The sequence below is a fragment of the Saccostrea echinata genome, unplaced genomic scaffold (genome assembly GCF_033153115.1).
Source record: "Saccostrea echinata isolate AGI-Se365-2 ecotype Australia unplaced genomic scaffold, CSIRO_AGI_Sech_v1 ptg000029l, whole genome shotgun sequence".
Taxonomy (NCBI): Eukaryota; Metazoa; Mollusca; class Bivalvia; order Ostreida; family Ostreidae; genus Saccostrea; species Saccostrea echinata.
The window spans coordinates 4567403-4639491 of record NW_026889778.1 but is presented as its reverse complement, the minus strand read 5'-3'; the positions used below and the strand labels follow the sequence as shown (position 1 = coordinate 4639491).

General features: G+C 33.4%; 1 protein-coding gene across 1 annotated transcript; it reads left to right on the top strand.

Moving 5' to 3' along the window:
• Positions 1-36338: 36338 nt before the first annotated feature.
• Positions 36339-64000, top strand: LOC133195497 (uncharacterized). Its single transcript, XM_061331351.1, has 10 exons — positions 36339-36473; positions 36670-36841; positions 49425-49570; positions 50588-50703; positions 50945-51005; positions 52526-52642; positions 53119-53205; positions 62829-62898; positions 63129-63215; positions 63528-64000. The coding sequence occupies exons 1-10, from the start codon at positions 36378-36380 to the stop codon at positions 63587-63589; spliced, it is 1014 nt and encodes a 337-aa protein (XP_061187335.1). The 5' UTR covers positions 36339-36377; the 3' UTR covers positions 63590-64000.
• The last annotated feature ends 8089 nt before the right edge of the window (positions 64001-72089 follow it).

Genomic DNA, 72089 nt, shown 5'->3' with positions numbered 1-72089 from the left:
TGATTTAGGGTTGTATATGTTACAAAGTTTTAGGAACTTTTAAAAGTGTAAATTGACACAATAACTCCGAAAAAAAATATATAAATATACAGAAAACTGTTTGAGACCTGTTATTGCTCGATATATTGTATCTTTCAGAATGACGATGTTCCTGCATGTACATCGAGCACCACTACTCTGTGTCTTTATGGGAAAAAAAATATTATCACATCTTCGGCAATTCAGTCTCTAGACATAAATATTACTTGGTTATGATGAAAACGAAACAGAGTCCGTCAAAAATATCATGATTTTAACTTGTAAATAGATTATCGCGGAAGCTAAAACACTGCTGTGATGTCATTCCTTTGTTCTTGCAGTCTACAATTTACCTTTGGCAGTCCGGTATTAGTGAGCAGTCTGATATTAAGTGTAATAGCAGACTGTCTCAGTACTGATATCCTTCAAAATTGGACTGTTACTGGACAAAAGAAATTAAAGTGTGATTATTTAGCAAACATCAATATTTGATCTTATGTGTAAAATGATTATGTTAAAACAGAATAATATTTATTGATCAACAGAATTGGAAAAAAAAAATCTTCCAATTAAAAAAAATATACTGTATTACCCGGGGTATTTAGGAAAGGGGAAAACAAAACAAACACAAGTTTCCTGACTTGTAATAAACTTGTTAAACTTTAAGCGATCTTGTCGTTTAGTCTTAAAAATTCAGGAATTCCTTTATCTGGCTTGAAACTATTGATTTATAAGCAGAGTTGGCTGCTAAATCTATCATTTTAATCATAAGACAGATCTACTGATTACAATTTACAAAATTTAGTATCCATTACACATGCAATCCTATATAAAGTTATTTTCAATGTCTATAATTAGAAATTAATAATCATCTGCTTTATTTTCTGTGTTTGTTCAATTCAAATCAAATTTCAATCTGCATTTTCTTTTTTATTCCCAAAAATATCATTCACTAGACTGTCTGTATCATAATCCAAAGCATTACTTTAAGCTCTATGCATGTTTTGATTAAGCAAAATTCCAGCCTCACTCTCCATTCCAAGCAATTATATTACTTCAAATACCTACAATTGTGTAGCTGATTAAAAAAATAGTGAGTAGTTTTCATTCAAGCAAGAAAGAAAGAATTCTTGAGAGAATTGCTTCAACGGTCATTGCAGCCCGGAGAGCCGGGCTGCTCTATACATATAAGTTTAAGTGTTGGTATATGGGGATTGAGGTGGGAGAAGTTATTCAGAATTAAAGGTTTTCTAAAAATTAAAAAGATTGTTAATCAGAATGTTCTTTCCCTTTAGAAATTACGAGATACACAATATATTTTCTTCCATAAAGTGAATCTGTAAAAATATATATGTTTTTCATATTTAATATATAATGTTGCTTATCATTTACTATCGAAAAAACGACAGGTCCCTTTTTTTTTAGAACATCGAATTTTACTTATCGCATAAAAACGTAAAAATGTACTTTACACAGTTCGTGTTTTATATTCTTAAAGTGAAAGACATTTTTGAAAATAGGTTATGCGTGTGTCTGATTTCAAATTATATTTTATGCAGCCAACATTTACTTGAGAAATTGGTAAAGTTTAAAAGGGTATCGCTTTTGTTCGATTTTCATCCGACTATAAGTTTTCAAAATATTCTCGACTATTGTCTCCATCATATAGACGCATGCCTTTTTCACACATATCGAAGCGGTTTGATGATCAAGACTCATTTCCTTTGTTTACTTTATTTCCCGGGCGACAATTGATGGTTACATCAATGTTTTCTTGTTAACATTTTGTCTTTTGTTAAAATATCGGACTGCATGTCTCAGGTAAATTAAAAAATGTAATTTAAAGGGCAATGTTTTAAGTACTATATATGCCTCATACAATTCTGTATGTAAGGGATACAAGACGAAGATCGTCTAATATGTCAGATAAGGGACTGGGGCGAGGTGCAAAGCACCGAGTCTCAGTCCCGTATCTGACAATATTTACATTTCCAATGTCTTTGTCCGAGATAAAATTACAAATTGTAAAAATACTTCATTTCTACATAAATCTTCTGGTTCATCGATAGGCGCGGTTTAAAAAAAATCACGTGCGGGGCGGGACAAATAGAGACAGAAGCGGGGCTATTAGCACGGGAATTTGCAGAATCAGGAGCATGTAAATATAAGGAATAACTGTCAGATTTTTTGGATTCATGACGATGATCAATCGATTGGCTTGCGTGATAATTTTATGCATAAACGCCTTCGGCGTTTATGCAAAATATCACACAAGCCACTCGATTGATCACATCATGGATCCAAAAAATTAGACAGTTATTCCTTAATTAATACATTTTTGTGACGTCATTCTCTTGTTTATACAGTCTCCTATTTCAAAGAGTGTCCTACCCATAGTTCAATATTATTTTCAGGAGTACAGTATTATATCTAATATTGTACTCCAAAATAATGCTGGACTATGTGAAACAAAGGATGACGTCACCTAGTTTTTACACAACGAATGAATAAGGCAACAAATAGACAAAAAATATATGCATTTTATATAGAAATCAGCATCTCTTAATCCAAATCAAGCTATTTAGAATTCTACATCTCTTAATCCAGTTCAAGCTATGTAGAATCCAATGCAAGCTATATCAACATCTCGTAATCCAAATCAAGCAACGAAACTTCCAAAGTATGACTTTTCCAGAAATCCCCTAGAATTTACACTCAGGTCACTGATTGTGAAACTACTGGTATTGAAGCACATTATATGCTCGAGTGAACACTTAATATTAAATTTATGATTTTTCCGAAAACACATCCAAATAAATCCACGTAAATACATGATTCATTGAAGAATGTTAGCATTCAGTTGAAGAAAAAGCGAAATGCGGACAAGTTTACACTAGAATTGCAAATATATCCCATACAACTCCGATGTTTTCCCCGGAAAATTTAATTTCAATATATATTTCCAAATTAATTTACATAAAGATGTGGCGCTTTCGAAACCCAAGGCACAAAACGATGCTTTCCTGGAATGTTTGCATTCTGGTCAATTACAATCTTCGTCCGTTAAAAAAAGGATCGTTCACAATACTTTCAGAATTGCTTAATGTCATGAAGTTGCTCAGCTCTTTTTAACGCTTAGAGTGCAATACAAAATGTTTAAAGTAAGATACAAAACTCAGATGGTCTATTATGTCAGATACGGGACTGAGACTCGGTGCTTCGCACCTCCTCCCAGTTCCGTATCTGACATATTAGACCATCTTAGTTTTGCATCCCTTACTTATTAGACCATCTTAGTTTTGTATCTTTCTTAAAACATTTTTTCAATGCACTTTTGTGTTGGCTATTGTCATAATACGATACTGCAGCTGGTGACGGTGACCAAACCAGATGGATGGGGCGCTTAGGGGTTTAAGTGATTTCTTTCAAAGGGATGACTAATTTTTTAATTAAAAACACTTATACTGAACTCCAATCATATATTATTTAACGTTGTGGCACGTTAAAAAGAGCTGAGCAATTTCGGGACATTAAGCGATTCTGAAAGTATTGTAAAGAATTCTTTTTTTTAACGGATGAAGATTCTGAGTGACCAGTAGGCAAATATAGCGTGGTGCTTGCACAATCAGAAGGCCCCGGGAACCAGGCTATAGGCAAATATTTCAGGAAAGCGCCGTTTCTGTCTCTTGGATATCGAAAGCACCACATTAATCAAATTAATTTGGAAATATATATTGAAATTAAATTTACCGGAGAAAAGAAATCGGAGTTATATGGGATATATTTACAAATCGAGTGTTAACTTGTCCGCATTTCGCTTTTTCTTCCCTTGAATGCTAACATTTTTCAATGGATCTCTTTTAGGTGAATTTATTTGGATGTGTTTTCGGAAAAAAATCATTAATTTAATATTAAGTGTTCACTCGACCATATATTGTGCTTCAATGCCCTAGTTTCAAAGTGTCTGAGTGTAAATTCTAAGGGATTTCCGGGATATTCCTACTTTGGAAGTATCGTTGCATAAATTGGATTACGAGATGTTGATTTCCATATAGCTTGCATTGGATTCTATATAGCTTGAATAAGATTAAAATATGTTGATTTCTATATAAAATGCATATTTTTTGTTTATTTGTTGCCTTTTTCATTCGTTGTGTAAAAGCTAGGTGACGTACGTCCTCCCTTGCTTCACACACTCCTGTATTATTTTGGAGTACAATATTAGATATAATACTGTACCCCTGAAAATAATATTGGACTAAAGCTAGTGCACTTTTTGAAATATGAGACTGTAGAAATAAAAGAATGACATCACAAAAATGTTTTTAAAAAAATATCAGACAGTTTTCGGCCCTGACGGCCCTCAAGCTGTCTGATATTTTTTTTCATACAGAACTATTTTAGGCATATATTCATTGCTTACACGTCTTTGGGAAAAAAACGTAAATAGAAATTATATTCAGGAGCTTTCTTTAACAATTCCACTAAGACTCTCACAAAATCTCACAAAATATTAAGGTATAACAATCAGTATTAGATTCAGGAGCACGTTTTTGATAAGTAGTTAAATAATGTAAACAAAACGCCGCCATTTTGATGTTAGTGACGAATACGTATGTATGACTGTAGGTAAAAAAAAATCTCAAAATAGAAATTATATTCAGGAGCTTTCTTTAACAATTCCACTAAGACTCTCACAAAATCTCACAAAATATTAAGGTATAACAATCAGTATTAGATTCAGGAGCACGTTTTTGATAAGTAGTTAAATAATGTAAACAAAACGCCGCCATTTTGATGTTAGTGACGAATACGTATGTATGACTGTAGGTAAAAAAAAATCTCAAAATCTTTTTTTTTTAATATCAGCAAAGCATATATAAATCATATTATCAAAGCTATAATACCCAAAATAGTACAGCTTCAATTTTATTTAATCCATTACCCTTTGCTTTAGGTTGGGCCACAGGAAGTGATCAAAGATAAAGTTATGTAGGTGAAACTCGATTTAAAGACATCTTCTCAAGGACAGCAAGATCATGTTAAAGTGATATTAATATTCCGAATATGTATTATGGATTGATGCGGCACTGGACATTTTAGCGGATTGATAGAAGATTTAAGAGGGAAAAAGTGGACGTTCTAGCAGAACATTTTAGGGCACTTTTGTGGAAAACAAGACAGTAATTGGGCATTTTAGTTGGGGGTTAAGACACATATATACATATATGTCTTTCGTTAGACAGGCCGATGAGCAGATGTAAGTAGGATTTTGAGTGAGATGAAGTTTGTTTTTAATAAAGGTAATGTCGAGAGTTGAAAACTACTTTCTGATCTTACTTCAAATTTTATTGACTTTACTGATTGTTTCAAAAGTAGGCATGTCAAACGTTGCAATATTAGATCTTTTCCATTTGCATTGTATAATTTTCCATTTGTATTGTATAATTTTTATTTGTATTATATAATTTTCATTTGTATTGTAAAATTTTTCATTTCTATGGTATAATTTTTATTCTATAATTTTGTATTTGCATTGTATAATTTTTATTTGTATTATAAAATTTTTATTTGTATTCTATAATTTTCTATTTGTATTGTATAATTTCTCATTTGCATTGTATTATTGTCATTTGAATTCTATAATTTTTTATTTGTATTGTATTATATAATTTTTATTTGTATTATAAAATTTTTATTTGTATTCTATAATTTTCCATTTGTATTCTATAATTTTCCATTTGCATTGTATAATTTCTTATTTGTATTAGATAATTTTTCATTTGTATTGTATCTGAGGATTGTTTATTTATTTCATTTCGATGGATTTCATTGGTCAAGTTTTAGCCTGTATCATGTTGAGCGAGATGCTCCGGGTGCTCAAAGCAAATTATGTTCATCATATGTATTTGCGTGCATGTTAGAGGATGGTCATTTAATTCTGACAAGGGAGCGCTGGCAGATGGTTAATAAATAATCTGTCCTTAGAAATGTTGGCTGAGAATATAAATAATTTGATCTTTGAGTGGTGGTACTTAACAACCCTCCCCCCGCACCCCCCCCCCCCCGCACCCCCAAGAAACTGAGTTTTTGGGTTTCGGCAGATTTTCTTCTTTTCCTTTTTCTCCTTGTCTCTGGTCATATTGGAAATAAGTATTTTCTCCTGCGAAAGAATGAAAATAAATAATTGGATTCGACAAAATTTCCCCCTCCCCCGAGAATCAAATGGTTGTCCCTTAGCATGCACGTAATTAGAGGAGCCCATTTTATGTTTGTAGAGAGTGTGCAAACAGAATTGTGTGAAGGGAACCAGACTAAGTTTGTGTTAGGCACCTGAAACATCTCGCTAGTTTTAAACTTGAAATAAACAATCCTTGGATACAATACAAATAAAAAAATGGCATTAAAATAAGAAATGATACAATACAAATAAGAAATTATACAATGCAAATGGAAAATATATAATACAAATAAAAAAAATTATACAATACAAATGATTTATTTTACAATACAAATGGAAAATACAGAATACAAATAAATGTCACACAATCCAAATGGAAAATTATAGAATCCAAATGGAAAATTATATAGAATCCAAATAAAAATTATACAATACAAATGAAAAATTATACAAAACAAATGATAAATTATACAATACAAATGGAAAGTTATACAATACAAATGGAAAAGATCAAATATTGCAACGTTTGACATACCATACTATGCAAAAAATAAAGTTAATTTCCTGTAAAAGAAATCGTCCAAAATAACCACACTTTTTTTTTTTACAGATACTAGTAATAAAAAGTTTCATCCATTAAAATGTCTTCTAACAGGCCACGAGGAAGCAATTTCAGTTCAGCACAACCTAGCAAAAAATTTTGACAAGCCAAAAAATAAAAGGGGGGGGGGGTCATCAGACTTTATTTAGGGGTCAAACCGCAAACATTTTGTTTTCTAATATGTGGTATATACTAGCAAAATAATGGAGGACCACAACTAAATATTAGCTTTGTTGTCTTCTGTCTTCAATAACTCAGAAGTGATAAAAGAACTAGATAGATAGATTACACGATCAATATGTACTGGTCCCAGCTGTCAAAGCAGGTAACAATATTGTTTGTATGGTTGATTATTCTAATTGTATTTTAGAGGAAGTTGGAGTTAATTCTGCAAATGGTAATCGAACTTGTACTCATAGTTCCTTTTCTAAGGAGGAAATTCATAAAAATCATATGTCAGTTTTAAATATTTTTAATATTCCTAATAATCAAATTGAATTTGAATTACCACGCAGCACAGTTAAGGCTGCAGTAAGGAGGCGGGCCCTAATTTATACGGGAAATGCTTACTATGACATCACACAAAAATGTAAGTTCTTCAAATTACCACAAAATGAAATGATTTGCTATTTTAAACTGTTGAATAGCTTTTAACTACATCAATACTAACTAGTGCATGCATTATTGTCTTTGGTTAAATCCCACACAGCAATATATAAACAATTCACTGATCGCAATGCACTTTTCAATGTGACGTCATATCGTAAAATTTGACGCAGTTTGTATGCAGTGAGAGGCGGATCAAGTTATATTTATACAATGAAAAATGTATTTTGTAATTAAATAAAATATAAATTGTAGATATATAAGAGGCCATTAACTTGGATGCGATGTCTATTTTATGATTTTATTCATATACTTACCGTATATTCCTTAGACAAGCGATACTGTCGTACATTTGTATGCAGATCCATTGAAGGGTAATGGAAGGGTCGTAATAAATCGATATATTGCAAGGGCATACCCTCAGTGAATTATGACAAGCTTTTACACATAAACTCAAGAAGTATGAAGATATTTGAAAAGTGCTGCGAACCTGCTGAATTCTTGCAAGCGAATTAATTATATCTAAATTTAATGTACTTGACCAGCGAAATATTCAACATACGGTTTAACAAATGTAATTTTAGCAATTAGATAGTAGAATCTATATAGGTTCGCAGCACTTTTCGCAAACTACAAAGAGTGTTGAAAATAAGATTTTTAACTTGGTTACTAGTATGCCCTTGCAATATTAGAATTTATAGATGACCTCAATACTTCAGGTATATTTGCTAAAATGACTGCCACATCACGTGACAAGTCTAAATAAGAAATTTAATCGTCCTCAACATGTTGTTTTCAATCACATTGCATTTATCCGTTAAAAGTAAAGTCCTAAAAAGAAACGCCCATCCTTGTAAAGAATGTATTTTCTATCTAAAAATTTCGCCGATATTTCCATTTGGCACCTAAACTGTACTGCGCATACTTATACTGGATTCCTAAACTACATAAACATCCTTACAAACAAAGATGCATAGCGGGTTCCAGTAAATGTTCTACCAAACCTCTTTCTTTACTCCTCACCAAAATATTAAAAGCAGTAAATTGAGAAACTTAAGGATTATTGTATAACAACATATTCGAGAAGTGATGTTGATGTTAATCAAATGTAGATACTTAAAAACTCAAAGGAACTTTCAGAAAATTTTAAAACACAAAATTTTACTAAAATCAATAGCATCAAAACATACGACTTTTCAACACTTTATACAACCATTTTCCAAGATAGATCAAATTTAAAGCTTTGGAGATTACAGAGCTGCCTTTTCAATAAAAATGGACCGCTCGCGTGGTGCATTGATCAGAGCATTTGCTGTAGAGTCGTGGAGTAAGGAATTGATCCTTACGTAGCGGGTTTGAATCCACTGTGTGACGCGGAGACCGGTCCCTTGGATGAGACCGTATAAACAAGGTCCCGTGTCGCAGTAGGTGCTGGCACGAAAAAAGATACCTATCTCTTCAAAGGATGTAAGTGCCGAGTGCAGGTCTAAATTTGAAACCCTCATGTGGTGGCGTCTCAATATGAGTGAAAAATTCTCGAAGGAACGTTAAGCAAACAATTAATAAAAATAGACCTCATAATTTTACATACCTTGTCATTAGTCATCTGAAAAATCATTTTAAAAAATATTCTGATTGTACAAGTGTCACTGCTTGGGATTGAACCCGAGGCCTCTGGCTTGCCAGTCTAGTCTATCTTGACTGATAAAAAATTCTATAAAATTATTATCTGATTATAGTTGAAAAATAATGTGTGTTTGTGATACGCCATAGCTTAAAAAATTGAAAATTACATATTCAAAACTTTTTCTCTATTTTTCAATATTCACATTTTTTTTCATAGATGTAACATCGTTTTTGAAAGTGAGGGAAGGGGAGGGGGGTGGGCAGTTAAAGAAAAAAAATTCAACTCACCTGAGCTTCTGTCAGTGTCAAATTTTATTCTTACAATACTACATTACCCTTATTTGACTATACTGTAACAAAAAGTGGGGGGAGGGGACCGGCCTTTCAGTGAACGTTTTTAATAGTAAAAAGTCATGTTTGGTAAAAAGTGGTGGGACATGCCCCCCTGCCGCCCCTCCCCATGCTTTGTGCCTGTTTTTTTTTTTCTGAAACCATTATGTAAGTACAGACCAGTAGAACGCGGGGGGGGGGGGGGGGGATAAAGGGAGAAATAAAGGGAGATATGGTTATCTTTCCCTTTATTGTCTAAAGAAAGATAATAATAAGGTAATCTAATTTTCTGAGCTAAAGGGTTAACCCACTAGCCCAAGCTAGTAGGATGCCGTGTATCTTACACTACCATACACACAAGTACTCTGAAGTTGTAAAGAGATGCTTGAGTTTCTGATTGACAATATCTGTTTAGTTTTTAAGTTTTCCAACAATCTATTGTAATTCCAATAGGTACTAGTTGTGCCCCTTTATAAGCAGACCTATTTTTGTATTCATATGAATGGAATGAGAATTTATTCAGAAACTTCTACCTGAAAAGAAGAGGTTTCTTGCTGTCGCCTTCAATTAGACAATTGGATTTATCCGACGATTTATCAATTAACAATATTTATCCTCATTTCTATATAGAATCGATGTATCCCGTTAAACTAGAAAAAAAATGCACCAAAGAATCAGACACATGTGTTTCATATTTGGATATTGTACTAGAGAAAGACATTAATGGCAAACTAAGAACAAAAATTTATGAATAAACGTGATAACTTCAACATTTCAATCGTCAACTTCCCTTATTTATGTAGCAATATCCTATTATCACCTGCATATGAAGTTTATGTCCCCAAGTTGATTCGATACGCAGGAGCATGCTGTTCGTGCGATCAATTTCTAAAACGAAGCAAGTTTGTCAAAAATTGATGATTAAAAAGATCAACAGTCTCGTTTAAAGTCAACATTTTGCAAATTATATGGTCGATACAATGATCTGTTAGCAAATACAATCTATCGTTCAGTAGAATGTTGATTGCCTTTTTAATACAAGTTTTAAACCATTATTTTCACACTGAATTGGCTACGAATTTTTCCTTTTGTCCGATCATGACAAGGAGCAAACGGTAGAGGATGCTTACTCCTCAATGGCACCTGATCCCACCTCTAATATGTTTTTAGAGGTCCGTATTTGATCTACTCCCAATTCGAATTGTTCAAATAGACTTCAGAATTTCTGAGCTTGATTACCGTTTTTTATCTTCGTATTGCATTGTAAAGTATCGTGCCCCCTTCCCTGCTCTTTGACCGTCTACGGATCCCGCTAAAATATCGATTCACACTTTTGGACATTCGGCCAGAATATCTTTTGTCCGATTCATATTTGGCTAAGCCTTGGCCCATTCGGGTTAAGGTGGGATCAAAATTTTCATTATAAAATAAGTTGAAAAATTTTGGAACAATCTTCTGGCGAAAAGCAGGGCCAATCTGACTCAGGTAAGTGTTGTGATTTTTGAGCTTTTTGTTACTTTTGTTGGATTGTTCTATCAACTCCTGTAATAAAAATCCTTTTTGTCCCTCTTTCAATGCCTTTCCAAAACCTTAACACCTTAACACCTTCAAATATTTGTCCCTAGTTAAATTGTCTTTTACCAAATTGACTAAAGGCAATTAAAACAATTTTCCTTCTCCATATACTTTTTTTGAATTTTTTGTTTCTAAAATACACTTTAAATAACTATAACTGTACTATTCGACAACATTATGACTTGCATTTAAAGTTCGATTTTGATTTGTATTTTGAACTCAAATTAAAAAGAAATAAACTTGTGTAAAAACTAGCAGTTTTTCCACACCCACTTTTAAATAGAAATTTGAATTTGAAGTAATATATTTGTTATATCAACAATTTGTAAAATTTATGTCATATGAGTGTAACGTTCCAGGTGGGGCTAAGTTGGTAATATCTAGAGAAACTCATGCCATTCAGATGATCCTCACAGCCCATTGGCCTCTTGTTAAACAGTGCAACTTATATAGAACACTAAGAATTGTTAATGCTGTAAATAAAATGATATTTTCGTGCAATTTTTCCGAGCATTGTTCGAATTTTAAATTTAATTTGTGTCAAGTTAGAATTTTTGTGCAACATTTTTCATAGACTTTCAATCTTCTACAAGAGCTTTGCATAACTAAAACTTCTGTTGTAATTTTTTTTTCAAATTCACATTTATGCAATATATAAAGGGTATTATAGGAATCCCATGAGATCCAGAAGTTGCTTCATTTCTTACAAACAAAGTAACTACAATAGGGACCGAAAAAATGTTTACTGATAGGCCTTTTCAGGATCTTCATGCCTTTTGCGTAGACAAGTTAGACCTGTACAAGCTTAAAGTATTAAAAGCGAAGGATAGTTTCAAAAGCAGTTCCAAATGGAAGTTTTTGACGGAGCATTACATATGTGGCGGTCAGACGTTCCTTTGGTATCCTTCTCTCCTGCCGTAGAAGAATATACAGTTATTTTATTTTCGCTACCGAGTGCTGTGTAGCATGCGTCCGTCTACACCGGAGACAACTGATTACACTGAACAGTGACTAAGTGAGAGGCTTATATAGGGGCCCTCAGATATAGCGAGCAAATAATTGAATATGGCGGACAAATTCCTTTTACGAATCATGTTCAGCTTTAACACCGAAATTGAATGTTATAAAACGGAAAGAAATGTGATGTCAACGTTTGGACGTGCCAGACGTCATAACTCGAATAACACAAATCGAACATTTGACTCATACACCCGACATTTGATGACGTGAGTAAACTCTGCAGCTATCTTAAATGCTGTTTTAAAAGACATATTCGTGTCTAGATTATTCAAGTTTGGGAATTCAATACAGGACTTCTTGAGAGTTTGATTTGATCGGGAAGAGGGTGGGGTTGGTAAGGGAAATGTAAGTTCATATGTCAGTTTTGAATAATTTTAATATTCTCAACAACCAAAATTAATTAAATTACCATATCTATATTGGATTCCGACACTTCATAAAAATCCTTACAAACAAAGATACATAGCAGGTTCCAGTTAATGTTCTACCAAGCCTCTTTCTTTACTCCTCACTAAGATATTAACAGTAGTGAAGGAAAAAACTTCAAAAGTACTGTGCGACAATATATTCGAGAAGTGGTGTAAATAAGATGTGGATACTAAAAAATTCCAAGGTACTTTAAGAACATTTGAAATCACAAAATTTTACCAAAATCAACAACATAAAAACTTACGAGTTTTCAACTTTATATACAACTATTCCCCACGATAAATTAAAGTCCAGACTTTCTGACATCGTTGACAGCTGCTTTTTCAGAAAAAAAAAAATGGAAGTCGTAAATTTACTTTCCTTGTCATTGGTCATTTACAAAATTACTTTGTTAAAACCAATCTGATTGTAGACACAAGTACTCTAAAGGTGACATTAAAAGATGCTTGAGTTTCTGATTGACAATATCTATCTGGTTTTTGGAGACCAGGTCTTTCAACAATCTATTGGAATTCACATGGGTACCAATTGTGCCCCGTTATTAGCAGACCTATTTTTGTATTCATATGAAGCATAATTTGTTCAAAATCTTTTACCTGAAAAGAAGAAAACACTTGCTGTGGCCTTGAACTCGATATTTAGATACATCGACGACGTATTGTCAATTAACAATGGTTATTTCCATTCTTATGTCGACACAGTATATCCCGATTAGCTTGAGATAAAAGATACCACAGGGTCTGAGTCATCTGTTTCATATTTGGATATTTTATTAGAAAAAGACGTTAATGGTTATCTAACAACAAAGCTTTATGATAAACGTGATGACTTAACTTTTCAATCGTCAGATTTCTTTACTTATGAAGCAATATACCCTTATCACCTGCACACGGGGTTTATATCTCTCAGTTGATTCGATAGAGCATGCTCTACGTATGAACATTTTCTAAAACGAGGTTAGTTATTGACAAACAAGTTGATGAAACAAGAATATGAGCAATCTCATTAAAAGTCATCATTTTGTAAGTTCTGTGATCGATACAATGACCTTGTCAGCAAATACAATATATCATTAAGTCAGATGCTGACTGACTTTTTTCATACTAATTGTTAGGCCATTATTCACACACTGAATTGTCGACGGATTTTCCCGTTATTTCCCGATAATGACAAGGAGCACACAGCGGGTGTGACCGGTCTGCAAGGGATGTCACTCCTCCATGGCACCTGATCCCACTTCTGATGTCTTAGAGGTCCGTGTTTGCTCTGCTCCTATTTTGTAATGTTTAATGGACTTTTGAGCTCGAATACTGTTCGTTATCTCTACATATTTCATCCACCCTATCCAGAATCAATACCTTTTTATTTTACTCCATCTATCATTTGGGTGGGAATGGGAGTAGGTCTGTAGCATAGTGCACAGATTATATGTATATATTCATAAGTATCACTGGAATTGAAGTTCTTTTTTTTCTGGTTATCTTTGGATGTAATCGTGTTCAAAAATCCAATCGTAATTTATTGTGACTTTTACTGTGTAAAAATTCGGCTAACTGGATGAATCAATATTTGTAAACTTGCATTTTGTAAAATGTAATTTTTATTGAAAAAAAATGTCGATATGGACTCAGTAAGAGGAATTTATCAAAACAACAAGTATACTGCTTAATTTCAACAATAACAAAAGTGAAATGTGAGGGTTCCCTTGAAGGATTTTAACAAATAAATAGAAAAATTCAGAATGTAGAATGTTATTTTTCCAGAATACAACATGAGAAAAAGAAATCACAACTTTACACATGCAGATAGACAATTCTCATCCCAGTGAGCTTGAAATAAAAGATAACACAGAGTCTGACACATCTGTTTTATATTTGGATATTTTACTAGAAAAAGACGTTAATGATAATCTAACAACAAAGCTTTATGATAAACGTGATGACTTTAACTTTTCAATCGTCAGCTTCCCTTACTTATGCAGCAATATACCTTCATCACCTGCATATGGGGTGTATATCTCTCGGTTAATTCGATACTTCAAGGCATGCTCAACGTATGAACAACTTCTAAAACGAGGTACGTTATTGACAAACAAGTGGATGAAACCAGAATATCAACTGTCATCATTTTGTAAGTTCTATGGTCAGCAAATACAATCTATCATTAAGTCATGCTGACCGGCGTTTTTAATACTTATTATTAAGCCATTATTTACACACTGAATTGGTTACGGATTTTTCCTTTATATATCGATCATGACAAGGAGCACACGGCGGGTGTGATCGGTCGGCAGGGGATGATCACTCCTCTATGGCACCTGATCCCACCTCTGCTTTGGAGGTCTTTGATTTCTCTGCTCCCGATTTGTATTGTTTTAATTGACCTTGAGCTTGAATATTGTTCGTTATCTCCATATTTGAATTTTAAAAAAAAAATCACGCAGAAGGTTACATGCACATCACGTGCAGTTGTTAACAAAACACTCAACTGTAGTTCTTTATTAAACAATTAAAAATTAATTCAGCAAAACACCAGAAAAAACGTTGTAATTGGCATTATCATTCAGTTTTTGATGACTTGCTTTTCCCCAAACCCAAATACGATCACCTCTCCTTAGCCATAGAATGAGAGTTTGCGAACTCTGAGGGTACATATTGACATGTGAATTCGAAAATAACGTTGTCAAACGATGGCTATTTTTAGCAATCTCTAGGTACGCAACTTTGTTGAGTTCACTCATTGCTGTACATGAAATAAGATAAATACCACTATATCGGGCTCTAAAGTGTCCAGTCCGTGGATTGTATGCATGTCCAATGTTGGATAGGACCCTGTCATACTTTACAACCTCATTGTATCCAATGTTTCTATCTCCTGATAAAGTTGCAGTGAAGGCTACATTGTGTTTTGCTGTAAATAAGATATTTTTCAATAGACTTCTAACAAAATGAAATCAGATAGATGCATCTAAAGCGTTTCCTCAAGTACTTGATTTTTAAGGAAGGAAGTCACGCTTCTATATGATCTATATTTATTTCGACAAGACACCATTATCGCTAAAAGGGTGACGAAAACGTTGTTAATATAAAATAAATCATATGGAACTATTTCCAGCTTCCAAGATTTTCAACAAAAGCATGCGTTTATCATAATATTATGAAAAACATATTTTAATATATAGGTTTTACTTCATTCCTGAAAAAAAGATATCCAGGATATAGACAATATTTTGTCTACATCAAAACTTGGCTCTATTTGAAGGCATTCGTATTTATCAAAAGAAATGTCCCATACGAACATATCTAGATGATCGTCTACTAGTCGTGAACTAGCAGACAACTAGCCTTCAACCGAACTGAATATTAGAAAACATTGGACTACTAGGGATTAATGCTTTCCTGAAAGGTTATCAGCTGTTTTGCGTAGTTGACCGTCAATTGATTATTTTGACAGTTGACAAGTTGACAATAAGTTGAACGTTAGTACTTTGAAAATTTCATGCAAGAAAATAGTTGAGAATTGCTGAACACTCCGACTTCGTAAAATATCTTGTATAGTTTACTATCGTGGACCACTTTATGTGAGAGAAGCTCTCAAGCTCTATTTATTTTGGGTTTGAAGTGACATTTTTAAAGGTAGACAATCAGATTTTGGCGTGATCCTGGAACTTGAGAGTCTTATATATATATATATATATATATATATATATATATATATATATATATATATATATATATATATATATAGAGAGAGAGAGAGAGAGAGAGAGAGAGAGAGAGAGAGAGAGAGAGATGGCATTCTATGTCAGACATTGAAGGTAGATCTAAAATAGAAATAGAACTTACCATTAGCAACAATACCACAAAGGAAAATTGCAAATTGTAGTTGCCACATATTTGTACAGAATGTGACTGAAAATGTTACCTTTTTACCCTATTTATTTCTACCCAAACATGAATTACAATCTATCAACAAACAAATGGATATAAAGCTGTTGCTTGAAACAGATACAAATCTCCAATTTCACAATTCTTGTCAATGGTTAAATTTACGTGTACTATACGCAGTTCCACAACGTCAATAGTCTGATCACAAATGTCTTTAAAATTTTATACTTTAAAGATGTGCAAATAATTGATATTCTGAATGTAAATGTTCATTTTATTGGTAAGAAAGAGGAAATTAAAATACCTAAAACTAAATAAAATATAGCTGAACCTGGATTATCCCTTCGTTTGTGACAAGACAAACTCTCTGAACAGGCATCTGTTTGCCCTGATTCTGATAAACACTTGCTTTACTCGCATTTCTTTCGACATTGAATTTCCTGCGGTGCCAACATTATCTCACCTTAAGAATTCAAACTGTTTTCTATTGATTTTTTTGTCATGTTTCTTTTGTCATTTAATCTATTTTCCTGTGAAAAATCCCAATTCCTTTTATATTTCATTCCATGATATAATATAGCCATTTTGAATAAAAATAGAGACATGGATATTGATGGTCTTCAGGGAATAATTAATTTTCTCATGTTCTGACCACCTGAAATGAATTATGCAACTTGGCGAGAAGTGTTTGCTCATTAACCTTTCTACTAAATGTTCAGTTGTAAAAAAAGAAGAATTTTTACATATGTAATGATCAAAATATATGACCAAAGTAGCTAAGTACTGAGTACACGAAATTTATAATTTGGTAAAGACTTTGGTATATTGTTGTTGTTATTTAAACGGATTGCTTAATGTTCAGAATATATAAGGATTTTACAGGTAATCCGAATAATCAGTTTTAAATATTAGATCACCTTAGTGCCCATCATGAGGCGAAACCAAGAAGCATGAAAGTGTTCAGAAAACAAATCAAAACACAAATATGCATGAAAAACATAAGCATAGAAATGCTGAGGTTGTAAAGCATTATGTATACCAAAGTTTGGTTTATCTTTCAATTGTCTATAACTCAGCAGCGCGAAATTTTCAGAAATTGCTCAAAGAAAGGTTATTTGATACGTTTATATCTTGTAGATTGTCAAGAAGTATCAGTCTTTGACCAGTAAAAGAGAAAAGACTAGGAAAAAGTGACTATTATTCACAGTTGGATATCCGCAATTTTACAGGATGTAGTCACACTTATCTCAGCCATTGAATTCTTATTTTGGATTTCGTCGGTTGTATAACAGTACCTGGTCGTGCTGACAAATTAAATACTGCGAGTCAGTGCGTTATGATAATTTGTCGGCAGGGACAGTTGCTGCTATATGACCGACTACATCCAAAACTAATAATCCAATGCTAATAGTTATATTCTCCAATTTTCTCTCTTCATAAATGATAATTTCATTCGTCTTTATTAGAAATTTAGCGCCTTTCATATTCGTTGAAGCTAATAGACGTAAGAACCGTTTTGATGTGGAAAGCTAAATTAACAAATAAATAACATGTTCAAAAACCACTGGGAGATGAAGTAGGCCGGTCACGTGATCAAATCCTGTGAAGGCCGGATAGATCTTTAGATTTGATCACGTACCGACCTACTCCATTTCCTTTTTTGCATTTTCTTTTAGAAAATAGCATTACGCAGAAAAAAACAGAATACAATTTTTTAAAATTTGAAAACATACAGGTAAATATATCGTGACATTTAATTAACCTTAAGTAAATGTTATAAAACAATTAATTATTAATAAAACATCTATAAAAATTGTTCTTTGCATTTGAAAATAAAAAGAATAGTAATTTTAAAAAGTGAGAATGGGTGGAGAACACTTTATTTATTAAAAAAAAATATTGTTTGAAAATATCAATCATTACTCATGTATCTATTTTCTATTTTTCTTTTAATGGCATATGTATAAATACATGCGTGTAAAAATATGTTTATATTTACATAAACGCTTATATTCTAGCCCATATTTGTATGGTATATACATATTTCATTAAAATTTTTACATAAAATAAAAAGAAAACAATGTGATGAGGATATAAATTTATCGTTGAGGGACCCAAGAATTCCACAAATGTTATGCTACCACTACAACCAATGATAAGACAGTAATCTTGCTGATATTTTGCCCTCCATATGTCTATTTTCAAATGTCTTTTTGCAAGATTATTTCACTCAACCAGACTTTCAGGACCGTCTAGCAACGATTGACAGGCAAAAAACTTTTGTCATGAAAAGATCGGGTAATAGAAAAAATGGTTTGAATAGAATTGTAAATAAAACGAAGAAGAATTAGATTTTAGATAAACCATTTGATAAAGGTTTATGTAAAAAGTTGTTCAACAGAACCCCCCTTTCTCTCTGAATTAAATATTTAATAAAGAAATTTTCAAATGATAAAAGCAATAAAAATATTCATATAGTTTCAATTCTGTAGTGCAAAGAAGTACTCTGCTACATCAATATTTGTAAACAAGCAGTTTGTGTTTCTGTTATCAACTCTCACTTCATATAAAATAATAGTTTCTGAATATAATGGATAATATTATTTCAATAAATTTTACATCATCAGGTGTGTTCAAAGACTTTCATAAAGTGTAATACTTATGTACAAATAATTTGCAGTGCATTGCTTTCAGGTCTTCATCGTAATTGGATTGAATTTATTTTTCTGTCTTCCATAATTCAAAAGTGAAAAAAAGAATTAAATTACACGATCAGTATGTACTGGTCCCTGCTGACAAAGCTGGTAACAACATTGTCTTTGTAAGGCTCATTATTTTATTTTGTATTTTAGAGGATATGGGATTTATTTCTGCAAGTTATAATCCAACTTATACCAATTGCTCCCTTTCTACGGATGAAATTTTCAGAATCATATGTCAGTTTTAAATATTTTTAATATTCCCAACAATTAAATTGAATTTGAATTACCATACCTTTACTTGATTCCTAAATTTCATAAAAATCCTTACAAACAAAAATACGTAGCGGGTTCCGGTAAATGTACTACCAAGCCTCTTTCTTTACTCCTCACTAAAATATTAAAAGCAGTGAAGGAAAAACTTCAGGATTTCATGTATAACAATATACCCGAGAAGTAGTGTTAATCAGATGTGGATACTTAAAAACTTTTCAATAAAATTGAAACTCGTAAATATACATACCTTGTCATTGGTCATTTGCAAAATTATTTTGTTAAAAACATTCCGATTGTACACACAAGTACTCTGAAGTTGATATTTTAAAAAATGCTTGATTTTCTGATTGACAGTATCTATGTTGTTTTTTTGAGATCAGATTTTCCAACAATCTGTCGGAATTCACATAGGTGCCAATAGCAGACCTATTTTTGTATTCATATGAAGCAGAATTTATTCAAAAACTTGTACGAGAAGAGGAAAACACTTGCTATGGCCTTCAACTAGACATTTAGGAATATCGACGACGTATTATCAAATAACATTAATTACTTACATTTATATGTTGACTTGATATATCCCAGTGAGCTTGAAATAAAAGAAACCACACATTCTGACACATCTGTTTCATATTTAGATATTTTACTAGAAAAAGACTTTAAATGGTAATCTAACAACAAAGCTTTATGATAAACGTGATGTCTTTAACTTTTCAATCGTCTGCATCCCTTACTTAATATGTAGTAACATACCCTTATCACCTGCATATAGGTTTTATATCTCCCAGTTGATTTGATGCACAAGAGCAAGCTTTTGACAAACAATTTGATGATACAAGAATACCACAACTCTCGTTTAAAGTCATCATTTTGCAAGTTCTATGGTCGATACAATGACCTTGTCAGCAAATACAATCTATCATTAAGGACTTTTGAGCTTGTTTACTATTAGTTATCTTCATATATTATTCAATCCAAATAATAATTATTAAAAAAGTAAAATACCTAACTTTAGGACTAATACCCCTCTGCTCTAAATTTTGCATTTTTTTTTTTAGATTTCCCAACATTGATTTTCATCAAGAGTTATAGCATTAGATTCAAATGAAAAATAGTTTGAGGTATGAAGCGCTGCTTATTTTGTCAAAAATGATTTTTGTGTGGCCATGGCATGAAGAAATTTTAACACAGAGAATAAGAAGGGTAATAACTTATTATCACAGCATAAAATTAAAAATATGAGGTGTATATGAAAATACTATTTAGTGTCATGCCTATTAAATTAATATCAAAAAAACATACTAAAGCGCTGCTTCCTAAGTCAGAATTTCACATTGTTATTTGTGATTGATTACTCAAAGATCTCAATTACTAAACTCTGGTAAAATAAACTATGAGTAATATTAGGATTCTTTTTTACTTTGAAAGTCATCTCTTTTATCAGAGGGTCGGTCCCCCTTAAGTCTATAAAATATAAACTTCTGGACAAACAGTTAATTTATAATTTATAGCTATGTAAGCTAGTATTTCTCGATATCTTATCACATTTGAAGAGCAAGCTTAATATTAAACATGTATTTTCTAGATTTTAATTCCATAAGAAACCTATAACCCAAAGTGATTAAAGTAAAATATGCTTAAAAGTGCCATGAACGGACGATTTTCCTTGGTTATAAACGTAATTCGTTGTATCCATTAAGTTCACAATATACTTTCAATCCGCAGGGAATAAAAATCATTTCTCTGTAAGCATCAGTTCATCATAAGCGTGTTCGCTTTCAGTGTGTTTTACTGTAATAGTTTTCAGATTTTGAAATAGCTGTTTAAAATCAAAATATTTACTTCTTTGGGATCAGCAACTCATTTTTGACATTCCCTTATCGTTTTGTACCAATGATTTATATTTTAATAAATTAGGATATTGTCTAGACTATAATATATGCACAGTAATTAAAAATTGAGGAACATATGCTACATGTACTATAAAATTAAAATATCTTTAGAAATACTTTAACAACAGGTTAGGTTTTACATACATCATTGTTTCATTTTCTTAACAACAACACATGTCTACACATTGATCTACATAGTTTTCTGTAATCAGTCAATATTATTTATAACATGTAACTGTGCACATCTAAAAACAGGCACAGTGGTTTCATAATTACCAAGCAACACATGTTTTACATCTTGACCAGTCCTTTATGAAGTATTTCTTCTTGTATTTCTGTTTTCAAGGGGATGTTTCCTTCTGGTGATGACAGTATCTGAACGCACCTCTGTATTATCATTAAAAATATTCTTCTTTTGAGTTCTTCTATGATATGTTTTTATCTTTAACCTAATCTTCCTTTTATGTTTAAAATTTTACTTCATTTTTCATTCAATAATAATATTATAATATTTATACAATTTGGAGTACACACTGGCCCATGGACATTGATGGTCGTCTACGTATTATTATTTTTTGTCCCATGACAACCTCAAATGAATTTTTCAACTTAATTGGCAGGGTCTGTGTGTACATTAACTTGTCTCGTATATGAAATAAAGAAAGTTTTCACATAAAAATGAAATAGAAATATGTATGCAAGACGCTCCATCCTAAAAATAGAGCCCTTGGAAAAAATTCAATACGTTAGTAAACGACTCATGGCTTATCATCATCTTCATGCATACAGTTTGTTGTAAATGTCCATATATAAATAATAAGGGTTTAACAGGTACATTGAATAATCAATATTCAATATAAGATTACCTAAGCTTCTTTCAGGAAGTCTGAAGCAAGAAATTATTAATTAATACAGATATTGATCAATCGCTTATCGAAATCTTGAAAACAACATATATACGCTATATCCATTACGAAGAAGATTTTCGAAAGAGTTCTAGTGATGCAAACTCAGTATATTACAAACTTAACCTAACTCTGGGGCCTGATCCCTGGAATAGTATTTCACACTTCTGTTCAGGTTCAACCTAGCCCCACATTGGGTCCTAAGCTCTATATCAAGAGGATATGAGAACAAAACACTGTTGTTTTATTAGTGGAACAGTTTGTCTGCTACATGTTCAGGTTACTATTTACAAATACTTTTATTACGTTGGGACGACGAATAAAACCTGATAATCCTGAGAGATAAGTAGATGTGCCGTTCACAAAAGCGGGTTTCAATTTCAATACAAGATTATTCATCAATTCGTAAACATTTAAATAAAAGAGACCAGCTATTCTTTTTACTATTTTGATAAAATCTGTCGTTTTTTCCTGAATGTACGGTGCAGGGAACTAATTTTGTTACATAAATTAGCAGAAGCAAAACAAGCATCAACAGCTAGCATCAGGAGAGCATTCAAAAAACAGCATTACCAGGATCAGCATCAGCAAGCAAAGCATAGAACCAGCACAACTAGCATTGACCTACTTAAAATCAGCATTGACCTACTAGTATCAGAAAATCAATGATATTTTTTCGGTAAAAATTGAGAAGAGAGAAAAAACTGGTTTAATAATTCAAGGTATAAAATATATAATAATAAAATGATTATATAAAGCAATTTTATTGCAAGTATATGCAAGTATACTAAACAATATGCAAGTATATTTTTGAAAATTAGGACTTGTCACATTACTGTACATTATGCAGGTACCCAGTATGTTCCCTAGTTTAGGTTTGCTTAGACAATGCATAACACAGCACTGTTAAGGCGACATTGAAGAAATCAACGGAATAGAGAAGTGTACAAATAGATACCTTTTTAAACTAAATTTATTTCTGTAAAGCTATTATATCATCACATGACTTTGATATTAACTGAAATAACATAGCATACCCCCCTCTAAATTGAAATTACCTTGCAAACCTTGTTTGGCTGTATGCATATAATGTGTACTGCATAGAAGTCATAATATTGCAAGGCCATACCCTAATATGTTTGACCTTTACCAGATATTTTATGAATGTATTAAATAATGTTCTCGATTTCTGGAACGCAGCAGCATTTTGCAGGTTATGGAATGTTTCCTTGATGTAGATTAATAAAAATATATTCAAGATCTATTAAAGGTGCATAGACACAGATTTAAAGTTTATATTTTCTCAAATTTTCTGTATAATATCACAACTTATATTTTGCTATAGCATTTCACACGAAAATGAAATTAAAAACTTATTTAATATGCTACTTTTCTAAAGTAATAAGGATAAAGTTAAAATTTGTGAAAGTGCAAGGATGTGTCTATCAAACGCGTCCAGAAATTCGAAGTTTCAATAACTTCCAGATAAAATAAGATTTTTTATCAAATTTTCGTTTGAAATGCTATAGCAACATATAAGTCATGAAATTATACAGAAAATTTGAGTAAATATTACCTTCAGATCTGTGTCTAAGCACCTTTAAGTGTATGCCCTTGCGAAATGACGATTTAATGAGGACCTCGATGTTCAACATACCAACTCTGCACACACACACACACACACACACACACACACACACACACAAAACGGTAAAATTAATTCAGTTTATCTTGATAATGATTGAATAATGGCACAAAACAAAAGTTTCAAATAGGTATTAATGTTCTATCTAACATCTGTAAATATATACTATTCTATTCAAAAATAAATTGCAATTTTCACTGTAAAAAAAGTACTTGATCCGCCTCTAACAGGACATAAAGTTCGTCAAATTTTGCCATGATGACGCCATATCGATAACTACGATTAGTGACGTGTTTTATATCTTGCTGCGTGGGATTCAACTAGCGACAAAAATGAGTGCAGTGGTTTGATGTAGTTTATTACTCTATACAGTTTGAAATAGCAAATTATTTCATTTTCTGGTAGTGAGGTGAGGATATAAAGAGGAATTTCCCGTATAATTAGACCCCGCCCTGTTCTTATTGAATGTATTATAGGTTCGGATCGAAGTAAATTTATATATAAACAGTAGTTTATATTTTTCATAACAACATATGATATCTGCACATTGATCTATCTTTTGGAAACATTCCAGGTTAGGCTTCATGTACACCGGGAACCATTGTTTCATTAATATGACATCAGCACATGCTTCTACAAATTGATCTGCTTTGGTAAATATTTTAGTAATTAGTCAATATTATTTTCAATGTATCATTGTCCACCTGTAAAACCAGACATCTTTGTGGCATAATAAGCAAAGCAACACATGTTTGACACATTAGCAGGTCTTCAATAAAGTATAATTCCTTTCTGTACACTAGTAGGCATTTATGATGATGTAGACTTGTTACATACACACAGATATATTATACAGTAAATACCAAATGTCCTAGTATTAAGTCATAAAATTCTCTTTCATTGTAAATTTGCAGAATTATTTGATTCAAATAGAAAAAATAATATGATATTATGATACCTCAATAGATTGATTGTTTGATTCTATATTGTTTTACATCCCGTTCGAGGATTTTTCACTTATATAGAGACGTGACCATATACCGGTAAAGGGCTTCAAATCTATACCTTTTCTCGGTACTCAGAGCCATTGAGCAGGGATCTTTATCGTGCCAAAGTCTGCCGTGACACGGGGCTTAGGGTTTTAAGGTCTCATCCAAAAGACCCGCAACTTTCATTTCAAAGTGCCTAGCGCGTGGCGAATGAAGAGTTGCTACCTCTTTTTTTTTAACTTATGTCAGTTGCGGCCGAGGTTTGAACCCACGACCTTCGGATTACAGAGCGAGCGCTCTATCTACTGAGCTACCGTGACGGTTATAGGTTCAATAGAAATGACTAAGCTGCAATCTATTGAATTTATTTATAGGTCCTTTAACTGAAAGAAAGTTCTGGAGAGAAATAACAAGGAATTCTTATATCATTTAGATACTCTTTTTATCATCAATAGAATAACATAAAAACATAATGTAAATTTGGTTATTCGTGTTTACAGATGTTCATAGAAGGATATTACGACACCGCGGTAGTTTAAAAAGGTAAACATCAACTTTACTCACATATAAATAAATATTACTTTTAATATTTTAATACTTTTTATTTAGTATTTGTTAGGATATGACTTTTATTGCAATAATATCTCCTAGAGTTATTATTTCTACTATTTCTGTATTTTCAAATATCAACCCCATCGTTGAACAATTAGAAGAAATAAAAACTTTTTATGATGATGTAATAACTAAGAAAATGGCTATTACAGGAACAATGGTTCTGGGAAATAAGGTTTGTCTTAGTCAGTGATTCGTTTAGAGTCTTTAATGATTTTTAATTTTTTTGAAGATTAACATTAAGAAGAAAAAACGTGATTGTTCATAATTTTAATTATGTTCATATGTGATGAAGTCGGAATGCATAAAAAAGTTGCACGGCCATAACTAAAATCTTACATACCATTATAAGTATCGGAAACATAATAAGATGTTTAGATGTTCATGTATGAAAAAGGTGATCGATCTCACAAAATTTATAAACAATAGAATTCTGTGAAGAGGGCATAAAACACGGACCCCTGGAAATTCCAGAGGTGGGATCAGGTGCCTAGGAGGAGTAAGCATCCCCTGTTGACGGGTCACACCCGCCGGGAGCCCCATGTATCGATCAGGTAGACGGAACATTCCGTAGTCAAATTCAGTATTAAAAAAGGCCCAACAATTGGTTTGACACAAGTCAGCCAAAATTCGACTCAATTACAGGTTATATTTGCTTACAAGGACATTATAACGACCATAAAATTTACGAAAAGCTGACTTTAAACGAGGTGGTTGAAATCTCTGTAACATCAACGTATCTGTCAGTAGCCTGTCTCGGTTTAAAAATTGATCGGAGCATGCTCTTGAGTATCAAATAAGTTGGGAAATGTAAACACTATATGCAGATGATGGAGGAATATAACTACATAATACGGAAAGTTGACGATGGGAAAGTCATCTCGTTTGTCAGACAGTTTAGTTGTTTGTTGGCCCTTATCGTCTATAGTCAGTAAAACATCCAAATATGAAACAGATGTGGCAGACTCTGCGGCGTCTTTTAAGTTCACTGGGATATATTGAATCGATATATGAATGAAAAAACTATTGGTAGTTGATAATACATTGTCGATATATTTTAATGTCGAGTTGAAGGCAAAAGCAGGTGTTTATTGTATTTCTTCTCATATAGAAGTTTTCTATAAGTCTCATCAGAGACTTCCTCCAAATAGTTTATTATACATAGTTGATTTTATATATCTTTTCAATTTTCTATCTCAAAATCGCTTAGCTATGACGTCTCACAACCTATGATGTCACAGCCTACAACACTGCGTTATGACAATTTTTAATCTTGCTTCTATCGTGAAAATATGAAAAAAATATTCCTCACCTAAGAGTGAAATATAATCCATATTCAACTACAAAACATATAATATACTCTTTAAGCATTGAAAGGTACATTGTACGTGTCAGGGATGGGGTAATTGAAAAAAGTAATTGAATTGCGTGTAATTAATTACAATTTTCAGAGTAATTGAAAGTAATTTGTAATCGACCATTTTTTCAACTACTTGTAATTGAATATAATTAATTACAGTGCAAAAAATACCCTGTAATTTCATTTATTTTTCAATTACATTTCAATTACTTTATATAATACATATTATGTGTATTTAAAAGGAAAATATTTTCAACACAGTCACATTTTACAGTTATTTTAATTTATTCAAAGAAGCCCTTCTGCTTTTCAAAATCTTAAACTTTTTATATCTCGATAAATGAATTTGATATATTGGCTTGTATATAAAAATATTAGTTTTGTTTTATAATCGTTATGCACATAAAGAATTAATACTGGTTTAATGTTTATCAAAAATTTTATTCTACCTGTCATTGGAATAGGCATTTAAATATTTTGTTGCTTGATTATCAAGAAAAAATAGAAAACAAGTTTGGCTTTCCAGAAAGCCTGAAATGTCATCTCTTTGGCTTCATGAATGTCACAGAATAAACAGTGGAATATTATATCATTTTCTCAGCTATTACAGGCAGAAGTATCGCTTTTGAAAAAAAGGGGGGGGCAGAAAAAAATCGACGACTTATCTGAACAATCTTTGACAAGGGGAAAAAGGGGCTGTCCAAACTCAACATTTTCATTTCTTGGAAGGGGGATTACAACTTTTCCAACAAACATATTTTATATCATAATACTTCCCATGGGATAATTTGACGTACGATACTGCAACAAAAGATGGAAGAGGGTGCAAGGGCGCACCTTTCAATGAATATTTTCAATGTTTGGGGAAAAATTGGAAGGGGCCGACCCTCCTGATGCTACGTGCCTGTATTATTTTACCTGTTGTAAATACATATATGCTTTATTCATTTTAAATATTGTTTGTTCAATGTCTGTAAAAATCTAACCACTGAGAAATATTCGTAAAAATTAGATAACAATTTTTCCGTATGAAGATGGATATAAAACATTAGCCTTCCCTTTGACTTTAGCTCTTAGTCGCCTTGTACGGCAGCAAAGAAATTTTAAAGCGCTAACTTAAGGCAATCCGAACCTCAATTAATTTCCAAAGATTTTCTTTATTTTCCTTAATCGTATCTTCTGAAGTGACTTGGCCTTGAGCCACTGGGAATATCAAGGGAAAAATTGAGACTCTCCTGCCTCGTACTCTTCTGCTGAACTTGCCGATTGATGTTTTGACGCTATATTATGTATAATATAAGTACATGTACATGTATACGCTCCTGGGAAAATAGCAGGCATAGAAAGGTTATAGAAATGAAAAGTTACCATCTAAAATTAAGCATTTGCACAATGAAACTTTTAGAACCCCAATCTACCAACATCGATTTCATAGGCTGTTGCATGAGACGCACATTTTATAATTTTGGCTTTATTTCAAGAGTACGAGGAGTGACTTTTTTTACTCTTTCCTATTACCAAAAAAAAAAAAAAACGCAAATTAGAATTGCATGCATAGAGATAACGATAAGTTGCTTTATTTATTAATCCTTAAAAATCTGAGCCAAGTAAAGAAAATCGAGTTTTTCCTAAAACTTTTCTGCAGAGATAAATTTAAATAATAATAAAAAAAATAGTGCAGACATCCAAAAAAAAAAAAAAAAAAAAAAAAAAAAAAAAAAAAAAACTCGTAATGATTCTTTAATTCTGATCTTTATTCCAATGCCTGCAGCACTGAGTTACTTAAATCAGAGACATTTATGTTTCTGCTTAATTGTGATTTTAGGCATAAAAATTTCTTTTCTTCGAATTTTATTATTATTATTATTATTATTATTATTAATAAGTTCTGTTTTATTTTACATACAATGTATATACGACAGCAATTATCGATTGACTATTCACTGTTTTCTTTCGTCAGTAAATCTTGTATCCACGCCTTGGCTGATACGTTTTGTATATTTTGATCCCCGCGCGCTGACCATCGTTTTACGCAATAGCCTAGATACAATGTTTATGTGTATTTTGAAGACCACCACGCAAGTGATTCTACCTCTATTGCCCATAATGAACCCTGTGTAGATTTTCTTTAAGATGGGCCATTTTGTAATAATAAGACAGAACGCTCAATTTTGTTTACATCTATATTTAGAAATCGTGCCATCTCATCATTCAGGACATTTGCCAGACCACTAGCTTATCGATGGCAGCTTACACTAGGACTTCACTTCCGGATAACAAACTTAATGTGTCATCTCCCGAGGGATAAATTATAAATTAATAAATTTATATTAATATAAATATAAATAATAATAACTTATAAATAATATATAATTATTTTATATAAATAATAATAAATTAATAAATTAATAAATAATTAATAATAAATTAATAAATTATATTATAATAATAACATAAATAACATATTATTTAAAATATATAAAACTTTACTTGGGTTATTGTGTATATGTAAAACAGATATGCAGTCAATATCCTAGATTAAAATAAAAAGTACCAGTTTTCTTCAATTTAAAAAAAAGCCAGTTAATGACACAAATATGAAGTGATATTGAAAAATTTCTCTCTCGTTTTATTAACATTGCTAACTGCTACTGTGTAATTTCTGTCATAAAGGAAGTATTTCTTCTTTTAACATACCAATAGAGATGGAACCCATTAAGAAAGGTAAGTTCATTTTGTTCCGTATAATCTTTACGACATAAGAAAAATGAAATTTTTCAATGTTAATAAGAGATTATAAGTATTTGTTTATTTGTTTTGTTGATTATTCTTCATGCTTGCAGACACAAGAAAGATGTCTCTTATTCTAAGGTTCCTGATCGTATTCACAGTTTCTGGTTATCATGCATACCAGGTGTTTGAATGTAATGTGCTTTTTATATTTTCTTCTTCTGTCTGGACTCTCTAAAAGAATCATTTCTGATGATAATTTCGGGGGGGAAAAAAACTAAAATCGTAAGCTTATTGCTCTTGTGTAGTCTGGGTGCATAGTCAGCTCAGCAAAATGAAATGACCTGATCATCAGAGATGTCACCGGGGAAAGATTTAACAAAAACGTAAAAGTAAACTTAGAGGATGTACAAGACAGATATGATATCAGTAATACATGTACAGGAAACTGCATGAATATTTTTGATAATAGAAATCAATAGCAATTCTTTAGAAAATTGAGAAATTGTCAATGCTAATTTCTTTTTTAAATTGTGATTGATGCAACATTCATAAAATGTATACACGTATGTATCTGGAGACTATATACTGAGAATTTACGTTGAGAAAGAATATATATATATATATATATATATATATATATATATATATATATATATATATATATATATATATATATATATATATATATATATATATATATATATATATATATATGAGGATGTTTTTGAATTGCTAACAGATTCTTTTGCAACCTACGCCTGTGAGAATCCGCCCCACGTTTTAAACCCTATAAATGCTGAGGTCATTCTACTGTCTTATCAAGGAGGGGACATCAAATGCCACTAAATATCATTTTCTTCACTTATTGACCCCGACCTCTTGCCCTTTGAACTGATGATTAATCCTCTGTATCATGAAGATCCAGATTGTTCCATATCATTAATATACAGGGCATTGAGAAAAGCTGAACCATTAACTGTAAGACATGATTCTTCTAAATTTCAAAGGCTTTGATTACTCTGTATAAGAGACAATCCACCAGAAACCCAGGCATGGGTGGCATATTGCATGCTGTGCTAATGTAATGATTTTATGGAGAACAGTAATAGAATTTCATTTACTTAAAATTTTGAAAATATTAATAATTATAGAAAACAATTCATTTTATTTTTTCCTACCACAGTTAAAAGGAAAGGCAAACATTTTCAAAGCTTTAAGTTAATAAAAGTCAGTCCACAAGAAACCGTGGCAATACTTTATAGAAAATTTAAGCGGTTGATAAAATGGGACGATTACTTGAATATTTGATAAATGATATAAACGTTGTCCGTATTGTCTGATGTTATTGATTATTTGTTTGAAAATAACATAAACATGACGTGTGACGTGCATCCCATTGCTGGTTTTCTGGTGGACTGCTCAAATTAACAAAAATAAAAGCAGAAAGAGAATTCTTTCACATCGTTTATTTTAGAATTGTAATACTATGTACTATTTCATGCTTCCAGACTTATAACTGTACTAAATTTGCAGTCGAGAAATATTTTATCCAAATGAGGAGGAACTCTTGACAACATTCTATACTGAAGTACAAAGTCACAAACCAAACCAAGAAAGGTCTCGATTCAAATTGAAGCTGATACCAAGGGATGCTATTTTCAAATGTAAGCACAGAACATATAATTCTGACACTTCAAATTCTGACCCAAAGCAGAGGTATTGTTTCAAAAACTCAGAATGCGTGGCCCTTTGTGTTATTGTTTATTATTTATCTTTTCAGCTGAAGATACGATCGGAATAATAGCCAGTGGAACAATAGGGGGCTTACTTTTCATTAGTTTGATCGGGTTCGGAGTTTGCATTTTCAGGAAAAGACAAAACCAGCAGAAGATTTCAAAGAATGAGAAATTACCCAGTATGATAAAATGATAAGAACAGATTTTGGAATGTGTTTGTGGGGAATTGATCCTCTTGATTTATGTAATTAAATTTTGTAAGTATCTGATTAAAATTTTTCATTATGAAGAATTTATACTCATTTCTTTGAAAGTATGCAAGATCGGCTCAGGGCCCTGTGTTTACTGGAACTTGAATATTTTATGGCATTTCTTATTTGTGTCTTGATATTATCCCTTTTAAATTTAGTTTAAACGAGAACCTCAAAGAAGCTACAGTCTTACATCTCAATAATTTTGTAGGCTCTGTAGCTATAGCAAGATCAAAATATAAGCTGATAGTACTTTTTTTGGTGAAACTGTTGACCTAACTAATTCTGATGATGTTGCATTCATACAGACTGATCATCTTTATATTTAAAAGGTAATTCAAATAACATGATTGCAGTATACAACAAAGGTTTCTTAACGGGAATTTAAACATATAAATGTATGTTATATATGCTTTTCTGGACTTCCGTATAAATACTTCATTATGATTGGGTTATAGTTCTTCTCTCGGATTTATACGTCATGGAATAAACGATTAGAAAGTAAAAAAAATATTGTCCTTTATTATCAACATAATTTTTTTCTATTCCTTTTTAAAACTTTATTAATTCGGAAGTGTTCAGTGTTCACGGTAGCTCAGTCGGTAGAGCGCTCGCTCCGTGATCGGGAAGTCGTGAGTTCGAGTCTCGGCCGCGACTGACCTAAGTCGATAAAAATGGGTAGCAACTGTTCCTTCACCATGGGCTCGGCACTTTGAAGTGAAAGTTGCGGGTCCTTCGGATGAAACCTTAAAAACCGAGGCCCCCTGTCACGAGAGGCGTTGGAACGATAAGGATCCCTCACTGCTCAATGGCCCTGAGTGCCGAGTAAAGGTCAAAATTTGAAGCCCTTCACCGGTGACGTCTCTATATGAGTGAAAAATTCTCGAATGGACGTTAAACAACATACAATCAATCATTGTTAATTCGGGAACAACCAGCGTAATCAGTGAGTGCAACCGTCAAGTTTTAGCAAATCTGTATAAAGCAATTGTATAAAGAGATTGAAAATACGTATGTATGTTGTGCTAATATTCCATACGTTAAAGATAGCTTTAAACTGTTAAAACGGATCTAACTTCAATTTTGTTTAGAGTTCTTCTATTGAATATAACTCTCTTCATAACAATTCAATGACTCCCATTTTTTATGTATGGCATGAGTTACATTTTCAGAAGGATGTTACATAGAAAATCTACAGAAGAAAAGTTTCATCCAAAACAAAGCTCGCTATTAGCAACCAATTTACATATGGACTATAATTATTTGATGAAGAAGATACACGTATATGCTTTAAAAGTTAACCACAACCCTGCAACCATTGCCAGACAGCTCGACTTGTAGACTACGTGTCTATAGTATAGTTCAGGCCTGGAGTCTTGAATCCTGGTCTGGTCAATCAAATTTTCTCCCTTCCTATTACACATCAATAAATGTAATACAAAGTACTCTAACGGCAGCTTTTTTTTATGAATGCATACATGTACCTGGGAGTACAAGACTATAACATTATTGATTTTTATAAATTTCAAGTCAAGAAAGTTAGCATACTTGATTTTGACGATCTGGCATGTCTGGGTAACACTGCTGATGACCGGTAACAAACTTGATTGTGAGCCGGTATTGCGCACACATCAAATAGGCTGGAGAAAATTGATAGGCTCAGATAGCTTCAACTTAGCATCCTTGGAAATATAAGTATCAATAGTGTTTTAATCTAAGGCTTGAATGAAGCTTTTGAATGAGGTACTCTAGTGAAATGAACAGGATTGTATTTGTATAACTGTAGCTCTTTTCTATGTAAGGTAACATGTTCGTTCTTAAAATATTTTATGCTGAACTTGAAGTACAGGCTTTCCTTTTCTTCAAAACACCATCTTTTTTTGGCGCAATGTACACAAGTACACAAGGGATCATAGGTTATTCAGAGTTGGAAATTAGCTCATTTCCATAAGCCAGAGACTAGTACAAAATGTATTGGACTAATAAACTTTATAAAGCACTAGTCCATATGGACTAGTTGAAATTGGTCCATAAATCTTGAATTGCTTTTGACCTTACAATTTTTTTCCCCCTTTTTTTTTTTAAATATTAAACTAAATTAAAGGTGTTAGTGTATTTCAAGGAACAACCTAGGGAAGGCTGGGGATTAAAATTACGCCCAGATTTTCAAGAGAGAGAGAGTTAGTCTGACTCACCTTACATCTCTTTCTCTTTCATAAAATCATATTAAATTAGTTGAGGAGGGGTATTTACATATTTTCCCCATTTTAATACCATTTTCACAGTAGCTGTAATCCAAATGGGATCAAATCTTCATCATATAGAAATAAGGGAACGAGTTTACCGGTCCCCAGAAAATGCGCTAAAATATAGTGTTGCTGTAGGCAACGTCAATATATACCGGGTATATCAGAGATGACGTGAGTGATTGAAAAAAAAAGTATGAGGTTTGTGGCCTTTTTGACTCTAAAATCGAATTAAATGGTTTAAAGTTTAGCTTGAAACTGTGTTTTAAACTAAGTTTTTAACCTCAAACTCTGAAAAAAAATTAAAAAATAATGTTTATTTAGTGAAAAATCTACCTAAAATAATTTTGCATTCGGCGCATGCTTAGTGACATTTCTTTCGTACTTAGCCATTTCCCGTGTAAACAAACCAATGAGATGCCATTGAAGCTGTATTGAGATCTTGCACAAAATACTGATGCAAATGAATTTCTTAATTAATCATGATAATCTAAAAGAACACGACACTAACCCTAATCTCTCGGATGGTATGTGAGGACTAACCCAAATCTCGCAGACCTGGAATACTAGACTAACCCTTATCAGTCAAATAATATGCGAGGACTAACCCTAATCTCTCGGATGGTTGCGAGACTAACCCTAATTAGTCGAATACTTGTGCAAGAACTAACCCTTATCTCTCAGGCGGGTGCAAGACTAACCCTAACAATCTTACATCATAGTGCAATGAGCATGCAGATCTTACGGATCTTGGGATGGGTACCCTGTATAGTCCACGCAAAAGAAAATTGAACAGTTAAAAGTCACTAGGCTTAAGTTCAAGCACTAGGCCTAGTGCTTGAACAAGTTAATTTCGACCCTGTTATTAGTCCCCTACCGGTGAAACCGGAGTGGACTATAGGTTTCCTCTGAGTCTGTCCGTCCGTCTGTCTGTCTAGCTGTACGTCTGCCTGTCTGTCAGTCTGTCACACTTGGTTTTCTGCACGTTTTTTCTAAATGCTTGGAGATATTGAGCTGATTTTTGATATGTGAGTGTAACTTGATGATTTACAGATCAAGTTTGCATTTCAGTACGCTTCAATGAATTTTTTCTAAACGCTTGCAGATATTGAGCTGATTTTTGGTGTGACTTTACCTTGATGAGTTATAGTTTGCATTTCGTTCCGCTTCATTGATTTTTGACGGAATTGTGGCATTTTCATTTTTTGACGGGAACCAGATTACACTTGCTCGTAAGGGACTAGAATTGCCAATGCAATACTCTCAGAATGCTTGTTGTTATAACAATAATGTTCAATACACTAGAGGTACTGTGAGCATTGACTGAGCACACAAAATGATACCCCCCTCTCCCATATGAATATAATGACAAAGTTCGTATTTTGCTATGGGGAATCCCACGCGGGTATGTTAAGGCTGTACTCAGATATTGTACTTGCCTATACAGTATGACGTCATAGTAAGCTGTATGACGTGAACTTTAGAGATAACGATTTCTTAATATCTATATCTTAAGTTTAATTTCAGGTCCAAAAAGTAAATGGAATAATTCAAAAACATAATATAAACTAAATCTTGTCGTTTTTGGGTGGTATAAAAAGCTTAGTATTTATCACGGGGGGAAAATACCAAACCCATGACGTCATAACTATTGATCAAATATTTGCCGAGTGAAAATTAAACGTGACGAGAATTCATGACAACAAATATATGAAGTGGGAGTTTTAAAGCATATACCGTGAAAGTTATGTGTGATTCATAAGTATTAAAGATTAAGAATCAAGTACGCTGATTTATACTGATCATGTTTTCGTATAATGAACACAGGCAGTGTTTTAAAATCCCGATCAGCCTTTCCTCTGTCGTTCTATAACAACAAAGATGCAAAAGTTCAACACTACGCCGCATACTTTGAAACATAAATTTTGTTTGTATCGAAAGCTTGTATTCTATAGTACTTGGAAAGTGCTACTAGAATCGTGTGGTTAACATGAATTGATGACAGTTCCTTGATCGTATGTTCAAATTGTGAAAATTTTGGTAAATTTTCATGCGAAACATTGTAATAATTTTTTCTGTGTTTGGAGAGTAGGATTCTAGCAGCACTTTTCATGACCTGGTGATGTTTTTACATAATTATTTTCACAAAAAGAAGTAAATTATCCCCGGGGTAGTGTTGAACTTTTCGCTTTTTCGTTAAGGCAATTTTTCTATTTATAGACGCCACGTGATGACGTCGCAGTGGAGTGCTTCTTTCAGCCTAAGACTCAATGACGTCTATACAATGAATAATAATAGTAAATGTTTTATCTATGGCTTTTCCAATTTATCGATATTACATTTTACGAAAAAAATCTAAATTTGCTGAAAAATGATCTGGGTACTGCCTTAATATACCTGCGCATATGTCTGATCGATCAAAGCATAAAGATTCTGGCCTGGGAGAGTCTCATAATTTTTTTTTCAGTGGTATAGGAGGAGTTCCGGAAAAGAGATGGATATCCCCCAAGCGTAACTGACCCCCCCCCCCATCACTGTAAAGCTCCCTTTTTAAAGCGGTGGGTATAAATAATGAGAAAAAATCACACCTTCTTTCAGACCTTCGAACTCTGGCGGGAAATGTGTCATTAGAGATGTTCCGAGCGTACTCGGTCATTTCCGTTCACCGGAAATAAATCAATTGTGATCGTTTCGGTCATATGATTTTTTCATTCAGGAACTCTACTTTCACTTTAGGCTGGAAAATGTAAGAAAACGATTATGTCGAGCGACAATAACGTCGAGGAATCGACGGAATACTCGAAGTATGGAATCAAGGATGCCCCCAAGCCAGCGATTGCCACGGCTTTTGGTAAGGTAAATGAACTTCACAAAGGTAGATGAAGGAATGTGCTACAGGTACATTGTAGGAACATGATTTAGAAATCTTTAGGCTTTTTCTATATAACATTGTAAATTTGAACTGAAAATACAAAAAACACTGTGTGAAATCTTATATCTCAAAAGAGGAAATGAGTCGCCAATACATACATGTACATTATCTCCTTTTCAGACCAGGACCTGTGCTGGTTTGGATGCCAAGGAGACTGTGTTCCTGGTAGTTAGTATTGTAAATATTCTGACAGCGCTGGGACTGACTCTTTATCGCTTCATCACCGTCATCAAGGACGGCAATTCGGACAGTTCTGATTTTACGTTTGCACTCATTCTCATTATAAATGGAGGTAATATATTGTTAAAGACTTGGTCTGTCACAACTATTAAGCTCCTGTTAATGATATAGATTCTTAGCTGTGTGACAAACCAAGCACCTGTTCAGGAGGATGATCTATAGATCTGTTGTCTGTCATGTGTCACAATGAACAAGCAGTCACATGTTAATGATTTGACCATCTGTATACAGATTTTCACATGTATTAGACAATGCATGATAATCACATATCTGTTCATTGACACACTGCTTTCAATTGGCACTTTGCATTCTTAAGTGATAACTAAAGGGAAAATTTATTATAATGTTAGAAATGTTTCAGAGTAGTGAGTAGGTAATACTACAGTCTCCTCAGATCAGGAAGTTATGATATTATAGTCATTAAAGTGTGTTAATGAGTAAAATATAGGCAAGTGTAGATAAATATATCATAGCCCTGTTCACATGCACTCATTTACTTATAGGTGTAAATTTTGCATGTATACAAATTTTACTTATGATGTATAAATCATAAAAACGTAATTTTTGCAGTGTGTTCACATGCACTAGCAAACTGTGTGTACCGGTAAATCAGTATTTGTCTATTTCGAAGCACTCTAGAAAGACTTAGAGATACTTATTTTAGAATTTCCTAATTTTTTTCTTGAACTTCTTGTTCTTAATCCCTTGTACTAAGAAGAAAATTTGTTTCTTCATCAATCAGCGCTATATGCAGTTCCCCTCCTCCTCCCCATTTCTTGTTCAAGTACTACATAAAACAATATTTTAATTATAATCAACACATCAGAAGGTCACTGCTATCTATAGGATATGATGAATTTTCCAAGAGATGCATTGTTTGTCTTGGGGGACAATAAACTTGCTATTTTCCTTATAGCCATAAATAGGTGTATAATATTTAAAAAGTGAACTACAGTGTAATTTATACTGGGAGGTGGGCACTATAAGATTACTGCCAGATAATAGATATTAAAATTAGCTGTAAATGTACAGACAGGGCTTAATTAATACCCACTGCATCCAGGTCCGGTAAAAGCATCCTGTCCCAATTGAAAATTGACTGCCCCCCCCCCCCCCTCCAAAAAAAAAATTTTAGGTAAAATTTCCCAAGTGACAAGTACATGTTAATTGAATTTTTCAGTGATTTTACATAAAAATAACTTGAATTTTGAAATTATGACTCATAAAGATGTAAATAGGGAATAAATATGCAATTTGATCTTTAATCAATAGTTAAACGTAATATGTAATCAATATCTCCATTTTTTTTTATTTAAATTTTCCAAATGAAAGGGTATAGGATCCTGCACCAAAAATGATTAATTAAGCCATGACAGGCCTGTACATATAGTACCAGAGGAGGGAATGTTTTTTAAGTGCTAATCGCAGCCCAAGTGCTTATAGGCAACTTTTATTGTGCTTTTCAGTTTTTAGGTCACCTGAGTCACTCAGGTGACCTATTGCTATCTGTTTTCGTCCGTCGTCGTGCGTCGGTCGTAAACTTTTGAACATTTTTAGCTTCTTCTCTTGAACCACTGAACCAATTTCAACCAATTTTGGCATATAGCATCAACGGGTGAAGGGGTACAAAAATTGTGAATTTCACGGTCCCTGCCCCCCTGGGGCCTGAGGGGTGGGGCTAAAACCATCAAAATTAGTGCTATCTTTAAAAATCTTCTTCTTTACTCCTGGACATCAAGCAGTCAAACTGTTGGCATGATTGTAATAAGCATTGAGCCCTCTACCAAAATTGTGAAATTCATGGCCCCAGGGTCAGGGGTTCTGGTGCTAGGGTGGGGCTATATAGATCATATAGTGAAAGTGCATTATTTCTTTGAAAATCTTCTTCTCTTCTCCTGGGTATTATTTAAACAAACTAAGTGCATGGTTATGACAAGCAATGATGCCTTTTCCAAAATTGTGAAATGCATGACCCCTGGGTCAGGGGTTCTGGTGTTAGGGCGGGGCTCTATTGATTATATAGTGAAAATGCATTAATTCTTTGAAAATCTTCTTCTCTGCTCCTGGGTATTATTTAAACAAACCAAGTGTATGATAATGATGCACAAGGATGATTTTTCCAAAATTGTAAAATTCATGGCCCCAGGGTCGGGTTCTGGTGTTAGGGTGGAGCTCTATTGATTATATAGTGAAAATGCATTAATTCTTTGAAAATCTTCTTCTCTGCTCCTGGATATTATATAAACAAACTAAGTGCATGGTTATGATAAGCATTGATGCCTTTTCCAAAATTGTGAATTTCATGGCCCCAGAGTCAGGGGTTCTGGTGGTAGGACGGGGCTCTATTAATTAAATAGTGAAAATGCATTAATTCTTTGAAAATCTTCTTCTCTGCTCCTGGATATTATTTAAACAAACTAAGTGCATAGTAATGGTGCACAGGGATGCTTTTTCCAAAATTTTGAAATTCATGGCCCCAGGGTCAGGGGTTCTGGTGCTAGGGCGGGGCTATATAGATCATATAGTGAAAGTGCATTATTTCTTTGAAAAATCTTCTTCTCTACTCCTGGGTATTATTGAAACAAATTGAATACATAGTTATAATAAGCAAGGGTGACTCTACCCAAATTGTGAAATTCATGGCCCCAGGGTCAGGGATTCTGGTGGTAGGGCAGGGCTATATAGATCATATAGTGAAAGTGCATTATTTCTTTGAAAATCTTCTTCTCTACCCCTTGGTATTATTGAAACAAATTGAATACATAGCTATAATAAGCAAGGGTGACTCTACCAAAATTGTGAAGTTCATGGCCCCAGGGTCAGGGGTTGTGGTGTTAGGGTGGGGCTATATAGATCATATAGTGAAAGTGCATTATTTCTTTGAAAATCTTCTTCTCTACTCCTGGGTATTATTGAAACAAATTGAATACATAGTTATGATAAGCAAGGGTGACTCTATCAAAATTGTGATATTCATGGCCCCAGGGTCAGGGGTTCTGGCGCCAGGGCAAGGCTATATAGATCATATAGTGAAAGTGCATTATTTCTTTGAAAATCTTCTTCTCTACTCCTGGGTATTATTGAAACAAATTGAATACATAGTTATGATAAGCAAGGGTGACTCTACCAAAATTTTGATATTCATGGCCCCAGGGTCAGGGGGTCTGGGGCTAGGGCGGGGCTATATAGATCATATAGTGAAAGTGCATTATTTCTTTGAAAATCTTCTTCTCTACTCCTGGGTATTATTGAAACAAATTGAATACATAGTTATGATAAGCAAGGGTGACTCTACCAAAATTGTGAAATTCATGGCCCCAAGGTCAGGGGTTCTGGTGCTTGGGGGGGGGGGGGGGCTCTATTGATAATATAGAGAATCTGTAGTAAAAATGCATTATTTCTTTGAAAATCTTCTCTGCACCTGGACATATCAGAGGCAAAAGATTAAAAGTTTTAATATAAAAAAGATTTTTGAACATCTGGACCATTTGGTCAAGTGTTCTGGTCCTGGCCAGAGCTCTATTAATTTGTATTCAACTGAGAGGAGTTATTCCCCTTTGCTATTTACTTTTGATAATTAATCACTGTAAATAATGTACTTGAAAGGTTAATAGAAGAGGAGAATTATGCAAGATTTTTTATTGTATAATACAAAAACTTTTATAGTTTAAATGATCAGGTAGACTTGTAAGTAATAGATAAATAAAAATTAGACAAAAATAACTTGTCTTATTCAATGTTCATCAAAGACCAAGAGAGTCCAATGTAAGGGATTTCATCAAGGAATTGAAATAGTACAGAATCACTGATAATTTGTTCATACACTGTATGGTGATAGTGATAAATGGGGAACAGATTAGAACCTAATTTATGAACTGTTAATGAACAGTAGACTAATTATTTTGTTGATCCTGATCACCCTATTTTTCTTGCTTTTGGGCAACAAAGCTTCACCTTTCAGTTCATTTTATACTCTATGGATCCTCTAAATTGTTGTATTATACTCAGGTGACCGTTAAGGCCCTTGGGCCTCTTGTTTTTTTCTCAGCTTATACTGCTACTACTTGTTACAATGTAACAGTAAATGTGTGACTTTCATGTTTCCCTCTGGTGGTATATATTTTCATTAGTAGAAGACATCTGTATTAATGTTGAGATGTCTCATTACTGAAAGTGGGATATATTAATTTGGGTCTGTCCTCTGTCTGTCCATCTGTTTGTCTGTCATTCTGTCTAATACTTTCGTTTCCGGATGATATCTCAAAAAACCTCTGAGTTTTTGCAATGGAATTTTATATCACAACTTCCTATAGCCTAAAAAACACTAAAGAAGACCTAGAAGAAGATAGTCAGAGAATTTCGAGGTCAAAAAGTCAAAAGTCAAGGTCAGAAATTCATACATTGCAAAAAAATGTTTCCAGATGTTAACTTAAGTTTTCTTTGAGCTTCTTCAATGTAATTTTTTATCACAAGTTTTCATACCTTTCATATCTTAAAAAAAATCCCTATTGATTTTGAGGTTAAAAGGTTAAAGATCAGGATCAGAAATTCATAGATTCCATCTGTTTTTAACATTTCTGTGTCTGGATGATGTCTCAGATTGAAATAGCCTTTGAGCTTTTGCAATGAAATTTTATATCACAACTCTTTGTGGCCTAAAAAAGAACCCTAATGATCAATAGGTCAAAGGGGAAGGTCAGAAATTCATACATTGCAGAAAATGGCTTCCTGTTGATAACTTTCATTCTCTTTGAGGATTCGCATTGAAAGAATGAGTGCACTTTAGTGTGTCATTTGGAGCCTTTTCGGCCACCCATTTTAAGCCTTAAATTAGACTATATTGCTAAATTAATCTATGATTATTGTGCATACATATGCTTTTGATATTTATACTTCGAATGTTTTGTTAAACATATTGCTATAATTCCACAGAATGTCATTGAAAAGAACATGTATAAGCCTTAAATTCCGGAAATTTGAACTGGACCACTTTCGAATTTAAGGTACCCGCAAATGGGCGGAGATATTTAAATCGCATGGAAGTGGAATGTAAGCATTTGCACATTATTTCCAGATTGATTCTACAGTATGAATTTAAATGGAGGAGAGAAAGATTGTGTAGTCTCATGATTCACACAAATAAGAAATGATTCATGGCCATACATATTGATCATTTTCATGATTCGTATCCATATGTTTGATGCATAGCACCGAATTAGATCAATCTTAATTAAGTTTTCGTATATGATAAAAAATGCCCCCTCTTTTTTCTTTAGTTTTATCATTTTTCGTTTTATATGCTGAATGCTTTTCAACTCAAAGAATGAATGTATGTTTTAAGATAGATTCACATGTACATGACTTCGATGTCACACTACATTTAATCGTAATTCACTGTACATGTAGTATGTAGAGTAATACAAATGTGTAGTGAAACAAATTATACATGTATGTAGTACTCACGGTGATACATATTTTATTATATGCATGTACATGTACATGTATAGATAAATAACATTCGGAAATGAAATATAAAATTTTAACTTAAAATTTGAGTCGCTAGGTTAACATGAAAACTCCAAGAAATACAAACTATCTGTAATTTAAAATAACATTTTATTGACGGAACAAGTATATTTCAGATTAAAAAACATGGTCAACGAAAATTCTACAACGTTACTATATCGATAATCACTCGCTTATGTCTTCAATATCTCTTTCATTTTGGCAATCCAAATATTGTCAGGTATGATAGTGTCTGTAGATGCCTGCAGACCATAATACAGAGGTGACATGAGCTAACACATCTACATACAAATCGTGCACTTGATTTGCACTGGCAATTCCAGAATTTCCTTCAAAATACCAAACGAAAAACACAATTTATGAAAGAAGACAAGGTAAACTTTAAGACCCTAATAAAATTTTCGCAAAATTCTTCATTATATTTCAGGCCGGTACAAACGGTGAGATTTGTAGTTGCTGTATAATACAAGTATTATATTTGTATTATAATACTTTCCTGTACACACGTTTATACGTTTTATTAGATTGTTAATAGACTTTAGGGATTTCTACGTGTTTCCCTTGCATTATATTTCTCTCTCTCTCTCTCTCTCTCTCTCTCTCTCTCAGTAATGGAAAATGAGGTTCTGTTAGCAGTATCTGTTATCGTATTATGCATTGCATTAAAACTGAAAAAAAAAACCATCGTAATGGAAACAACGGTGGAACACTCGTATATATGTAACTTGGTGCACACAATGCATCGCTAGATGAGGTGCAAAGAGAAGACCCCAGTAGTTATAAAAACTTCTTTAGAATAGATAACGCTGCATTTGAGCAACTTTTACAATTACATGTAGTTACTCCTTTTGATCTTCTTCCCATAAAACAACGAGTTTTTCGATATTTTTACTGCTTTTTTTCGTTATGATAAAAATAGGATGACCACAATGTGAGTACTTTTGATTGGTTTAAAAATGAAATTAAAGTTAAGACTTGTATTAAGAAATAGAGCATTGCCCTATTCTTAATGCAGTTTTATAAGATTCGAAAAATCTTAGGATTCACCGTATTAAAAGTCTATACATACATGTAGTCAGATTTTGTACTTAAATACATATCCGTGTGTACAGCCTTGAAAGCATATCGAACAGTGGAATGTCACGTGAGTAAAGTGATTATAATATCAAACAGGTCAAAATAGTTTGACACTCCGTGACCTGTTAATTTAGTAGCTAACCCGACCGTAGTTGGAGAAATTTTTAAAAAATTACATATGAGCCGCAAATTGTCCAACATTGCCCTTTGGATATGTATAAGTTTAAATCAAAATACACATTCTATGCAAATGAGAAGAATGGACAAGTTGCGGCTCGATGTAAACAATGTCGTTGAAAACTGGTATGCATATGAATAACAATAGAAATGTGACAAAACTGCTAGACCCCTGTCGCAAAAACCAGTGTCGATCGGCATTATTTAATATTTTTATGTGATATAATATATCAAACCCTGCTCTTAAGATATTGTTTAATAATTCTGATTGAAAAAGTTTATAAATTTCGGTAATTTATTATTGGCAAAGCACCGGGATCCAACTCTCATAGCTTAAGTGCACTGATCCTTTATTACAGTAAGTCAATATAACTAATAAAAAAAACCCTATTGATTTTGAGGTCATATGGTCAAAGACCAAGGTCAGAAATTCATAAATTGCATAGTTACATAGTTTTCATGTGATAATTTTGTTTCTTCTTGTTTTTTTTTAAATAAAGCTGAAGGTCATGTATTTTTTAATGCCCAAAAAAGACCCCTGTTGACTTTAGGGCCAAAAGGCTTAAAGGTCAAGGTCAATCTGTTTTTTATGCCCCGCCATGAATATGGCCGGGGCATATAGTGTTTGTCATGTCCGTCTTCCGTCCTACCGTCCTTCTGTCCTTCCGTCTGTCCTTCCGTCACACTTTGCGTTTAGCTCTGTTCAAAGCTCAGTTTCAAAGAAACTATCCAAGATATTTTTATCAAACTTCATATGCTGATAGATATTGATGAGAGCTATGCAACTGCATCAAAATTTTTGGACTCGACCTTTCCTTTGACCTTGACCTCACTTTTCTTAAATTAGTGTTTAGCTCAGTTTTAAAGAAACTATTCAAGATAGTGTAATCAAACTTCATATGTTGATACATACTGATGTAAGCTATTCAACCGCATCAACATTTTTTGACCTTGACCTTTCTTTTGACCTTGACCTCACTTTTCTTAAATTAGTGTTAAGCTCAGTTTTAAAGATACCATTCAAGGTAGTTTAATCAAACTTCATATGTTGATACATACTGATGTAAGCTATTCAACTGCATTAACATTTTATGACCTTGACCTTTCTTTTGACCTTGACCTCACTTTTTTAAATTAGTGTTTAGCTCAGTTTTAATGAAACAATTCAAGATATTTTTAATGAACTTCATATGCTGATACATACTGATGTAACCTTTTCAACTGTATCAACATTTTTTGACCTTGACCTTTCCTTTGACCTTGACCTCACTTTCTTAAATTAGTGTCAAACTTCATATGCTGATACATACTGATGAGAGCTATTCAGCTGCATCAATATTTTTTGACCTTGACCTTTCCTTTGACCTTGACCTTACTTTTCTTAAATTAGTGTTTAGCTCAGTTTTAAAGAAACCATTCATAATATTTTTATCAAACTTCATATGCTAATACACATACTGATGTAACCTTTTCAACTGCATCAACAATTTTTGACCTTGACCTTTCCTTTGACCTTGACCTCACTTTTCTTAGATTAGTGTCAAACTTCATATGCTGATACATACTGATGTAAGCTATTCAACTGCATCAATATTTTTTCACCTTGACCTTTCTTTGACCTTGACCTCACTTTTCTCAATTTGTGTTAAAATGTTGCATTACTAATATACCCTCGGCGGGGCATTCATGTCCTATGGACATATTTCTAGTTCTTTCTCCATCTGCATTTCTTTGAGGTCTTCCACCCTTTTCTTTTTTTCTTAAGCGTGAGACACAAATTCCCTTAATTAGCTTGACTAATGTTTATTTTCCAGTGTTCTGTATTTTACGTATTTTATCCAGTATGTGTTTTGTATATTTTATTTTTTTTCCATTGTTCTATATATCAACTTTCTATACCCCCAACTTGAAAAGCGCGGGTATATAGTGATGGGGTGTCTCTTCTTCTGTGTATACGTCCGTCCGTAACACTTGGGGGTACCAATCTCTTAACTGCAACTCCTCCTATACCACTGAATAAAATTTGATGAGACTTTCACAGAATCTTTGTTACATAGTGTCATAGTGGACCTCCTACAGTACAGGCCACGAGTTTTCCCCGAAAAACACGGGGCCCCGTGGACCGCAAGTCCACGCTTTTGCGTGGACCTCGATCAATGTCGGCGTCTTTGAAGTTAGGATTGTCTGCGCACCGTGTAACACGGTGTGTACGCGGTGTATCACAGTGTCCCATTACGATATCACACAGAATTTTAAAAAAAAAACCTATTCATTGTCTTTGTTTAATCAATTATATCAATTTCCTTTTTTTTAGTTCTTCATTATTGATATGCAGATGTTTGAACAAATAAGACGCCCTAAAATTTAAGATCCACGTGCTCGTGCCCAGTACCGAAAAGACAATTAGTCTTCAAATGTGTACGCACATCCATGTAAGTCGTGTTTCAAAACCTACTTATACGATCGAGAGAAAAAATGTGTTCGGTAAACTATTATAATGCTTAGAAGGAATAGTGATTACACTTTCGTAAATAAAATACCTGGTTGTCTTTTCTTTTGATTATATAAACTGTGTTCATTTTAATTACAGTCATTTTCATAAAAAGATTCTTTTGCCGCACGTATGCATTCATACGTCGTATTTATCAGATGCATGTTTTATTTTATAAATCATTTCTACATAAAGGGAATTAAAAAAAATGTATCTAAAATAAAACTTAAAACGTGTCAGATACACGCACATAATTCAAAAACTCTCTGATAATTAAGGATTATATTGCAATCTGTAATCTTGTTAAATATGGAGGTAAATATGTTACATTAAAAGTTTAGACTTTATCAAGTTAAACTTATCTATAACAGACTGTACGTTATAGATAAGTTTAACTTGATAAAGTCTAAACTTTTAATGTAACAAATTTATATCACACACACACAAAAAGTCGAATTTTGGTAACTCAAATCTGCTGTTCTAATTACTTTTTCCTGAAATTATTTAATGAAAAATGTGTCGAACGGTTTGCGAAAAAAAAAATCAATTAGCGAATGTATAGCGGGGATGTACATGTAAAATAGAATAAAGCTTCTGTTATGGTCAAAGTCTTTGTAAAATTATTATCATAGTTTTAGAGAAAAAAATATGTAGTTAATAAAATCCCAGGCCTCTTTCAATTTTAGCTATTATGTTTGTTAACCCCCCCCCCCCCCGTTCTAAATTAATCGAAAGTCTGTAGATTTTCTTTATATGTTACATGTACGCTATTGTGAAATAAAACAACCATAATTTAACAGGTTACATCTACATGCTTATATGTGTCTGAAAAGGAATAATTTACAAAGTAAGTTTGTAATCAAGTCAAAATACACGTCTGTTGGCGTAACCCGGTAGATGAATTTGACTGGAAGTCAGTTGAGTGTGTTATACACTTGATGTGGATAAGGACGAAAGAATTTGAAAGGTGTGATAAACACACAGCGCCCCCGGCCCTCCGGCTGTGCTCCAATATATTTTTTAAGAAAGGTGTGAACTCGGAACTGCATTAGAATGACTTTCCGTGTAAACAGACTTTCTGGGCCATCTAGCGTCGTGCGATTTTGATTGACAGGTATTAATAGCACGAGGATTTCGTGTGTAACCGAGAATAACATGTAACAACTGGGTTGACTATGAAACAATGTTACAGAATTTGAATAGAATTATAGAATGGCTAATTGTGACTTTGGTAATGTAAATAAAACGAGGAATTACATGTATTTATTTATTTTATTATTATTATTATTATTTATTTTTTTTTACAGATTTATGTGAAAGGGGGTTAAAAGAATCTCTCTCTCTCTCTCTGACATTGTTTCTTTACACACTTTTCAATTAAAGAAAAACTTACAAAATACTTACACTGAAAGGATTTTAAAACATGAATACTAGTTTATAAAAAGAAAAAAAAATCGTCTGTCACGAGAGATAGGCTTCGGCATTATTAAACGAAGAATTTTCATAAATGATTTTTTTCTTCAGATTTATGCGAAAGGGGGTTAAGAGCATCTCTCTCTTCTTTCTCTCTCTCTCTCTGTCATTGCTTCTTTACACATATCAAATTCTTACACTGAAAAGATTTTTAAAATATAATTTAAACTTACTAGTTTATGTAAGGAATTTATTCTGTTACGAAAAATACGCACATTATTGTACACAGGAATTTCGTGTTTTTGCTCTCGATTCTCGTTTATAAATTCAGAATAATATTAGATTAACAAAATAAAATTATGTGCTTTACTCTTGAATATAAATGCTTGGTTTATATACTAAAATAAATACATGCAGCTCGGATCGTATACCACATGTAACACCGATCATTCCATATCTTCGTTACGTGATTACGTGGGATTATATTCTTTAGGCATTAAAAATTTCAATCCAAGTAATAATTTTAAAAAGTAACTAAACAACTTTACGAAATTTGAACTTCTGGCCCCACGGTAAATTCAACATTTAATTTTCCTGCTACTGATATTTAATCCTACTATATGTATCATTAGTACTATTCAGAACACATGTCAATGTCTTCTAGAATAGAAAACGATAATTATACACAAAAATCAGTGTGATAATTGCTTTAAAATATTTTATCAGAACAAAATGATTTTTCTATGTAATGTTATGGACACGGTGCGACACGGTGAGAATTTTCTGGGCACGGTGCGACACGGGGAGCATTAGCTGGGATTTTTGTAGACACGGTGCGGCACGGTGTGCCTACCTGTGTATTTCAAATCCTCACACACCGTGCTACACCGTGTACACGGTGTGACACAGAGCATTTCACACGGTGTGTTTTCCACCGTGCGACGGGGAAAACTCGTGGCCTGTACTGTATTTTACATTTCAATCGGGCAGATATTTGGGGTTTCTCACTGCAAACATGAACACTGCCATTCTTTCTATAACATTGATGGTGCCCATCTCCAATCCACAACTCCTCATTTTAAATCCTACTGACCTCTGCTATTGACCAACTAGAGTAAGCGAATTAAATAGAAAATGTGAGACAATATTGAAAATTGATAATAAATTCAGCATAACATTAACTCCAAGGCTGAGACAAGCCTTTAACTTGATTTTTTAATGGTAAAAATGTTTTCGTTGGGACTAAAACTGGCATGTTTTTCTGCTTACAATTTAGTTTCAGGTTAAAGAAAACAATGTTTTTGATTGGCTCATGCAAACTTTTATGAGGCCAATCAGTGCATTTCTTTCCTGTCAAAGTCCGACTATTCGGTCAAGGGTTTATGCAGAGAGAGGAATGGATCAGAAACCCTTGACTTGGGAAGATGTACATGTATTAGGGGGTACCCATCTCTTATCTGCAACTCCTCCTATACCATTGATTAGAATAAAATTAAATGAGACTTTTCCAGAATCTTTTTCACATAGTGCCAATTTGCACATCATATTTTACATTATGGTTGGACAGATATTTGGGGTTTCCCACACCAAAAATGGTCTTGGCCTTTAATTATACTCATATTGGAGCAGGGGTTATCATTTTGTGTCAGCACAGTGCTCACAGTACCTCTGATTTTTCCATTGTTTTGTACATTTTACTTTTTTCCCAGTATTCAGTATATTTCACCTGTTCTGTATAATTTTATGTGTTTATTTCCAGTGTCCTGTATAATTTTTCGAGTTTATTTTCAGTGCTCTGTATAATTTTATGTGTTTATTTCCAGTGTTCTGTATAATTTTATGTGTTTATTTTCTCAGTGTTTTGTATATTTTACGTGTTTATTTCCAGTGATTTGTATATTTTACGTGTTTAATTTCCAGTGTTCTGTATATTTTACATATTTATTTCCAGTGTTCTGTATATTTTATGCGTTTCATGGCCTGCTGCGAGAGAAGAAGTACGAGCTATATGTCCTGATCCTAGCTATCCTTGTTGTACTGGTGTACTGTGTCGTGGAGTACATCGTCAATGTTGATGGAAGGAGTACACTAAAACTGGTACTAGTATTCTATTGAATATAAAACTAAATATTGGATATGGATGCAATCTCCATACATGTACAAAAAATATTGGACATAGGATGAATTACTCAGTCAAAAGAGAGTTATCCATGCAGCTAAAAAACTGTATGTTTCCTAAATTTTATTTAAGTTTCTTTTGAGGGAACAATCACACATTTTGACAACTTACTGGAATTACCCAAGAAAAAACCTCTCTTAACATCAAAATCTTATTTCTGGGGTTGGGGGGTTGGGGGGGGTTAAAGTCCATGAACGGAAGAGGGATTCGACTATACTGGATCAGCAAAAAAGGGGGGGGGGCAGCCTTTCAGTATACATTTTCATACTAAATTAATAGTAAAAATTAATGTTCAGAAAAAAGTGGGAATGGGGGGCAGACCCATCCCCCTTCCCTACGGATACAACGTGCCTGAATGTTACGTTCACCTGAGTGGAAGTCTAGTGCAGGTGATATAACTTTTCTTAACTTATTATTAGTATTAGTCGAAAAATTCTCAATCTATTTTTTAATCCAATTTAGAAAAAATAAATTCTTTGAAATGTTCACCTGGAAGGTCATGTGCAGGTGACCATAGCATAGTATTTTTCAACAGTGTTGGATTTCAGCCAATCAAAGAGCTAAGGAATCATTCAAATTAACATATAATGAACTAAATTAATTTGCATGATTTTCATTTTCTCACAATCTTCTGTAAATTTTCCTAATTATTTATAAAAATCTATATTAGTGAGTAGACATTTTGTGCAGGGGGTTGATGGGTGAGTAGTGGGGGGGGGGGGGGGAAGGGATACATGTATCCTTCTCTTGTATTTATAGATGACAACTTTCTACATTTCCCTTGCATGTAAAATAACATCTGGAAAAAAATAATCAATGCCAGACTCTTGAAGTATTTTTCTTGCAGTACACTCTACATTTATTTGTTTTGTTTGTTTTTGTTTGTTTTAGTTAACTTGGTTAAAAAAAGTGGTTTAATTTTATAACTGACATAGGTGAGGATGATTTTAGCCATTGTACTGGCTCCCCCCAATATCGTCCTAGCGTGGTCAGTGGCCAGACACTTTGGTTATTTAACATTCAGAATTGTTGGAGCATCTGAATACCTACATATGTAAGTTTCATTATTTTTATGTAAACAGCTGATTTACATTATAATGGCTAGAATCCCTGTGTTAATATTTATTTATTATCTCTATTACAAATCATATGTTTGATTTGGTTAGTGAGTCTACATTAGGCCCTTTATTTTAAAGGAAAATTTATAAACTTTTAACCTAAACTACAGTTGAACTTCTGTATCTCGAATACGGTACCATGGATATGTCGAAGTAATTTTGAATTTTATTTTCACATTTGTACAAACAAGCCTCAATCTTTTCCTCTATGCTGAAGTTTGATATCCAAGTTACAGTGAGTAATTGTGATACCCCTGAAAATCATTGATTATTAATTCATTCAAATTTCAAAGAGTGTGTAAGCTAACCTGAGCTTTTCTGATCACATTTTGTCTGACATTTGTCTGTCTCTCTGTAAACTTTTCACATTTTCAACTTCTTCTCAAGAACCACTGGGCCAATTTCAACCAAACTTGCCATATTAAAGCATAATGATCCTTGTGAGAAGGGGATTAAAAGATTGTTCAAATGAAGGGCCACACCCTCTTTTATAGGAAGATCATTAAGAATTAGTGAAAATTAATGACATCTACTTTAAAATCTTCTCAAGAACTGCTGGGCTAGAAAAGATGAAACTTGGTATATGAAACTTTTCTAACATTATGTAGAATCAAGTTTGTTCAAATCATGAATAAATCATTAATAAATTGGGGCCACAATAGGACATGGAAGTGTACCATTGGATTACTGTATACAGGTTTATTTTTGCCCTTTCACACTTGCAAACAATTTTGCCCCATGTTAAATTTACCCTATCACAGATCTGTTTAATGAATTATACTGTGTTCTTTGAATTCGCCCAGTTTTAAATTTGCCCACCTGTGAGTAGGGCAAAAGGGGCAAAAATAAAAGGGGCAAAAATTTCCCTGTATATACAGTACATGTATGTAGGGGGAAAAAATTCAGATTAAGGCTAACTTTAAAATAATGTTTGCTTGCCCTCTCCTGACTAAGGATGGGAAAATTGAGTCAGTAGGTAGGTGAGAATTTTTTTTTTCAAAGAAAATTTCAAAATCAATGCTGAATTTTCAAGATCTGTTTTCCTGGATGCATAAAGAAAACAAATGCTTCCTAGAGGTTAAAAAAAGTTTTGATTCGGGCCATTTTTAACCAGACGGTTGGGATAGGGCAACCAAACAATATTTTAAAAATGACCTAAATTATTCTAAAAAACAACAAGGCCATGATTATGCAGTGATATCAGTATGCAAGAATCCTCAGAGTGTAGATTCAAGTTTGACCAAATAAGGGCCCTTGGGAGTATGGTTGGGTTACAATTGGTGACAATAGTTTAACAAGGGAATTTAAAGGAACATATCCTTTCAGGAGCAGCAGGGCCAAAATAAATCATACTATTATGAAAACATTCCTATATTAATTGAAGGGATTTACCGTAGTTTTCTTCCTTTTTTTTCTTTTTGTTTCAAATTATGGACCCTGTGGTTAATTCTAGGTATGGGTCACAATATTGGGACAAAATTTTTCAGGGGAATAAAGAGGGAAAAAATCTTTTGAAAATCAGTAGGACCACAGTGACTTAGGTAAGCATTGTGACCCATGTAGAGAGTGCAATCATGCTACAAATGTACATTCAGACAGCAATAACAAATGCCTCACAAAAATAAAAGATTTCTTATGATTGACATACACTATGCATCAAATTAACTCTCCTCACACAGAAGTGAAAAAGCATTACAGTAGCCTCTCACACTCTGTGAAAATTGTAAACATTAACTTTTTACTTGAACTATACAGGCAAGCTTCGTAATTTGGGTTTTGAAAGATGGAACAAAACTTGATGTGTTCCAGCAGGTGGCGCTGTCTGTTGGACTGCCATACTCCATGCTGTGGAACATCTTTGGTTGGTTCACTGTAAGTAAACTGGTTACCTAATTATTCTTTTCCTTAAGCAGTAGGACAATGACCCAAAGAATACTATCAATGTCAACACAAATCACAGGTTTACATGTTGATTTTGCAAGATGATGCACAATGGAATAATTGAGCAAAAAACTACATGTACAAGCATTATTCTTGTACATTATCTCCAATACATAAATATCTAAGTTTGTAATTGGTGTGTAATATGTGATATAAATGAAAAAATTGCAATTACAAAGTAAAATGTCTGCATGGATATAAGGTTAATTTGAAAGAATGTTTATTTACTGTAATATATGCCTATAGCCAAGGACGACCAATTTTGATTTTTTATAAAATTAATGTAACTCATTATACATGAATCTGTGGAATTCCCAGGTGGGGGAGGTAGAGTTTATAAGATGTTAAAGGCCTTTGTGATAGAATATGGTATACCAAGTAAGCTTGTATCATGTTTTTTTCTTTAGTTGAGGAGGGAATGGAAAGCAGCAGCCTGGATCTTTGCTTTCCTGGGTCTGGCAAAGCCCACCTACTACATCTACCAGATCATCCATGTAAGTTCTGATAGATAATTCTGTAACACGGTAATGTGTGGATTTCATTTTTTGATCATAAATGTGAAGATGTTCCCTTGTTTTAATAATGATTTCATGTGAAAATTCTATGAAGCAAAATATTTTGTTGGGTAAGGTATGTTTTTGATATATGAATTGCGCAATTGAAGGATGGAGATAAAATTTAAGTTTATAATGCCCAAGCAATCATCTCTTATACCCCATTATACAGGCTCTTCCCAAAATTTTTCCTCAGTTTGGAAAGAGATTCATGTAAGTTCTTAACGTAGCTACGGATAGCGATCACGTGACATTACATGTGAATTCTAAATTAAGAATTTTTCGGTCCGCTTATTCTGGAAATGCGCCTATTTCAATATGGCGGACTGCAGTTGTAAACAATGTGCTCCGAGAAAAGTTCATGGGAATAGTTACAAGAAAGCTCAGCAGTAAAGGTAGATGAAATCCAGTCAATGCACCCCCTAACAAAACCGTCCTGGTCAAAGCGCCCCCTGATTTTGGTCAAAAAGCCCCCTTATTTTGGTCAAAGCGCCCCCTAAAGAAATTTTACAGTAAAATGATTTTACAAAACCGCCCCCAAATATTGGTCATAGCGCCCCCCTGAGTCTGGTCAAAGCGCCCCAGCTGATTTTGGTCAAAGCGCCCCTAAAGGAATTTTACAGTAAAACGATGTTACAAAACAGCCCCCAAATATTGGCCAAAGTGCCCCCCTGATTTTGGTCAAAGCGCCCCCCGCTGATTTTGGTCAAAGCGCCCCTAAAGGAATTTTACAGTAAAACGATGTTACAAAACAACCCCCAAATATTGGCCAAAGCACCCCCTGATTTTGGTCAAAGCGCCCCCTAATATAATTTTATAGAAAAAATCCATTTTGAAACTGTCACTAAGCAATGATCACCCCCTGATTTTGGTCAAAGCGCCCCTTAGATATTTTTATAGAATGTTCGTTTGCAAAAAGCCCCGTAAATTTGGTCTCTTTACTAATTTATGCTATTTAGTTCTTTTGCTTGTTTAGCGTGACCCATGAAATATTTAATAAATTAATATTAAGTTTGAATAATCTTATAGAAAACATTTCCAAAGAAATGAGAATGTTTGCCAGTATCATTTAATTATCCCCCTCCTCCTAAAAAAATATCGATACTGTTGCCCAACCAACTCTTGCCGCGTGGAGGCATTCTCAATAATCTCTCAGAAACGTTTCCAAATTGCGGTTGACTTTTGTTTATTTGATTTATTTTTATATAGAACAGAAATGTTTTTATCATAAAAGAAATTTTTGAGAATGTTCGCCGGTTTCATTTAATTAAACAAGTAGGCCCAAGGGCCTTAACGGTCACCTGAGTATAATACAACAATTTAGAGGATCCATAGTGTATAAAATGAACTGAAAGGTGAAGCTTTGTTGCCCAAAAGCAAGAAAAATTGGGTGATCAGGATCAACAAAATAATTAGTCTACTGTTCATTAACAGTTCATAAATTAGGTTCTAATCTGTTCCCCATTTATCACTATCACCATACAGTATATGAACAAATTATCAGTGATTCTGTACTATTTCAATTCCTTGATGAAATCCCTTACATTGGACTCTCTTGGTCTTTGATGAACATTGAATAAGACAGGTTATTTTTGTCTCATTTTTATTTATCTATTACTTACAAGTCTACCTGATCATTTAAACTATAAAAGTTTTTGTATTATACAATAAAAAATCTTGCATAATTCTCCTCTTCTATTAACCTTTCAAGTACATTATTTACAGTGATTAATTATCAAAAGTAAATAGCAAAGGGGAATAACTTCTCTCAGTTGGATACAAATTAATAGAGCTCTGGCCAGGACCAGAACACTTGACCAAATGGTCCAGATGTTCAAAAATCTTTTTTATATTAAAACTTTTAATCTTTTTGCCTCTGATATGTCCAGGTGCAGAGAAGATTTTCAAAGAAATAATGCATTTTTACTACAGATTCTCTATATTATCAATAGAGCCCCTCCCCCCCCCCCCCCCCCCCCCCAAGCACCAGAACCTCTGACCTTGGGGCCATGAATTTCACAATTTTGGTAGAGTCACCCTTGCTTATCATAACTAATTATTCAATTTGTTTCAATAATACCCAGGAGTAGAGAAGAAGATTTTCAAAGAAATAATGCACTTTCACTATATGATCTATATAGCCTTGCCCTGACGCCAGAACCCCTGACCCTGGGGCCATGAATATCAAAATTTTGGTAGAGTCACCCTTGCTTATCATAACTATGTATTCAATTTGTTTCAATAATACCCAGGAGTAGAGAAGAAGATTTTCAAAGAAATAATGCACTTTCACTATATGATCTATATAGCCTTGCCCTGGCGCCAGAACCCCTGACCCTGGGGCCATGAATTTCACAATTTTGGAAAAAGCATCCTTGTGCACCATTACTATGCACTTAGTTTGTTTAAATAATATCCAGAGGCAGAGAAAAAGATTTTCAAAGACTTAATGCATTTTCACTATATAATTAATAGAGCCCCGCCCTACCACCAGAACCCCTGACTCTGGGGCCATGCATTTCACAATTTTGGAAAAGGCATCATTGCTTGTCATAACCATGCACTTAGTTTGTTTATATAATATCCAGGAGCAGAGAAGAAGATTTTCAAAGAATTAATGCATTTTCACTATATAATCAATAGAGCCCCACCCTAACACCAGAACCCCTGACCCTGGGGCCATGAATTTCACAATTTTGGAAAAATCATCCTTGTGCATCATTATCATACACTTGGTATGTTTAAATAATACCCAGGAGCAGAGAAGAAGATTTTCAAAGAATTAATGCATTTTCACTATATAATCAATAGAGCCCTGTCCTAACACCAGAACCTCTGACCCAGGGGCCATGCATTTCACAATTTTGGAAAAGGCATCATTGCTTGTCATAACCATGCACTTAGTTTGTTTATATAATATCCAGGAGCAGAGAAGAAGATTTTCAAAGAATTAATGCATTTTCACTATATAATCAATAGAGCCCCACCCTAACACCAGAACCCCTGACCCTGGGGCCATGAATTTCACAATTTTGGAAAAATCATCCTTGTGCATCATTATCATACACGTATGTTTAAATAATACACAGGAGCAGAGAAAAAGATTTTAAAGAATTAATGCATTTTCACTATATAATCAATAGAGCCCTGTCCTAACACCAGAACCCCTGACCCAGGGGCCATGCATTTCACAATTTTGGAAAAGGCATCATTGCTTGTCATAACCATGCACTTAATTTGTTTAAATAATACCCAGGAGAAGAGAAAAAGATTTTCAAAGAAATAATGCACTTTCACTATATAATCTATATAGCCCAACCCTAACACCAGAACCCCTGACCCTGGGGCCATGAATTTCACAATTTTGGTAGAAGGTTCAATGCTTATTACAATCATGTCAACAGTTTGACTGCTTGATGTCCAGGAGTAAAGAAGATTTTTAAAGATAACACTAATTTTGATGGTATTAGTCCCACCCCTCAGGCCCCAGGGGGGCAGGGACCATGAAATTCACAATTTTTGTACCCCTTCACCCGTTGATGCTATATGCCAAAATTGGTTGAAATTGGTTCAGTGGTTCAAGAGAAGAAGCTGAAAATGTTCAAAAGTTTACGACCGACGCACGACACACGTCGCATGACGGACGACGACGGACAAAAAAAAGATAGCAATAGATCACCTGAGTGACTCAGGTGACCTAAAAAAAGCACCCCCCTTCCCCCCAAAAAAGAATGATACCGTTGCCCAGCTCAATTTATATTAGGGGACGCTTTGACCAATATTTAGGGGCGGTTTTGTAACATCGCTTTACTGTAAAATTTTTTAAGGGGGCGCTATGACCATAATCAGGAGGCTCTTTGACCAAAATCAGGGGGCGCTTTGACCGGGACGATTTTGTTAGGGGGCGCATTGACTGGCTCCCAGGTAGATAAAGTTAATTAGAGCGAATGAGAGATATAACATGTCAACAAACAGGACAACAATTATAAATCTTTTTTTTTATGAAATGGAATATTCGCATACAAATGTCACAAACGACTTACACCCCTAATGACCCTATTCCAAGCAGACGACTCGGCTGATGTAGATCTTATAATGACATCAAATGGAACGAAGGACGAAGAGTTGTTGAGCTGAAAGAACTTGGTAGTCCAGTTTGTTTGCTAACAGCCACAAGATGAAGGTATTCATTTGCATTTTTTACAACTTTAAAAAACATTGTTGACTCGGTACTTAATTGTATCAATACATTGGGCCTAAATGAGACTAATGGTACTGTACTGTTTGTGGATTTACCAATGTCTTTTCCACGGGAAAGAAATACGATAGAGAGGCCTTTGATATCAACTCAAAATTAGCTCTTGGTAAGTCAAATAAAAATCAACATTATGTACATTCCATTTCAAACTTCTGTCATAATTGTAATTCAGCATGAATATAAAACTTCTCCTTAATAAACTCAGTGCATGTAAGGAACTGCCATTTGAGTTGGGAGGGGGATTTTATGGGTGTCAGATTAATTATTAACATTTCAGTGAAAGACAAATTTTTTATTTTTGTTTCCAAGATGACTGGGAACAGATTTGTTTTTCTTCACTGGAAAAAAGTTTGACAAGGTGGTACATATTGAAACTGTTTGCATGTTGTTTGCTGGTCTGATAAAATTCAATCCTTTATTTTACTACTGCTGCATAGTTAGAATATTGGTCAGGCAGTGTGGGCATTTCTCTTGATAAGTCCAGTTTCGGTGTAAGATTTTCTGGTTAAAAACTTATTTTCTAACAACCATAATTAAATTTTGTTGATGCCTGTATATATTTATTTGATCTATTTTTTTTCAGCCAACTTGATGGTACATTCTGGTATGGGACCATCCCATGTAGTAAATTTTCTCAGCACCTTTAACACCACATGGTGTCACCACATTGAAGAAAAAGAGATGTCGGCCTCTATTGTAGAACCAGGCCAAGGAATCTTGTTGGATAGCTACAGACGAAGAATGCTAAACCGGACCAGTTGGAATGCACTTTTGATGCTGAATAGCAGACCAGGGGATCTTGCTGTTAGTGCAATTTAGTGATACTGGTAAAGTCATCATTTGAATTTTGTTATGCCAAATTTGACAAGTGTAGAAAATTGGCAATTTATGGGGTGTAAACTTCTGCAAGTTATACATGTATATATACATGTTCACTGAAATTCTATATATAGGATATAGACATTTTGGGGAATATATTTTGATGTGGACTCCAGATAATAACGTTAAATTTTATATTTCAGATAATTTTAACAAGTAAGGTGTATAAGATATATGAATGTGAGGTCCAGACCATTCATGCTGATGATGATTCAACTACTGCAGCTCTACTAAAGAATGACTTTCCATCTCTTCCAAAAAAGCAGGACAAGAATCACTTGATGAAACTGAACTAACATATACTACTTCTCTTGTCAATTTCATATTATCTCTTGTTGGAGTGTTACATCTGAAGTGGTAACAGACCACTCCACACATAGACTTTTATTAGCTCACCTGAGCTGAAAGCTCAAGTGAGCTTTTCTGATCACCCGTTGTCCGTCTGTCCGTCCGTCCGTCCGTCTGTCCTTCCGTCTGTAAACTTTTCACATTTTCAACTTCTTCTCAAGAACCACTGGGCCAATTTTAACCAAACTTGGTACAAAGTATCCTTGTGTGAAGGGGAGTGTAAATTTTTAAAATAAAGGGTCAAGTCCCTTTACAAGGGGAGATAATCAAGAAAAGACAAAAATAGGGTGGGGTCATTAAAAACCTTCTTCTCAAGAACCACTGGGCCAGAAAAGCTGAAACCTATGTGGAAGCATCCTGGGATAGCGTAGATGCTAAATTGTTAAAATCATGACCCCCGGGGGTAGGGCGGGGCAACAATAGGGAATTCAAATTTTACATTAAAATATATAAGAAAAATCTTTAAAAATCTTCTCAAGAACCACTGGGCCAGAAAAGCTGAAACTTATATGGAAGCATCCTTGTAGAATCTAAATTGTTCAAATCATGACCCCTTGGGGTAGGGTGAAGTCACAATATGGAATCAAAGTTTTATATTGAAATATATAGGAAAAATCTTTACAAATCTTCTTCTCAAGAACCACTGGGCTGGAAAAGCTAAAACTTAAGTGGAAGCATCCATTGTTCAAATCATGACCCCCAGGGGTAGGGCGGAACACAATAGGGAATCCAAGTTTTACATTGAAATATATAAGAAAAATCTTTAAAAATCTTCTTTTCAAGAACCACTGGACCAATAAAGCTGAAACTTATTTGGAAGCATCCTGAGGTAGTGTAGATTCTAAATTGTTCAAATCATGACCCCTGGGGGTAGGGCGGGGCCACAATAGGTATATTAAAAGGGGGGAATCTGGTAAAGAACAGCATGGCTAAAGTTACTCAGGTGAGCGATGTGGCCCATGGGCCTCTTGTTAGCTCACCTGAGCCGAAGGCTCAAGTGAGCTTTTCTGATCACATTTTGTCCGGCGTCCTTCTGTCTGTCTGTCTGTAAACTTTTCACATTTTCGACTTCTTGTCAAGAACCACTGGACCAATTTCAACCAAACTTGCCACAAAGTATCCTTGGGTGAAGGGGGTTCAAGTTTATGAAATGAAGGGCCCCGCCCTCTTTCAAGGGGAGATAATTAAGAATTAGTGAAAATGAATAGCATCTTTTAAAAATCTTTTTCTCAAGAACCACAGGGCCAGGAAAAATGAAACTCATGTGGAAACATCCTCAGGTACTGTAGATTCAAGTGTGTTCAAATCCTGACCCCCCGGGGGTAGGGCGGGGCCACAATGGAGGATCAAAGTTATACATAGAAACGTTTAGGAAAAATCTTTAAAAATCTTCTTCTCAAGAACCACTTGGCCAGAAAAGCTGAAACCTATGTGGAAGCATCCTGGGATTGTGTAGATTCTAAATTGTTCAAATCATGACCCCCAGGGGTAGGGCAGGGCCACAATAGGGAATCCAAGTCTTACATTGAAATATATAGGAAAAATCTTTAAAAATCTTCTTCTCAAGAACCACTGGGCCAGAAAAGCTGAAACTTATGTGGAAGCATCCTGGGATAGTGTTGATTCTAAATTGTTCAAATCATGACCCTCAGGGGTAGGGCGGGGCCACAGTAGGTATTACAAGGGGTAAATCTGGTAAAGAACAGTGTGCCAAAGTTACTCAGGTGAGCGAAGTGGCCCTTGGGCCTCTTGTTGTAGTACCAATTAAATATCTTATTGAGTCACATTCTTGTTTTGCATTTTTTTAGAAGCACACCAAATTTGATTCTTATTTTCAATTCTGGAAAATGGGAGGGGGTAGATTTGGACCATTTGGTACCTTTAGTTAATTAGCCCTGTGGCAAGATTTTTGAGTGGGGAATAGTATTGGACAAATTTTTCACATAATGATATTATCAAAAAAATCTATTTGAGCAGATTAATTTAAAGATTTTATATAAGAAAATATAGAATTTGTTTGCATGAAAGGAATGAAAATTGTTAAGGTTGAAGAGTTTTTGTATGTGTTTTCTTTTAAATTACATTTCCATTCAAATAATCTATTGTTGAACTATAAATTCATATTTTAATTTTGTTTAGGAATTATTTTAAAAATAAAGCACATATCTAACAATTAATTTTTTTATGGATTATTATTATCAATATTGGATAAATTATGAGTTTTATAGTGAGGGGAGAGGGGAGGTAACTCATCATGTCATTACTCTATGATTTCTCCTAATGTCATATAAATATTTTCATTAATCATTTATTAGTAATTGTTTTGTACTTCTGATTTATTTCTTCAATTGTTTTTTTTTTCTAATTTACTTTGCCTTTTTTTTAGCACTTCAATCATTATTCTTATTCTCATGACGGGAAAACATTCTATTGGACAGAATTTTTTTTAGAATGTAAAAAGTGTCAAATTTGTGTGCATGAAAATAGTCAAATTTGTTGAATTTAAAACATTTATAAGCAATATTCTCTTAATTTATCTTTGTTCAGACAATCCATTGTTAAAATAAGTTTATAGTATCAAAATTCTTTAAAAATGATTTTAAATATTGAATGCATATTGCATAATAAATTTTTTATATGTAATATATATGTTGTATTATGATTTTTGGAGTGACTGGAAAGGGGAGGTAACTCATTACCCCCTGGTTCCGTAATTTACCCTCAATGCCATATTCATATTTCCACTAAAGGTTCATTACACATTCCTTTGCACCATGTGAAAATTTCAGTAAAATCTATTGGGAGGTTTTTTTGGGGTCAGGTGTCCTTAGCTACCTTAACTTAGCTACAGTTGATTTCAAATTTCAAGTAACTAAGTTTGAGGGTTTATCTTTATTGGAAAAAAGCTTTTGCCTTTATTTTTTTTAACACAGAACAGCCATAATTACATCCCCGTTCTGAAGGAGAGGGGGTATACTCTTTTACCCTTGTGTGTCTAGCTGTGTGTCTGTCCATAACAAATTTTTGTCCCAGTTTTCTCAGCAACTACTCATTGCTGATGCTTGAAATTGTAGCACACACTTTGTTTAGGCATGCCATATGAGAGTGTGTATTCACATCAGAGAAGGGGTATTACTAGTGAGCATTGGCTCACAGAATTCTTGTTCTCTAGAATGACTTGCTTACATGCACCTCTTTAGCAAAATATTTTATACAATCATTGTAAATACAGCTTAAAATGTCTCTAATACTTGCAAACAATATATTAAATGTCTAAAATGGCCTGTAGAACCATATTTCAACTTTATCTGAATAATTCTATCACTGTAACCTGAACAAAATTATAAACGATTTATTCGTAATTGATGGAATTTTGCTTTAAATTACAATTGATCCTATATTTGATTACATGATGCTTCCAACAAGGGTCAGCATTCATTTGACAGACTGATTTTATGTATAGAATCTTCTTAAATTATGAAGCCAAAATTAAAAAAAAAAAGTCAGCTCTGGCTGCTTCTTTATCAAGTTTGCATACGGGGTATGGTAAATTTGAAGGCAGTGCTTATTTCCTCCCCCTTTTAGCATCCTTATTAGTGTTGTACCTTACATACCAAGATGCTTTTATTAATACATGTATTTCATAATTATCAAAGAAAATTTTTGCCTGGTCCTATATATTTTCTTTAAATTTTAAACCTCTTTAGTGATGATATTCAATTCTACCAAACTTTATTGTAAGATTGTTAGTGAAGAAGCCTCTTTGTTGTAAAGGGTACACTTGATACTTGTAACGCAATACATGTACATATACTTCAAATTAGGCAAAAATTGCAGTCTTTAGTTTTGGTTATCTCAGCTTAATTAAGCCATTTTTAAATAAAATCTATCTCCTGAGGAGAAAATCAATTGGGATGGATAGATGGAGGTTGAAATATTGGTAGATTTTACACAGAAGAATAACTGGAATATGCTCCACTTTTTTTCTTGCTCTATACAATTAGTTTATAATTATGGGAAAAAAATAGCCATTACTTTGAATTCTACTATCCATTGATACGTTGATATCTTCTAACAGGAATATCAAAGGCTGGATGACAAAGACACGGATAAAGGAGAAATCCTAGTATATTCCACACTGGTGGCAGGTAACTATCTATATCTTTTGCAAAAATCAGTGAAGAAATGTTTTAATAATAGAATTCATAGATAGTCACATCTTTGAGAGATACATGAAATCATTTTTGAAATACTTCCTTTTCTGTGTTTAAGTACATTAGGGCTACTGTTGTGGATAAAAATATCCAGAGCTGTCTTTATTACATACAGAGAGATAATTGCTATCATAATGGAAATATTTTTTTTTCTTTTTGTTTAGGAACACTAGGTCTACTGCTGTGGATACTAATTATGATAGAACTGAAAACGGTCTACAAAAATTTTGGAGAAGGACTTAAAGAGAGAGGTGAGTAAAGCATTTGATTTGATGCATAAGTTTTTTTTATAAAAAGATGCGAGAATGATATTCTAATGTATGATTACATGTGCTAAAGAGAAGATAGTAGATCATTTTAATGCATGAGTTTGATACGGAGATAAAAAAGTAGGACATTTTCAATATTTAATTCCTGAAATCAAGAAAGACACCAGAGGGTCAGTTTAATGCATGACCTCAAAAGAGAGATGCGCAAGGAATTATACTGCATGATTACAATACATTTTAAAACAAGTAGTTGAAAGAGGAGATATATTTGAAAGAATCCATTTGTCTTTACAGCGTTTGATGTTTTAGCCACAGAAAACACCAGTCTGATCACAGGCAGAAGGGTACATCGTTGACAAGTCTGCTGTGTGTCAGTCAAACTCGTGTAATAGAGATTACAAGGCAGATATAGAGCATAATTACCAATCTACGCCATATTTTACTGTTTGTCAATATAGATGGTTGATCCTGTACAGAAGCCATTACTTAGTTACTGTTGTTATGCTGGGTACTTTATATTTTTATATACCAGTTATACCAATGTAATGAATAATCTTGTTGAACTAGTTATTGATGTGTGTATGTTTTTATATTATAAGGCCATATTTTATAATTTTTTCCCTCTTATTTGTGAACGGTTCCCAGTCAATTTGTAATGTAGAGTGAAACTCTTATATGCAGATACCGTAAACGTATTACATTTAGCTGTGTATTCTAATTTGGCCATTTATCAGAAAGCAACTTCTGCTAATTCAAGTATAATGCTAAATGTCATAAATAAGAACATTCAGAAATGAGCTAAATATGCTAACTTGTTCAAAAAATTAATATAGATGTCAAACATCATACATGCTAAAAATAATATGTGATTATTGTTTACAGTATATTGAATACAGTGTACAAAATAAAGCCATTAGTTTGGAATTTTTTTTTTCAAGAATTAAACTAGGTGATTGCACAGAAAAGGGAATGTTTTGTTGACAGCAATAATATATTGCTTCTTGTCCTTGGATCATGAAAGAAACTTAGACTTAAGTCAGATTTTCAATTGTCTGTAAGATGTTCATTATTAATGAACTGAAATTCTTCATTTGCAGACAAAATCAGTTTGATGATGCAATGGTAATTAAATAGCATTTTCATTTCAACTTCTAAATAAATTCAGTGCAATATGCACATTTCAACTTCAGCTTAAGATGTTACATTGTCTCGGGGACTGGTCATATTGTTAGTCAATAATGTCAACTAAATAGAAGAAATTCGTAAGAAAGAAATTGCAAAATATTTTCTGTTATGTTTTAAGAGAATGTGTATCAAATCAAATAATATGTGAGCTTTTTCATTGAAGGACACTAGGAGCTGATTTAGATTTTTGTTAACAAACTGTGAACCCATACATGTTGAACCCCTCAATAATATTTTTTTAAAATTTGTTTTGAGAAGTCAAAGTCTTAAAAAACATCACATAGATGTAGTTTGTGCAATCTGACCCAAAAAGATTTTGAATGTTTTAATGAAAATATAAAAGTTTTTTTCTGTTGCTTTAAACAACATTGTTTCCAGAAAACCTATCTTTGTTCACTCGACATTTTGTTTGTATTTAATTATCACAAGATACAAGGATTATAGATTATAAAAAAACCAATGCAGGCTTGACCTTAAGGTTCACCTTAATTGTGTTTTAATTCAACAGTTTAAGTATTATTTTGAAATGTAAATTATGTATGATTAAGATGACACAACAAAAAATCATGTAAAAGGCTGTTCAGCTAAAAGGCTGTCTAGCTTCATTTTGTGTTAGTTCAAAGTTGTTTTGGAGACCTAGCTCATTTTTTTACTTCGTCTTAGATGCTATAAAGTTACATGTAAGACAATTCTTCTTGTAAGACACTTAAGGCACAGAAATGAATTAGTGTACACTGAATTTATAGTATTTGAATGTGTGTTTCAATTAGATGTTAGCAAAGTACAGTACTTGAAGTAGCAGAATCGACTAGGGTAGCACTGAGAATGCAAAATAAGTTTTATTGCTAAATTAAGGGCAAATAAAATCCATCACTTGAATATGTGTTAAATTATCAAATACAAGGTCAGTTATGTCTCATCTAGCAGGGCAAGGATATCTTTTTGCTACCCCCTCCACTTTTCTGAGGAAAGTATTGTGTCAATTCTTTTAGACAGGATTTGTGATGAGATGAGATCAAGTTTATAGCAAGTATATCTTGTTTCTTGGCAATTAGTTTTTAGCTCACTGAGACAAAGGCACAAGTGTGCTTTTCTGAATGTTTTGGAGTCCATTTATCTGTAAACATTTCACATTTTAAAATTCCTATCCCACCGTGTGTATCCCAACATACGGGGTGTATACTGTGTTGTGCACGGGGTGTATGATTTTGAAGCGATAGAAAGGGGGTCGAGGTATCGATAGAAAGGGGGTCGAGGTATGTTTTTTGTCCGCTTTCTTAATTCATGGATATATTTTGCCGGAAAGCATATGTTTACGGAAGAAAACATTATTTTAGGAGTATATGGATATCTATGAATCTACTGTACACTTTCTAGTTTCATCAAATACCTCAGCACAATTCCGAGGATCAGAGCAAGGTTGACGCTGCGTTATGTTTATGATCAAATATCAGAACAAAGCTTTGCTTTATCATCAATTTTATATTATTGTTGAACACAAGTTACTTAGTTAAATGTGTATAAATTGTCTGTAAATAAAGTAGTTGATTTGAACATGTAAGTTTCATATGTACGTAGCTATCCTTCCTTTTTGGACGTTATTTCTGTAAACAATACAAAACGTGAACAGGGCATAAACACGGACCTCTAAAATCACCAGAGGTGGGATCAGGTGCATAGAAGGAATAAGCATCCCCTGTTGACCGCTCAGACCCGCCGTGAGCCTCTGTATTTGTTAGATAAAGGGAAAAATCCTTGGTCAGATTTGTTTGAAAACAAAGTGAACTAATGATTGGTATTAAACGTCAGTCAAATACGACTCAAGGATAGGTTGTTTATGCAAACAAGGTCTAATAACGACTTAGACCTTGCGAAATGTTGTCTTTAAAGGGGATTGTAGAAAGCCCTACAACATTAATTTGTTTTTAGTATAGGCTGTTCAAAAATTGATCGTACTCATTTGGGAGACATATGTAGGTAATAGTTGAATATTATTTCACAAATACGGGATATTGACGATGGAAAAGTTAAACCCATCCTGTTGGTCATACAGTTTTAGTTTGTTTGTTTTTAAACCTTATAGTCAGTAAAAACTTCAGGTATGAAACAGATGTGGCATACACTGTGGTGATTTTCATTTCGAAAACACAGGTATGAATTTGAGTCGAGATATAAATAAATTTAAAAAAAAAACAAACAAACAAACAAACTAGCTGTTGTTAATTGATAAAAGATGGGCAAATTTTTTAGATTCCTTTTTAAGAAAATCAACAGTCTCGTTGAAAGTCATTATTTCGTAAGTTCTATGGTCGATACAATGACATTGTCAGCAAATGCAGTCTATCATTGGGTCATGTGCTGACTGAAGTTTTTCATGCCTATTGTTAGGCCATTGTTTACACACTGCATGGATCGTCGACGGATTTTTCCGTTGTTTCAAGGACACACGGCGCGTGTGACCGGTCGTAAAAAGTATGAAATATAAGGATAACGAACAGTAGTCAAGCTCATATGTCCATAGAAACGATACAAATTTGAAGCAGAGCAAACACGAACCTCTAAAACATCAGAAGTGGGATCAGGTGCCATGGAGGAGTAAGCATCCCTTGTCCACCGGACACACCCGCTGTGTTCTCTTTTTCATGATCGGACAATCGGGAAAATCCATAGACAATTCAGTGTGAAAATAATGTCCTAACAATTTGTATGAAAACATCAGTCAATATTCGACTTAATGATAGATAGTATTTGCTGACAAGGTTATTGTATTGACCATAGAACTTACGAAATGTTGACTTTAAAGGAGACTGTTGATATTCTTGTTTCATCAAGTTATTTGTCAAGAGCTTGCCTCGTTTTAGAGACTGTTCTTAGAGCACAGAGCATACTTTTGCGAATTGAATCAACTGGGAGACATAAACTCCATATGCAGATGATAATGGTATATTGCTATATAAATAAGGGAATTTGACGATAGAAAAGTTGGTCATCGCGTTTATCATAGAGGGTTTTTTTTTTGTTAGATTACCATTGATGTCTTTTTCTAGTAAAATATCCAAATATGAAACAAATGTTTGAGACTCTTTGGTATCTTTTATTTTGAGATCAAAGGGATATATCGATTCAACGTAGGAATGAAAATGAATATTGTTAAATGATAAAACTTCGCCGACATGTCTTACTGTTGAATTCATATAGCCACAGCAAGAGATGTCTTTTCATGTAGAAGTTTTTGAATAAAATCTGCTTAGCAAGATTATATTATATGAAGTTGAAAGAAGATGAAGAACTAAAACACTGAGGAGGATTTTCTTTTAGATGTTCAACAATTAGTCAAGGTAGGATTTGTTTAATATAATTAAAAAGTTTGGAAACAACAGTTTCGGAATATCTGTTGGAAATACAGGTCATAGACCCGCATAAAATATGATGGAATGCAAGACTGAATTTTTTTTATGATTAAGAATTTTACCAGTATTTACAGTCTGTATCTCTACCTTTGCCAGTACCACGTTTAAGCTTAAGGACCCGGCAGGCTGATTCGGAATTATTACCTTCCATACACGTGATATAGCTTAAAGGGGCCTAGACACAGATTTGAAAATTTGAGAAAATATTAACTTCAAATCTGTGTCTAGGCCCCTTTAAAGAGCCCGTGCTGTCCATGATCACAAACAGTAGTCTACATTCTGGAGTTGAAGAATCCAACTACGGACTTGCTTTAGCTTCTTTGAATAGTTCAAGGGAACAGAGTGATTTTTTGTGCCGATATGATGAAGACCTAATTGTTTATTGACGTAAGGTAAAAGCGAATCCAATATGAGACATCATGTACTTTTGGTCTTTTGCATGATCGATGTCCATGACTACGCCTTCGCCTTGGTGTATTATTTAAAAAGTCCTATGATAACCACCTTGGAACACTGTGGACTTGAAAACTCACCACTTTATTAATATGGAGCCAGTTTCCTGATTCAATATTCTTCCTGTTGTCTACGGAATGGAGGACTAAAAGTGGGCTATTTATGGAGCAGTATTTTTTTTTCAAAATTGAAAAGACAGACTGGTTGCTGAATAAAGATGTTGTTGGCCCCCACTGTTAATTTCAAACCCCTACAAAGAGTCAGTTTACTCAATAAATGGGAGATTGATTATTTCAATGAAGTTTTCTAAGATATGTTATGTAGTATAAACCCTGTTTAGTCTGAAGTGCCATGATTGCTGTTTTTGTTCACCTTGTGCAGTGTTTGCAAAAAAATTAATTTTGTTAATAAAAATTAAAAAATAATAGAATAAAAATTAAAAAGCCGTTCAAACAGATCTTTTAATATGTAGAATATAGAAGCTTTTGTAAAGAGAACTGCCTAGCTAGTTCGTTGGGATTTATTAGGATGTATATACATGTGAACATGAGGTAAATTATTTGCATTAGATGCTTCTATACGTTTTAAAACTTACTAGAAATATTTTTCTTCCTATTCCTAACTTAAACACCATAGTTAAAGTGACTTCTTGAAAAATGTATATTCATACTTTTAGATCTTTTGCGTTTATCAATGTCTCAAATCAGGAATTGTAGATATTATTGTATAAATGAGAAAGCACAGACCTTTTTTTTTAATGAGGAACAATGTATTCAAGAACTTTCCATGTAGAAAGAGGGAAAACTTTATTGTAGTCTTCTTACATTTAGATACATGAATTTCGACAACGTTTTATTACTTGACAATATTTATTTACATTCATATGTCGATTGTATGTATCGCAGTGAACTCGAAGAAAAGACACCTCAAAGTTTGCCAAATGCCAAATCTTTTCTATATTTAGGTGGTTTACTGTATAAAGACGTTAATGGAAAACTGTCAGCTATTATGCACAAACTGGACGACTTAAGCTATTCTACTGACAACTTCCCATATTTTAAAGCAATACCCTTGGTATTTTATTATCAACTGCATATATGGCATCAATGTTTCCAAACTGACCCTTAACGCAAAGGCCTATATTCTATATAGAACAGTTTTTAAACAGATGAATACTACTGACAAAACAAAATGATATTACGGGGCTTTCAAGCCAGAATGTTGCAAATCTTATAGTCGCTATTATGACATTGTTTGCAAATAAAACTTATTGCTGAGTAGAATATAGACTGACACGTTAAACCCTTTGTTTTCATACTACTTTTGTCTACAGACTTCTTCTTTTCCCAGATAAACACAAAGGGCGCACGACAAGTGTGACCGGTTTACAGGGAATGCACTAACTAGGTATGGCACGCCGATTGCTTCAAAATTATTTTCTGCACGACCTTAACAAAATTACACGAGTAAGTAAACAGACAAAAAGTGAGGAAAATACACACGAAGTTATTGAAATTTACACAAACTATAGAAAAACTGCACAATTAACACGATGTAGTGAGGAAATTACACAAACGTAAAAACGAAAACTAGCTGCAACGAGTGAGAATACAACATCGACATAATACGCAACGCATCCTCATTGCGCACATTTCACTAATATTCATTAGAGAAAGGTCAATGTGGCTTGGATGCTTGAAACATAATACATGTATAAATACAAAAGGATGAGTAACGTCCTGTTAGTAATCTTTTTTTAAAAAAAAAAGAATCTTTTAAAATTCCACTAGACTCTCAAGAATATGTACAACGTATATTATACATGTAGATAAATTGACAGGCACACAATCTTAAGTAGTATATGACACCCGATTAAAAAACATTCTACACAGAATACTTGTAGAGATAACGTAAAAATGGGGAATGCATATTACCGGTTGTGGGTTTAATTGTTGGATTATTTTTAAGTATGTGATTCCTCTATATAGCAATTTCTTTTGAAAGTTAAAAAAATGACATATAGGCTAAATAAAAATAAAAACATGTGATATAATACAGGAGAGTTAACAACAAATCAAACTCTTCTCCTCCATCACCCACTGTGTGTACTTTTGGTAATTATCAAGGATGTGCATAAGTGACCTTTTCATACAGAGATCCCTCCCTGCTGATTCTGGAACGAAAGACACCTGTACGCTAATCGATTTATAGCTATTTGACACAACAATAATAACTTTTGATTAAGGATTACTAGCATTTCATACAAAGATTTTGAAGCAATGCTGAGATCATCTGGGTTATGCAATTTGACTGAAAACTGTTTGGAAGTCAACAGTTAAGAAAATCGAGCAAATATTTGTGCAATTTTTACTTTAATATTAAAACGCATATCTCACATTTTGATATATGTATGTAACAAAGTAATACATTTAGTCTTAATTTTGAACAACGTGTGGTGATTTCATAAAGCTCCATGAAAATGTAGAAAAATTATACAGTCCTTTTATTTATGTGAATTAAAGCTTAATTTATGTGTGTGTGTGTGTGTTTTTTTTTTTTTTTTAATTTTTCTTAACTCCTTTTATTTAGTAATTCACTGTTTTAAAATTTCTGATGTGTCATTATGGTCCAACGATTTGAAACTTTAACAAATACATAGATTCAAATGTTGTGACTCCAATCGATCCACGAACCAGATCCGCCACTGAACATGTGTTTCCCGGTGCCAGGATCATTTGAGTAGAGTTTTGTTATTTCATTTGGACAAATTCTAAGTAACTAAACACAAAACCGCATGTACATAAAGCACATGAAGTATATATATTTTCCCTTTATCTGGTCCTTTTTATTAATAGTGAAAACATTTATCAAGTAATCGCCATTACGAATGAGGGTAACGCTTACCCTTAAGAATGTCTGGTTTTTTATTGAGCAGTTTATGACTGAAATATATACGATATCAAGGAAGGAATTCATAACATATCCAACCAAAATGGATATCCTCATATTTTATAAACATCGATACATGTCCATTTATAATTAGAAATAAAATATTTTGTAATGTTTGACTTTAAATACATACTGTTTATATCTAAGGTATGGTTATCCCCAATATTTAAGCTTTTTGGAAAAAAAAATATATCCAGCCAACTGAATAATTTCCTATTCCTAAATGAAAAAAAATCTGCCGAAATGAATCCATAATTTGTACAAATGAAAAGAACCAAAATAAATTCTACAATTTAATGATTATAACCAGCAATAATTCTGTCATCATTTTCATGAAGAATCCATATTATTAATCGTTTTATTATGCATGTGTTAATTTTATTTTATACAAGTTCTTTCCGTTAAAGTTGTATCTATAAGTTAGAGAATTCTCAAAGGCCATAGAGCGTTTATAACCCCCCCCCCCACACACACACACACACACACCCTCACCCGCACACACACACACACCTAAATAGGGAGAATCAAGATCATAGTCAGCCGTACTTTTTATCGTTAGGAATTTAGAGTTTGCTGTGTTTTGTCTTTGAATATTACTTTTAGTTCGGAGTCGAGTGCATCATATGCAATGGTACTTTTTCACCCTGCATTATAGCACAAGCATGCGATTCCTTTCTTGTCACAATTTATGTCCGGTATCATATACCTCCATATTTTGGCTAGAATCTCGGTCAATATAAAACATAATTAATATCTCCGAACAGCTATTAAATTTTTCTCACACACTTCACAAAAAACCCCACTTCATTCGTTCGATTCGCATTATCTAGAAATAGGATCGAGTTTTAGCAAAGAAATA

Coding starts and splice junctions, on each gene's coding strand:
- LOC133195497 (XM_061331351.1), top strand. CDS start 36,378: ATGTCGAGCGACAATAACGTCGAGGAATCGACGGAATACTCGAAGTAT. Junction 36,474..36,669: donor TTGCCACGGCTTTTGGTAAG/GTAAATGAACTT, acceptor TCTCCTTTTCAG/ACCAGGACCTGTGCTGGTTT. Junction 52,643..53,118: donor ACATCTTTGGTTGGTTCACT/GTAAGTAAACTG, acceptor TTTTTTCTTTAG/TTGAGGAGGGAATGGAAAGC.